The sequence below is a fragment of the Rhineura floridana genome, chromosome 1, assembly GCF_030035675.1.
Source record: "Rhineura floridana isolate rRhiFlo1 chromosome 1, rRhiFlo1.hap2, whole genome shotgun sequence".
In the NCBI taxonomy this organism is placed as follows: domain Eukaryota; kingdom Metazoa; phylum Chordata; class Lepidosauria; order Squamata; family Rhineuridae; genus Rhineura; species Rhineura floridana.
Window position 1 is genome coordinate 271818044 of NC_084480.1, and position 72089 is coordinate 271890132.

General features: G+C 42.0%; 1 protein-coding gene across 2 annotated transcripts; it reads left to right on the forward strand.

Annotated features, from left to right (window-relative positions):
- Positions 1 to 8300: 8300 nt before the first annotated feature.
- On the forward strand, positions 8301 to 45339 carry CRISPLD1 (cysteine rich secretory protein LCCL domain containing 1). 2 transcript variants are annotated; one of them, XM_061601569.1, is made up of 15 exons: positions 8301 to 8723; positions 9757 to 10079; positions 23379 to 23497; positions 23630 to 23762; positions 26022 to 26137; positions 29435 to 29535; positions 31005 to 31160; positions 31256 to 31316; positions 31420 to 31486; positions 32030 to 32160; positions 37013 to 37056; positions 37163 to 37235; positions 37946 to 38021; positions 41244 to 41374; positions 43850 to 45339. In XM_061601569.1, the coding sequence occupies exons 2-15, from the start codon at positions 9822 to 9824 to the stop codon at positions 43899 to 43901; spliced, it is 1518 nt and encodes a 505-aa protein (XP_061457553.1). In that variant the 5' UTR covers positions 8301 to 8723; positions 9757 to 9821; the 3' UTR covers positions 43902 to 45339. The 2 variants fall into 2 exon arrangements, with proteins under 2 accessions (XP_061457553.1, XP_061457562.1); XM_061601578.1 differs by lacking the exon at positions 8301 to 8723 and adding an exon at positions 8963 to 9218.
- The last annotated feature ends 26750 nt before the right edge of the window (positions 45340 to 72089 follow it).

A 72089-nucleotide genomic window follows, 5' to 3' on the forward strand; every position in this document is an offset into this window, starting at 1 on the left:
GTAAAGTCATATCTGTGTTCTTCTTTTTTACAGAATGCACTGGCTCATCTCTTGAGAGTTTTTCCATTGTCACATGGCTGCAGTTAATTCCATAGATTTTCTCTATATCAAGCTCCATCACATCATTCCAGTCCAAAAGATTATCCAAGCCATTGATAACTTTATCTCTAATATCTTCATTAATTTCTTCAGAGATAACGTTAAATTCCAAACAGTAGATTTTATTTCTAAAATCCATAAACTCCAGATCTTTTTCCAATTCCACATTTGTTCCAATCTCCAGGGCTTGTATCTTCCCTTTATTTTTTCTTTTCTCATCTCTGATCTCATTCTCCTCTCTCACAGGATCCCCTATTTCTTTAAGCTCCTGCGTCATTTTGCTCAGTTCAATTTTCAGCTCCTTACTACCCTGTCGCAGGGTTTGTTTCATTATCTCAATCTCATCCATTATTTTCTGAAACATAGTTACTTCCAGATTCTCAGCCACTTTCTTGATTGCCATTTTTAAAACCACGAAAACAAAGCAAAACAAAAATAAAGAAGAACCACTTCTTATTTCAGCAACAATTGGGTTAATATTCCAGGCTTGATGACATCACAGTATAAACAGAGCAGCCTGCCTTATCTCTCTATGTTCCAGAATGCAAAACAAATTTAGTTCCCAGCATCAAAACAGTTAGTGGCGTCGTGAAGAAGCAGATTCGTCAAAATAAAATAGACCAAAAAGAGAATAGTCTCAGACAATATAATATTCCTCGGAATAGAAATCAGGAATAGAAATCCCTCTTCTGTTTATATCTTTAAAATGCACTTCCAGGACAGCTTTTTGCAACAGAAACAGAGATAAGCTGTTAATTTCGTGAATAACAGAGAAGAGTTATAGCTCACCCAGAAGTTGTCCAAAGCCGATCAATCTGACAAATCTCCTTTTGCTGCAACAATTTAAACCAAGTAAAAAAAAATAATAGAAAGAAGGGTGCTTGCCTGTTAGTCCGTTCTCTCGTACAGGAAGAAATTGATCACACATCAAAACAAGATGTGCTGATAATCATGGGACTGGAATGCAACAGTAGGGAACAGAGAAGAACTAGGAATTGTGGGGAAATGGGGCTTAGGAGATAAAATTAAGCAGGAGAAAGACATCGAATTCTGTGAAGCCAATAATTTGTTTCTCGCAAACACATTTTTTTAGCAGTCAAAAAGACAACTGTACACGTGGACATTATAGGAATCAAATTAATTATATAACTGGTAGCAGAAGATGGAGAAGTTCCACACTTTCTGCAAAAACAAGACCAGGAGCAGACTGTGGTACAGATCATGGTCATATTGAAAATCGGAGTGAAGCTAAAGAACAACAAAGCAATCATAATGCCAAAATGCAATTTAAATAACATCCCGGAAGAATATAAAGATCAAATAAGGAACAGATTTGAGGCTTCAAACTTAGTTGACAGAGAACCAGAAGAACTATGGAGTGAAGTGAGAGACATTCTCAGGGAAGAATGCAAAAAGACAATACATCTAGTTAAAAAGAGAGAAAGACCTCAATGGATGACTGAAGAAACTCTTAAAATGGTTAAAGAGAGAAGGAAAGCAAAAGCAAAAGGAGATAGAAACACGGTTAGAACCCTAAATGCAACAATACAGCGACTAGTAAGTAGGGACAAAGAAAACTATTACAATAAATAGAAGAAGACAACAAAAAGGATAGAACAAGAGCCCTATTCCAAAAGATTAGAGAAATTAAAGGGAAATTTAAACCACAAGTAGGGGTGTTGAATAATCAACAGGGAAACACACTGACTGACCGAGATGAAATAAAAGGAAGATGCAAGCAATACACTGAAGAACTCTATAAAAAAAATGCAAACATGACAAATTCATTCACGGAGGAACCGTATGATGAACCAGAAATTTTAGAATGTGAGGTAAAAGCTGCTCTTAAAATACTTGGAAGAAACAAATCACCAGGAATAGATGGCATACCAATAGAGTTGCTACAAGCTACTGAGACTGAATCTGTCCAAATTTTGACAAAAATCTGTCAAGAACATAAGAACATACATAAGAAGAGCCTGCTGGATCAGGCCAGTGGCCCATCTAGTCCAGCATCCTGTTCTCACAGTGGCCAACCAGGTGCCTGGGGGAAGCCCGTAAGCAGGACCCGAGTGCAAGAACACTCTCCCCTCCTGAGGCTTCCAGCAACTGGTTTTCAGAAGCATGCTGCCTCTGACTAGGGTGGCACAGCACAGCCATCACGGCTAGTAGCCATTGATAGCCCTGTCCTCCATGAATTTGCCTAATCTTCCTTTAAAGCCACCCAAGCTGGCGGCCATTACTGCATCTTGTGGGAGCAAATTCCATAGTTCGACTACGCGCTGAGTAAAGAAGTACTTCCTTTTGTCTTTCCTGAATCTTCCAACATTCAGCTTCTTTGAATGTCCACGAATTCTAGTATTATAAGAGAGGGAGAAGAACTTTTCTCTATCCACTTTCTCAATGCCATGCATAATTTTATACACTTCTATCATGTCTCCTCTGACCCGCCTTTTCTCTAAACTAAAAAGCCCCAAATGCTGCAACCTTTCCTCGTAAGGGAGTTGCTCCATCCCCTTGATCATTCTGGTTGCCCTCTTCTGAACCTTTTCCAACTCTATCATATCCTTTTTGAGATGAAGCGACCAGAACTGTACACAGTATTCCAAATGCGGCCGCACCATAGATTTATACAACGGCATTATGATATCGGCTGTTTTATTTTCAATACCTTTCCTAATTATCGCTAGCATGGAATTTGCCTTTTTCACAGCTGCCGCACACTGGGTTGACATCTTCATCGTGCTGTCCACTACAACCCCAAGCTCTCTCTCCTGGTTGGTCACCGCCAGTTCAGACCCCATGAGCGTATATGTGAAATTCAGATTTTTTGCTCCAATATGCATAATTTTACACTTGCTTATATTGAATTGCATTTGCCATTTTTCTGCCCATTCACTCAGTTTGGAGAGGTCTTTTTTGGAGCTCTTCGCAATCCCTTTTTGTTTTAACAACCCTGAACAATTTAGTGTCGTCAGCAAACTTGGCCACTTCACCGCTCACTCCTAATTCTAGGTCATTAATGAACAAGTTGAAAAGTACAGGTCCCAATACCGATCCTTGAGGGACTCCACTTTCTACAGCCCTCCATTGGGAGAACTGTCTGTTTATTCCTACTCTCTGCTTTCTGCTCCTTAACCAGTTCCTTATTCACAAGAGGACCTCTCCTCTTATTTCATGACTGCTAAGCTTCCTCAGAAGTCTTCGGTGAGGTACCTTGTCAAACGCTTTTTGAAAGTCTAAGTACACTATGTCCACTGGATCACCTCTATCTATATGCTTGTTGACACTCTCAAAGAATTCTAATAAGTTACTGAGACAGGACTTTCCCTTGCAGAAGCCATACTGGCTCTGCTTCAGTAAAGCTTGTTCTTCTATGTGCTTAGTTAATCTAGCTTTAATAATACTTTCTACCAGTTTTCCAGGGACAGACGTTAAGCTCACTGGCCTGTAATTTCCAGGATCCCCTCCGGATCCCTTTTTGAAGATTGGCGTTACATTTGCCACTTTCCAGTCCTCAGGCACGGAGGAGGACCTGAGGGACAAGTTGCATATTTTAGTTAGCAGATCATCAATTTCACATTTGAGTTCTTTGAGAACTCTCGGGTGGATGCCATCCGGGCCCGGTGATTTGTCAGTTTTTATATTGTCCATTAAGCCTAGAACTTCCTCTCTCGTTACCACTATTTGTCTCAGTTCCTCAGAATCCCTTCCTGCAAATGTTAGTTCAGGTTCAGGGATCTGCCCTATATCTTCCACTGTGAAGACAGATGCAAAGAATTCATTTAGCTTCTCTGCAATCTCCTTATCGTTCTTTAGTACACCTTTGACTCCCTTATCATCCGAGGGTCCAATCGCCTCCCTAGATGGTCTCCTGCTTTGAATGTATTTATAGAATTTTGTTGTTGTTGGTTTTTATGTTCTTAGCAATGTGCTCCTCAAATTCTTTTTTAGCATCCCTTATTGTCTTCTTGCATTTCTTTTGCCAGAGTTTGTGTTCTTTTTTATTTTCTTCATTCGGACAAGACTTCCATTTTCTGAAGGAAGACTTTTTGCCTCTAAGAGCTTCCTTGACTTTGCTCGTTAACCATGCTGGCATCTTCTTGGCCCTGGCGGTACCTTTTCTGATCTGCGGTATGCACTCCAGCTGAGCTTCTAATATAGTGTTTTTAAACAACTTCCAAGCATTTTCGAGTGATGTGACCCTCTGGACTTCGTTTTTCAGCTTTCTTTTTACCAATCCCCTCATTTTTGTGAAGTTTCCTCTTTTGAAGTCAAATATGACTGTGTTGGATTTTCTTGGCAATAGGCCATTTACATGTATGTTTAATTTAATAGCACTATGGTCACTGCTCCCAATCGGTTCAACAACACTTACATCTCACACCAGGTCCCGGTTCCCACTGAGGATTAAATCCAGGGTTGCCGTCCCTCTGGTCGGTTCCATGACCAACTGGTCTAGGGCATAGTCATTTAGAATATCTAGAAATTTTGCTTCTTTGTCATGACTGGAACACATATGTGGCCAGTCTATGGGTAGTTGAAGTCACCCATTACTACCACATTTCCTAGTTTGGATGCTTCCTCAATTTCATATCTCATCTCAAGGTCTCCCTGAGCATTTTGATCAGGGGGACGATAGATCGTTCCCAGTATTAAATCCCTCCTGGGGCATGGTATCACCACCCACAATGATTCTGTGGAGGAGTCCACTTCTTTTGGGGTTTCCAGCTTGCTGGATTCAATGCCTTCTTTCACGTATAGAGCGACTCCGCCACCAATACGTCCTTCCCTGTCCTTCCGATATAGTTTATATCCAGGGATAACCGTATCCCACTGGTTTTCTCCATTCCACCAGGTCTCCGTTATGCTCACTATATCAATGCTCTTCTCTAAGACCAAGCACTCCAGTTCTCCCATCTTGGTTCGGAGGCTCCTAGCATTAGCGTACAGGCACTTGTAAGCAGTGTCTCTCTTCAAGTGTCTTTGGCACTTGTGGTTTGGCCTGTGGCAATTTTGCCCTTCTGAATTTATATCCTGTGCCCCTGCTCTCACAATGCCTACTTCTAGGCCTACCCCTTTTAAAATTTCATCATTTCTTTGGTCTTTATCCCAGGGGGGAGGTTTACTCTGAACCGGACCTTCCTCAGCTCCTGTCGGGTTTCCCCCCTCAGTCAGTTTAAAAGCTGCTGTGCCACCTTTTTAATTTTAAGTGCCAGCAGTCTGGTTCCATTCTGGTTCAAGTGGAGCCCGTCCCTTTTGTACAGGCCTGGCTTGTCCCAAAATGTTCCCCAGTGCCTAACAAATCCAAACCCTTCCACCCGACACCATCGTCTCATCCACGCATTGAGACTGCAAAGCTGGGCCTGTCTGGCTGGTCCTGCGCGTGGAACCAGTAGCATTTCAGAGAAAGCCACCTTGGAGGTCCTGGCTTTCAGCATCCTACCTAGCAACCTAAATTTTGCTTCCAGGACCTCACGGCTGCATTTCCCCATGTCGTTGGTGCCAACATGCACCACGACCACTGACTCCTCCCCAGCACTGTCTACCAAACTATCTAAAGGACGGGCGATATCCGCAACCTTCGCACCAGGCAGGCAAAACACCTTGTGGTCTGCACGCCCATCACACACCCCACTGTCTATATTCCTAATGATCGTATCACCCACTACAAGGATCCCTCCACCCCCTGGAGATATATCCTCGGCATGAGAGGATAGCTGCTCATCCCCCAAGGAATGGGTCCCTTCTAAGGGATCGTTTCCCTCTTCCTCGGCTGGATGCTCTCCTTCCCAGAGACCATCATTCTCCATGATAGCAGAAGAGCTATCATCGTTGGAGTGGGACACAGCTATAACGTCCCTGAAGGCTTCCTCCACACACCTCTCTGCCTCTTTCAGTTTTTCCAAGTCAGCCACCTTGGCCTCAAGGAAATGAAGTCGTTCCCGGAGAGCCAGGAGCTCATTGCACTGAGAGCACACCCACGACTTCTGTCCAACAGGCAGATAGTCGTACATGCTGCAGGCAGTGCAAACCACTGGAAAGCACCCACATCCCTGCTGGCTTCTTACCTGCATAGTTTTGTTTAAGGTTTATTACGTCAATAGGTTGGGGACTGCGGTTTAGTTGAGGTCACGGAACAGACGGGCAGAGTGGGGGGCCCTGGCCTCCTCGCCCTGCTGCCGAACTGGCTCTGCTGCTTAACTCGCCTTGATGCTTTGTCAGCTGGGGCTGGGGCTTTGATGGTTTGTCAGCTGGGGCTCCCTCTAGCTCGTGGAGCAGGCTCCCTCGCTAGGGTGCTCTGAATTTATATGTGTGGCTGGTCCCTCCCAGCCACTGCTGCCAGCCAATGATGTGTTAATTGAGGCTTATGGCTCAACTATCAGCTGGGGCTTAACTCCTTAGGATTATCTCAGGCTTCCTTCCTTTGAAGGCAGGAAGGCAGGCTTCCTTCCTTTGAAGGCAGGAAGGCAGGCTTCCTTCCTTAGCGAGCAAGAAATATGGAAAACTAAACAATGGCCCACAGACTGGAAGCGTTCAATATACATCTCAATTCCAAAAAAGGGGATCCCAGGGAATGCAGTAATTATTAAACTATTGCAAGTAATATCTCTTGCAAGTAAAGTAATGATCAAGATTGTATAACAAAGGCTCTTACCACATGTGGAGCAAGAAATGCCAGGAGTCCAAGCTGGATTTAGAATGCAAAGAGGCACCAAAGATCATATTGCAAACATACATTGGATAATGGAATGGACCAAGGAATTTCGGAAGGTAATTTCACTGTGCTTTATAGATTACAGCAAATGCTTTGATTGTGTAGATCATAAAAAACTATGGAATGTTTTAAAAGAAATGGGGGTGCCACAGCATCTGATTGTCGTCATGTGCAACCTATACTCTGGACAAGAGGCTACTGTAAGGACAGAATATGGAGAAACCGATTGGTTCCCCATCGGAAAGGGTGTGAAACAGGGGTGTATTTTATCACCCTATTTGTTTAATCTATATGCAGAACATATCATACAGGTTACTTATGGCCAAATTGTTCTAATTGCAGGAGTCTGGTTCATATGATTTGGCAAGGTGCCACTGAGTGTTTTATGACTGTAAAAGAAATGATTGGGGAAGGCCTGTAGCTCAGTGGCACAGCATCTACCTTGCACGCAGAAGGTCCCAGGTTCTGTCCCTCGCATCTCCAGATCTGGCTGGGAGAGAGCCCTGCCTGCATCCCTGGAGAGGTACTGCCAGTCAGTGTAGACAATATTGAGCTAGATGGGCCAATGATCTGACTCAGTAAGGCAGCTTTTTGCATTCTTAATGAAATGAAATGATGCTGCACTGCACCACAACTGCTTCTCTGGTTGCATCACAGCTGAGCCATTTAAGTATTTTGCTTGACATTCAGGTGCAGGGATGGTTAGAAATTGCTCTTCCTTGGCATCAACCTGGCCTCCTATGGGACATGGATCAACCTAAACATGCCCAGCAGTGTCGCCTTACCATGCAGTGATGTGATGTAAACATAAACCAAATGTTACCGATGTCACACCTGACGGCCATGTGCTTCTGTGTGTCCTGGACAGCACCAAGATGCCACATGGCCTGGGTGAGCCACATGGCCTGGGTGATGGGATGGTTACTTCCCATGCTGGCCCTGGCCACTGACACTGATTTCAGCCATGGTTCTGGTCTTTTCCTGCTTTCATTTCTGTGTATCTTTAACAGAAAAGCTCCAGTCCATAGACTGACTTTTTAAAAATGATTCTTCAGATGCAAACGTGTCTCTAGCTGGCAATGGTGGGACTGAACACACATTTTAACTCTTTGGTAGAACAGAAATGTCTGGGGTTACAACTCTACCCCCTTGGCAAGGCTCATTAGCTTGTAAACAGTTGCCTGACAGGCAAAATCCAACCGGTGCAGATTTACCCACAGGACATCTCCATGACAAAAAGTCCCTGTGCCCTCTCAGGTGCTAACAGGGCAGGAGCTCCTTGCCAGAGCACTCGCTTGGAAGGGTCACTTTCAGGCCAGCCAGGTAAATCCAGGTTCCCCTCCTTTCCCGCATAAGCCCGCACAGTGGTCCGTTGACCCGCCCTTGAGCAGATCTTGGAGACCTGATGGGGGCTGCTGCGGCCGCGGCATCCAGTCACCCAAAACGGGGTCAGTCCGGCCGGCAGGAGGCGGCGGGCGGAAGAGAGACTGGGGAGGGGTGAACCAGCAGGGCGGGCGCGCCAGGGTGGGTGTGGGCGCCCTTCGAGCTTGGGATAAAGGGCTGGTGGCAAAAGGAGAAGCGCTCGGCTCCTCAGGCTCACAAGCGGCTGCCATTGAGAGGAAAGAGCCTGTATTCCGTTCGTGCGGCAGAGAGGAGGGGAAGGAAAGCGGGGACACCCACGTCGATAGCGCAGGAGAAGCGGGAAAGTGGCCTCGCCGAGGAAAGAGAGGGGACTGGGCACACTTAGAGGAGTACAAGTTTGCAGCAGGCGCCAGCTCCCGCTGCCGGCAGAGCCCGAGCCCATCCCAGCGAGGCTGCTGCAAACGGCGCGTCGATAGGAGCGCGCTTGGCTCTCTTCTGAGCCGCCGATCCACAACCGCGACCTGCTCCCCAAAGAGGCCCCGAGGTAAGAGTTTCCCTCCTTCACTCTGGCCAGCTCTGGCGCGGTCTCTCTGCAAAGCCTCAAGGCTCTTTTGCTCGCCCAGTTTTGCATCTCTGCCGGGAAAGGAGTCTGGGTACTGCAATACTTGCAAAGCGAGACGTGCTGGGACGAGCCAGCAGCGCGACTCCCGCTCCCCCCGGCCCGCCTCCCCAGATGAAGGTGCCCGGAAGAGGGAGAAAAAGTCAAGCTCGCAGGCAAAGCTCAAGTTGCGCACGCAGGACTGCTTCACTCCCGGGAAATCACCACCAGCTATAAAAAGGGGTGCTTCATGTGGGAAATCGAAAATATTTTGAAAACGCGGAGCAAAACCTTTTGACCAGACTTATGGCATGGCCCAGCCAACATTAAGTAGTTTTACATTTCATTGATTTCCGGGGGGGGGGGTTAGGCACGTGCTTAAATCTCGCCCACTGAAATCAATGACATATATAGCACAGCCCTATGCATATCTACTCAGAAGTAAGTACTTCAGTATTTCATGGGGCTTCATCCCTAGTAAGTGATTTTAGAATTGCTGACCATAAAGTGTTTATATTTGGCTAGAATGTGCCTTTTTTATATGTATTCTGACTCAGAAATCTAGATTTCCACATGCCCTCTTGGATATCTTCTTGTTTTTAGGTTCATGGTGCACCTTGAAGTTACAAACATAATTTTAGAAAAGCTCAATTCTAAGAGTACATAATTAATCAGTTAATTCTATTGCTACCTCTTCTTATGTGCATCCATGGAGAAAGTGACTTTCTTTCATGCAGGCTCTCACATGTGCATTCAGGTAGTTTTGTACAGCAGACTTCTACAGTTTTCAGTCCATGAGAGTGAAGATAAGTTTTTATTTCATACCCACAATGTAAATGTTGAGCGTCTGCATTTGTTGTCTCCTAGACAGTCTCCCTAGGTACCACAGTGGAATACAGTGTGACTTTTGTTGTTCAGTAAATTAATTCACAACAGTACATTCACATCAGAATAACCTCGCTCTCTTTTGCTGTTGCAGCAAATCAACTTGGAAGAAGGCTTTATCTCGGAATTAACCCAGAGGAGTTTTTGAGATAATTCATCATGAAGAGTGTAGTGGAAGACTGGTCCAGAGTAACTGCTTTGCTATTCATAGCTCAAGCAGTTTCTGCTCTGGTACTTCCCAATGCAACACTGTTTGAGGACATGCTGGAAAAATACATGGATGAGGATGGTGAATGGTGGGTTGCCAAGCAAAGAGGAAAAAGAGCTATCACTGACAGTGATATGCAAAGTATTTTGGATCTTCATAATAAATTACGGGGCCAGGTATATCCACAAGCTTCCAATATGGAATATATGGTAAGGATGTATTGCTACTAGTTCCCAGAAAAACAATGATGTAATTGATTCAGTCACTGAACAACATAGAAATATTAACAATGTAGCAGAACTGTTTAGGGTCTCAGGTAGAGGTCTTTTATATAACCTGCTACCTGATTCTTCCAAATTGGGCATGCCAGGGAATGAACCTTAAATAATGCTGTGGTTGCTACTCATGACATAATTGCTTTCCACTACAGCATCTTTCATTGATTCCCATGTTACTCCAGCAACCTAGGGAATGTGCAGAAATAGGACTGGCTTGATGGTGTTAAGATGATGCAACACCACTTGGATGGTGCTAAGGAAACAGGACTCTTCTGAAGCTCTGTAACGGAGACATTTCCCTAACAATCCATCGCTAAGGATACAGTTTTTAAATGAGCATGTATATAAGCCTATGTATGGCTTCAAAAGGCATTTTACATGTTTTAGACATTCAGAATTTAAGAGAATGTGCAGGTTTTGTGGTGAATGATTTCATATCATGTTTAAGTTTCACCTGTTTCAGAAGCCATTATTGCCTTTTTATAGTCAAGTTTAATGTTTGGTCAAATTTACTAATCCCACAGCGAATAAACAGAGGAAAGTATGATACGTTAAAGCTCTGTCTTCTTTAACGTTCTCTAACTTCCAGACAGTGTCTGTTTTCTTCAGTGATTGTAGTGGTTTTGCATGTGACTGGAATACTGAAATGCTGACTTACTGTTTACTGCTACTCCAAACATAATATCAGGCAGCATGGGAAACAGCAGTTGTGCAAAAACATGTAAGGTACTAACCTGATTTGCTTCTTTGTTTGTGACTACCATCACTGGGGAAGCTGATACTTGGAAGTGCCCTGTTATTCAAGCAAGTTTGGTTACGTCAGTTGCTAGTAATTGCTTGGGATTTTTGTTATGAAGCCAAGGTAGGGATGCCACAAGTAGATGAAAAGGGGAACTTGTAAAAGTGAGCTCCTCTGTTTGATCACTCACAACAGGTTGCAGGTCAAGTAGCTATAAGGAGGCCCTTCAGTGCTCACTTCAGCAGCTGTCCCCTCCTTCTCTTACCTCCTTCCAATGTATCTGGGGCAAAAGAAGGGGCGGCACATCCCAGCTTCCCCAATGGGAACATGACACTATTTGAGGCCATTTCTGTTGACAGAGGGTGCTAACATCGCTTTCCTGTGAGGGACGTTGGAATGTGCTTGGAATGTGGAATTCAGCAAGTAAGGAAGCTTTGCCACCCCTTTTTCTTACCCGGGTGAATTGGAAGAACCCTTGGGGGTGGGGTGCAGGACAAAGAGGTGTTAGCAAGTCCTTGAGCATCCATGAATCCTGTGTGCACATACCTGGAGTGCACACAAAGGATAAAGCCCCTGCAGAGTGAATGAAGGGATGCTCCTGCATCCATAGTCAGAGGGCTATGACCATGATATCAGGATTACAGGTATTGTACAAAGATGCATACAAAGAAAATGATTGCTTATCACTGAAATTCACACAAGCACTTATCCCTTAACTCAATAGCACCAAGAACAGCAGTGCTACATTTGTAAACCGGATCAAATGTATAACTTACTTTTAATGAGATATTACACTGTAATGTTCTGTTTCTTGACTGAATTTTGAATATTGTCATTACCATGTACAGTGTCATCACACAAGTAGTAGGTTCTGGAGGTGACAAACTTTAATGGAGTTTTTGCAGCTATGATGTTATCAGGGGTATGGGTGGAACTATGAGTTGTTATAATGTAACAGCATTACAGTGCTGAATTTATCAACTCTCCCCGTAAGCTTCCGTGTATTCTTAATTTGCAGAAAGTAGACTTACTTTCCAAAGTATAAATAGAACAAGCAGATCAATTACAGTTCTCACAAGACCCTCATTTTATTTAAATGTCACAGTTGGATTTGTTCCCAGTTCTGTTTTGTATAAGTACCATTGCTTTCTTGATGAAACTAAGAATTCCCTGGCTTACTGAGCATACTGTTTTGCAAGGAGCTACTGTAACTGGAGGGTAACAGTAATGCAAGATTTCTTAAAAGTCACATGGTGGTCCGGTTGTCTTTAGGAAGAAGGGAGAGAAGCACCTGTGGACTAACATGGCTTCTTTCATAAAGTGATGGCAAAGCACTTAAAGCAAACATTATTTTTAAATAGAACAATTTGTACACCCTTGACTTCTATTGTCTTTTCGTTGTAATGATGCCTGTAAGACAGTAACAGGGCAAGGAGAAACATGAAGTCAACGTGTTGGCTTATACCAGAGTAGTTGAGACTGGAATTCACCTGCCCCAACATGCTATACACAAGCTGCAGTCCATCTTGATGACCATAGTTCCATTCACATTTTCACTTTTTGAGAGGTACAGTGAAGTCCTGTAGCTGGAAAGGATTGAAAAGAAAAAGGGAAGGAGCCAAACTAAGTGTTATAAGAGGTAGCAGAGAAGGCATAACATTACAGGAAAAAGGGGCCTTTTGTAAGAGGTTAGCAGCACAGTCTTATGTGGGTCTACTTGGAAGTAATTCTATTGACTTGGGCTTGCTCCTAGGTAAGCTGGTATAGGTTGCAGCCTTAGTAATTCTGTAACAATTTACCTGGGAATAAGCCTAAATGAAATCAAAACTGATATATAGGATTGCACTGTAAACGAGGCTTCTACATACCTTCCTACTTATTTACAATACTCTTCCTATTTTTCTGTTTTTCTTCATATCCACTTTGCCAACTGTTCAGAGACAGCTAATGAACACAATTCCCATTTTTAAGTACAGAGTACTATGGCCTGTGGGATGTTTTAAGTGTTTGGTTTTCATAAGTGGAGCACTTAACCAAGAACCTAGCTAGAGTTCTCAAAGTGAAAATGCTTCCTCTCTGGATTTCCACTTTCCTGCGTTACTTCAAAGCTTGGCGGAAGTGCTCCAGATTCCATGCCTTCATCCAGAGGCTATTGACATGGCATCAAAGGGCTGAGCAATGTCAACTTATCCTCTTATTCTTATCTGGAACTTTTCATCAGTGGATTCTGCTTTGTGAGAGTGGTCAAGAGAGCAAGTAGGTAAGTCTTTACTGTGACACCCAAAGATGTAAAGTCTACATGTAGTTTACCAAAGTGACAACAATAATTTTAAAACACAGAGGGATTTGTATTTATCTTTCATTTTGTACATCCATTTTTAGTTAAATTCATTTTACCAGTAATAATGAGGGCTGCAGGCTTTAATCAATACATTTAATCAGTTCAAAACAAAAGACCAAATACACACACATGAATATACATAACTTGTCGCAGTCACCTTGATGCATTTATAATAGATCAAATAAATGCCTCACATCTGTAGAACTTTAGTCAGAGGTTAATTAAGGTGACAAATTTTGATTGATGGCATTGAGATTTTTGTTCCAAGCCATTATGGTTATAAAGATAGACTTGAAAGTATGTGGACCATATCATGCCTGGTGAGACTTTAGAAGCCAGAGGGAGCTAAATATGATTGCTGGTAGTCAAGGTGGGGTTTCAGTGCCGTTCACAGTTAGGGTTGCCAGGTTCATGCACAACTTTTAAAGATACAGAAGACCTCTTGGAGGCCAACCAAGAGGCCTTCTGTATATTTAAAAGTTGTGCCAAGGGGAAGGGAGAATTCCACCTTGTGGTTTTTCTCATTACAGTGTTGCAAGAACACCTGCACTTGGCTGACTTTCTCTTCTCCTAAAGATACAGGATCAGTCTCAGGCCATGAACCTGGCAACCCTATTCACAGTCCTCCCTCCCCATGATTTTAGCATGTATGCAGAAGAGTGTGCATAGTTGCATAATTTATATAATTTATGCAGGTTCCAAAATCCAGCTTTTGTTGGCACCCAATTTGTATTATTATTATTACTTCAGAAAATACACCCATCCACAACTATAATGTGAAAATGTTTCAGAGTATGTGTAATTTACTCAGTAGTAATGAAGAATCTGGGTTGGATCTAGAGTTAAGCACATATAACAATGTTGGTGTAAACTGACTTCCCTGCCCTGGGGGATCCTTGAAAATTAGATGGAGGCAACCTCAGGAAGTGGGAGCAGGAGTTTCTAGATATTTTAAAATATACCTACTATTGGCATTTAGGGAAGAATCTAAAGCACGTGTTCTCTTAGCACAAGGATTTATGCTTATGCAATGGAAATAATCCCCTTCATTCCAGGTCCTGTGCCCTCCCAAAATTTGCTCCAGAAGGTTGTGGAAAAACCAGAATAGATTTTGGAGATTCATGGGGAGAGAAGGGAGGAAAGGTCCATTGCACAAGTATGAATACTTGTACTAATGGAACGACTTACATAGTGCTACTTTGAATACAAGCCTAAGGCTGCAATCCAATATACATTTACCTGGGATTAAGTTCCATTGAACCCAATGGAGCTTACTTCTGAGTAAACATGTATTGGGTTGCAGCTTAAGGCAGCAGCATTGTAGTAGAAGTTCATAAGGAAGCTGCAGTTTTGTTTCATAAAGTGAGAATGGTCCTGTATGTCAGTGGTATGTCCCCATGTTTGTGTGTATTCTTACTTGCAACTGCCCACATCTTCCTAGGTGATGTACATCAGATTCAAACCCACGGTTCCAGATCCAGCAAGTGATATTTATGGAGGTTGCCTCCTCTACGTAGATCTCTTCAGCTGGATCTGGGTGTTTAATTAAAATGTGCTGCTTTGCTAAGATATTTCTTATCCATTTTTAAAAAATTCTTCTTTTCCTTATTCATTGTAATTTGGCCAAAAGAATATAGTGAGTGTTATTAAAAAGTAAATAAGCACCATACTGTACAGTGATATTTACTTTACCAGTCTATTCCTTATATTTAGAATGAATACAGCATTGAGGCTTTATATCATGCCACAGTAAATGTTTACTTTTGTTGGTGCCAACTGTATGCATTACTAAGTCTGAATCTTGGCTCTTTTTAATTTACTTTACAGTACTTTTTACATACAGCTTTGAAAGGATTCTCTTTCTGTTCCATATGCCACGTGAAAACATTCTGTGATTCTTTGGCCCTGTTTGGATGTCACATTAAACTATAGATTAAAACAAACTATGGTTAAATGTGAATGAGCAGCATGCTGTTGCAGAATGCTCAAAAGTGTCTGAGGTGCTCCTCTCCTACTCATGCTGTTGCAGTACTGCAGATAAAACAAACCAGTCTGGCTTGCCATGTTGTCTGAACTGAGGCTCGTGGTAAGCCAAGAACAAACCTTGGTTACCACTCAGGGCTTGTTTTGGGGAAGCAAACCATTAGCCTGCATTCAGGCTCATAAAAAGCCAGGCTTTAGCTTGTTTTGTCTGTGGAATAGGGAAGGAGTGTCACGGGGACTTGTCAGCAGTGTGTACCAACTCATTCACATTTAATCATAGTTTGTTTTCAACTATGGCTTAATGTGATGTACACACCTTTGTGTGAGACAGAATACAAATTAGAAGTTGCTTGTGTCAGCATTTCACAACACAATTATGAAATGAAAAACAGTAACTTATTACTGGTAAGCCAGTAACATTTCTGGTAATTTTTTTGAAGACTATTTCATAAGATAGTTGCATGCTTCTCAGGGTAAGACATTTGTCTTGGAGGTTAGTCCTATTTTCATATTTTAACTGGTATTGTAATCAAATGTTCACATTCAAGTGTCATGCTGATTCTTGTAAAACTGAAGTCCAACCTCAGAGTGAAAATTCACAAATATGAAGTTGGTTGTATGGTCACTTGTGAACTTAGACAAACTGAACATAACTTGAGGTTTTAGTATCTTGCAAGTATGGATTTATAGAAATTAGAATAATAGATGATACAATGCTGTGTTCTTTTTACAAAAGAGAACACATTTTACATTTTCTGAACAGAGGTTTTCCCCTTTGCATCACATTTTCTTTTGACTATGGGATTGGGTGATTTTACACATAAATATTTTATGTTCCCAATTATTTCACCATTGGACAATTGCAGATAGCCATCATGGGTGCCTTACAAGAGGGTCCAATATACTTTAGGTCAGCCTTTGGGTCTCCAGATGTTGCTGGACTGCAACTCCCATCAGCCCCAGCCAGCATGGCCAACTGCCAGGAATCATGGGAACTGTAATCCAACATCTGGGAACTCAACAGACTGGGAAAAGTTACTTTACGTTTTTGGTTGTCATGCCAACGTCAAGCTGTACTGGGGTTTCTAATAATGTCATCATTGAGTGAAGTGGAAATGTGTGTCTTTTGATAACCACCAAGCCTATGTTTAGGATTTTTTCCCCTAACAATCCAGACTAGGTAAATTCTAGGATGGCCAGACTGCCTTTCCACATATTACATTTTTTTGGTTGATGTTTACTATAATGCCACATGAATAATGTATTATGATGACAATCTGCTGTATAATTGTATTGCAATCTTATCAATATAATTGCTTGGATATTTGCAGGAAAGTAAAGAAATTAGGCTATATTGTTGGATATCACTGATATATTAGTAACCTTTGTATTTCAGAATATTGTTTTGCAGCTACCTCAATCTTTCCCTGCTACACTGGAATAATCTAATCACTGTAAATGCATTACAAGTTAATTTAATCTTTGTAGTTTTAATTATTTTACCTCTGTTTCTGTATAAACAAGGACCTAGGTTATATCGTTTGTAAAGATAAACATTCCCATTCCATATTATATTGGATGCTATTACCCACATAATCATTGTTAAGTGGTCTTTAAGTTCAAAGATAGGCAGAGCAATCCAACTAATGGGAAGTTGGCAGAAGGGAAGCCAGCGTGAAGGTCCACAACATCATTTTCACATTCGGGACCTGCCAGGTCAGCTGAATGTGGGCTAAGCCAGGAGCTGCATGCGGGGACCATAAAGTAAAAGCCGGCTCTCCCAAATACCCCTATCAGGGAGTAAGTGATCTCCATAGATTTCCATTGTATTTTCTTAGACCAACCTTTTTCTCGGCATAACTTTGGTCTGGATTGGGACCCGCATGAGCGCTCCGAATGGGAGTTGGATCTTTGTTTGTTTATTTGATTTATATCCTGCCGTTCCTCCCAGTAGGAGCCCAGGGTGGCAAACAAAAGCAGTAAAAACACTTTAAAATCATAAAAACAGACTTTAAAATATATTAAAACAAAACATCTTTAAAAACATTTTTAAAAAGCTTAAAAAACATCTTTAAAAAAAGAAAGAAAAGGTTTCAAAAATAAATAAAAGCAATTTCAACACAGATGCAGACTGGATAAGGTCTCAACTTAAAAGGCTTGTTGAAAGAGGAAGGTCTTCAGTAGGTTCTGAAAAGATAACAGAGATGGTGCCTGTCTAATATTTAAGGGAAGGGAATTCGAAAGGGTAGGCGCCATTACACTAAAGGTCTGCTTATTATGTTGTGCAGAACAGACCTCCTGATAAGATAGTATCTGCAGGAGGCCCTCACCTGCAGAGCACAGTGATCAACTGGGCATATAAGGGATAAAATGGTCTTTCAGGTAACCTGGTCCCAACCTGTATAGAGCTTTGTACACCAAAACTAGAACCTTAGCCTTGTAGCCAATAGATAGCCAGTGCAATTCTTTCAGCAGTGGGGTAACAAGTTGGCGATACCCTGCCCAAGTCAGCAGAGTCGCCACTGCATTTTGCACCAGGTGCAGCTTCCGAACCAACCTCAAGTGCATTACAGTAATCCAGCCTGGAGGTTACCAGTGCATGGACAACAGTGGTCAGGCTATTCCGGTCCAGAAATGGATGCAGCTGTCTTACCAGCCAAAACTGGTAAAAGGCACTCCTAGTCACTGAGGTCACCTGGGCCACTAGCAACAAAGATGAATCGATGACCACCCCCAGACTACAGACTTGCTCTTTCAGAGGGGGTGTGACCCCATCCAAAGCAGGCAACTGACCAATTAACTGAACTCGGGAACCACCAACCCACAGTATCTCTGTCTTGCTAGGATTCAGAGTCAGTTTATTCGCCTTCATCCAGCCCACCACTGAGTCCAGGCAGTGGTCCAGGGCTTGCATGGCCTCTCCTGATTCAGATGTTACAGAGCTGGCATTGTCAGCATACTGCTGACACCTTGCCCCAAATCTCCTGATGACCATTCCCAAGGGCTTCATACAGATGTTAAACAGCATGGGGGACAAGATGGTACCTTGTGGCATCCCTCAGCACAACTGCCAGGGGGCCAAAAGACAATCACCCAATGCTATTCTCTGAAAACAATCCCGGAGATAGGATCAGAACCACTGTGAAACAATACCTCCAATATCCATCTCACCAAGTCTGCACAGAAGGATACCATGGTCAATGGTATCAAAAGCTGCTGAGAGATCAAGTAAGATCTCTCACAGGATCACAGTCCCCCTGTCCTTCTCCCGATAATAGTCATCCATCAGGGCGACCAAGGCCAATTCAGTCCTATAACCAGGCCGGAACCCAGATTGGAATGGGTCAGAATAATCTGTTTCATCCAAGAGTACTTGCAGTTGTTGCGCCACAACTCTCTTAATCACCTTCCCTAAGAAGGGGGTATTTGCAACTGGTCAGTAGTTGTCACAAACCAATGGGTCCAGGGTGGACTTTTTCAGGAGTGGTCAGATCACCACCTCTTTCAGGGCAGCTGGAACCACTCCCTCCTGCAAGGATGCATTCACCACACCCTGGAACCACTTGGTAAAACTCCTTTGGCAAGCTTTAATAAGCCAAGAAGGGCAAGGGTCAAGAAGGCACATTCCTGGCTGCATCATCACAAGCACCTTGTCATCAGGCCGCATCAACTGAAACTGTTCCCAAGAAGTTGCAGCAGACGTCGCACTGGACACCTCACTGGGGACTACAGTAGATTTGGATGGGTCATCAAGATTGCTATGGAGGCGAGCAACCTTACCCTCAAAGTGCCTTGCAAACAATTCACAGTGGGCCTCTAAAGGGTCTAAAACTCCATTTCCTGGATTTTATGTCAACAGACTCTTGACAATATGGAAAAGCTCCACTGGTGGCAAAGAAGTGGGCATTCTTCGCTGCCCTCACTGCCACACAGTGGGCATGGGTATGTTATGTTACATGTGCCCCATCAACCTCACAACACGTCTTTCGCCACTTGCGTTCTAGCTGTTGTCTAGCCTGTTTCATTGCCCTTAGCTTAGTTCACTGCCCTTAGCTCACTAGTGTACCAAGGTGCAAACCGGGCTCCACAGTGCTGGAGAGGGTGCTCAGGGACAGCTGTGTCAAGAGCCCAACATACCTTGCTGTTCCACAGTGTGACAAGGGCTTCAACAGGGTCACTTGCTCTATCTACTGGGAACTCCCCCAGGGCATTCAGGAATCCTGTGGATTCTATTAGTCCCTGAGGGGCAGACCATCTTAATCTGTCCTCAGCCCCTGCAGGGGAGGATCGGAGCCATAAACTTCACCAGGAAGTGCTCTGATAATGACAATGGGGTGACATCCACTCCCAATCTCCAGACCACCCCCTCTTCCATGTGGAGCAAACCCCAAGTCGAGCGTATGTCCTGCTTTGTGCGTTGGGCTGGTGACAACTTGAGACAGCCCCATGGTCATCATGGAGGCCATGAAGTCCCAAGCCAGAACACTAGAGGCAGCCTCAGCATGGACATTGAAATCAGCCAGGACTATTGTTCCAGGCTCGTCCAATACCACAGCTGAGATAGCCTCCGCCAGCTTGATCAGAGAAGCTGCTGGGCAGCAGGGTGGATGGTACATCAGCAGCAACCCTAGTTTACTGTCTCCTTAGCCTGACACCAGGTGCAGGCCCTCATAGCCAGCTCCAAGACAGAGTCGGATCAACTCCTCCCAGCTCGCCCACCCAGGTCTCGGTAATGTGTACCAAATCGGCACCTTCATCCACGATCAAATCATGGATGAGTATGGTCTTATTGTGTACTGATATGGCATTCAATAACAACACACAGGCCAGTGGGTACAGCAGATGAGCAACGAGCAACACATCCATGAGATGTTGTGTAAGCCCCCCCCCTTAGCCCCTCTCCAACACAGCCCTGGAACACCCCTTTTTTATCCTTCTGCCAACTTCCTCTGGCATTCCATCTGCCAGGCTGGGCTTCCCTAGTGGAACCCTGTAGCTGAGCAGCAGGGTCTTGGCTCTGCCATGGCTGAGCTGGGGTGAGGGGTTTTGCTAGTGGAGCCCGGCTGAGCTGGGACCTTCCTTGCTCAGCCGTGGGTCCATCATATCCAACTCCCCTGAGCCCGGTGTAAATACGAATCAGATTGCACCCTAAGAGGTTTGTATTTGCTTCCTTTTATAGATAGTACAGTTCCGTAATAGTCCCAGCACTATTTTGTCTGAATTTGTTATTGGAGACATGACTTTCCTTTATCCCATTTGTGCCCTCCTGAACATTAATTGAGAAGTTAGCTAATGGAAATACATAGAGCAATTCTGTATGGATCAGAACTCAGAGAAGAAATGGCTTCTTTGCATCAAGCTCATATGCAATGCATACTTTTCAAGTACAGTCATGTAGTTAAGAAAATATATATATTCTTCTGCCTGTCTTTAAACATACAAGGGAAGCAAAGATGATATTTTGCAATGTGGATAATGTAGAAAAGAGAATATTGTTCTATGGCTTTTGGCTAGACAGTCTTAGCAAGAAAAATGTAAACCTTTCAGAAACTTTTAAAATATTCTATCCAACCTCAACAGTTCCTAAAGGTGTATGTGTTCATCTGTCATGAGTAGCCACAAGAAATGAAATGCTCCATTAAAAGTGGACTTTGCAGTACTTTGTACAACTGTACTTCATCATTCACTGCAGAAAATGGTTTCCTGTTAAAAATTCACTTGATCACAAGTATTCTCTTGCTTGAATATACTTTTGATAGATAAACAATGCAATCCTTTCTATCTATTCAAAAGCAAGTCCCATTGAGTTCAGTGGAGCTTACTCCCAGGTAAATTGGTAATACTATTAATTATCACTGAAGTAGAATCTACAGAAAAGCCTTAAGAACAGCTGTAGGGCATCTGTGGCTCTTCAGATTTTGTTGGACTGCAACTGATCATGGGCCATGCTGGTTGGGATTGATGGGAGTCCAGCAACATCTGGAGGGCTACAGATTCCCTGTCCCTACTTTAGAAGAAGGCTGATTTGAGGAATTTCTTGAAACAACATAATATTACGAAATTTTGACAGGGAATGATCCAGGAACATGCAATGGGACATTCATTCATTCTGAGGAAAATATCAATATTAATATGATATTTTAGGGGATTTTTTTTTTTAAAAAAAACCTGCTTCAGCCATGGAAAATTGCTAGAAAAAATCCTGATCCACGAGGACAAAAAAAGCATGAATAAATAGGAAATTGGAGATCAAATTTGAATTTTGCAAAATTTGAGCACATCCCTATCTCATATTATAAAAAATATGGTAGTCTTTAAGGTGTCACAATCCTTTTTTTTTTTTTAGACTATCATGCCTATCCTTCTGCAGTTTTTCAGGAGGAGTTTTTATTATCTGGTCAATGCAGATATAGGTGCAGTGCCAGCTCTAGGTTTTGGGGGCCTTTGGGCATGACACCTTCAATGGGCCCCCTCCACTGCTGTTGTTGCCTGCCTGCTGCTGCTTCTCTCCCTCATCATTGCTCCCACCTGTTAGCTTGCCAGACAGAGCCAATGAGCAAGCAAGCAGTGGCAGCTCCCACTTTTCCATCTCAGCAGTGCTGTTGTTTGCTTGCTCATCCCTCTCTGGTCCAGAGCAAGAATCAGGTTGCAATGGTGAAGAGAAGGAGCAAGTTTTGTCAGCGGGCCTCCTCTTGGATGTGGACCTTCAGCAGGTGCTCATCCATGCCATCCTACTGACAATGGCCCTGTATTGGTGTACTACTACTACTACTACTACTACTACTACTACTACTAATAATAATAATAATAATAATAATTTAATTTATGTGTCACCTATCTGGCGAGTGGTTCAGGAGCAATTCTAGTTAGTGATGGGCAAACTGACCTTATAGCAATTTGGAATCTGGAATGATTTATGAGTCCAATGTTATAAACTCAGATGAAAGTTCTCCTGCATTACAATATTTCAAAACATATCTCAATTTTAGTGCATGCATGAAACCAAAGTGCAACTTGGAAATATGGCATGCTTAATATGACCAATAGCAGTCAGTAGGATGGTGCAGACAAAGGGCTGTGCTCACCTGCCTTCTAAACACTGAGTGTCGATGCTGGTTTCTGAGAAGGAGAGGGGTGAGGTATGGGGAGTTACTTGTGGTGTGGTGGCAGAGCCATTCCCCTCTCCCATTCATCTCTCTCTTTCTCAGGAACTGGCAGTACTGCTCAGTGCTTGGAAAGCAGGGGGGCAAGCTGCCCTGCCCGCCCTGTACTATCAACTGCTACTGAGTATGACATTTTCCAGCACTGTACATAATACCATCATATGTTATTGCACAATCTTCTCTGATCTTTCTGAGGATGTATAAACTGTAAGTTTTTTCATATTCTTTGGTAAACATGGGATTAGAATAATCACCTGAACATGCAAAAATATGGTGGAATTTGGCTACTTAGGTTGCTTAACCACTCAAACCATCCTGGCACAAAAAAGCAAAATGTATAAAAATCACAATTTCAGTTACATAATCGTTTATGGTGGAGTAGTGATTTGTCTCTTGCTCTTTCAATGGCAGCATCACACCAGCCTTTTCCTTCTGGTGATTGTTTGTGTCTTCCAACAGGCCTTACCACATGAAGCTGCCCAAAATGTTGATTCTGCAGTTCTAAAGAGGTCTAGGTTCTTCTTTTTGTTAAAAGTAGAGCAGTGCAGAATTTCTGAAAAACTTAAATGAAGATTTTACCTTTCCCCCCCTAAATTGTCCATTGTTGTGCTTTAACAAAAAACATATTCAGGGCTCCATGGACAACGTTTGGACAGCCTTCCTTCTTGCAAAGCCCATAGACCTAGAGAAACATATAGATATAGGAAATGTTAGAGCTGCATTGGCACAGTAAAGTACAAAAAGAACTGAGCAACATAAGGCTTTGTGGGGCCCTGATGTGATTCAGGGTAGTGGTCATTATTGACATTATGCTTCAACTTGGGAGGAGGGAATGACTGCTGAATCACCCAATTTGCTTCATTATTCAGCACCTACACTGAGCTGATACATACCCCTAGTTTCCAAGAGGAACCCTTTTTAAAAATCATTTTCCTTTAATAAGCTAAAGATACTTTGAAACGAGAACTTTGTTTCCTCTTCTCTTCCCACCCCTTGAAATATAGGCATGGGATGTAGAGCTGGAGAGATCAGCACAATCCTGGGCTGAGACATGTCTTTGGGAACATGGGCCTGCAAGTCTTCTTCCATCCATTGGACAGAACTTGGGAGCACATTGGGGAAGGTATAAATAAATATCTGGTACAAATTATTTAAAATAGTGAAAAAAACAGTTGTTCTTAAAATGAGATAGAAGCATTGTCTCCGTTGATAAAATGTTGAATGGTTTTGAGCTTTGTTTGGTTCTTTTTTGTAGATATAGACCTCTAACATTTCATGTCCAAGCATGGTATGATGAAGTGAGAGACTTTAGCTATCCTTATTCTCAAGAATGCAACCCTTATTGCCCTTACAGATGTTCTGGTCCTGTATGTACTCATTATACACAGGTGGGTATGCATTTTTTACTTTCCAATAGGTTTGTGCTCATCTACTTTGAAGTAAGAAATTTTAGAAAGCTGGAAAAAAAGAAAGTTGACAGAAAATATGTAAACAATCTTTTTGTTCAGGAATATTTTAAAATCCTTATTAAGAGCTAATTCATACATTGCCACATTTTTTTTAAAAAAAAAACCTTGTGTCAATTTTTGTAACTATTTTCCTTTTTCCAGAATGTGCACACTAAACCTATCATATGAAGTGCATAGTATGTCTTGCATTCTGTCAGAAAATCTGCACAGCTTATTCTGTGCTCACCAGTGATAATGCATATAACACTTGATTCATAGAAAAGGCTTTCCTGAAATGAATTAGCCTGCTTACATAGCAGATATATGTGTGCACCGGAGCACTTGGATGTTTATAGACTGGCAGTTTACTAGCATGGTAGATACAGAGAAATATAATGGGTTAGATCTGAAGGCTGCCTGCACAGTGAATATTTCCTTTTCTTATCTCCTCCTCTGCCAGGTACCTGCAACTCTGGAAGGCTATGTACCCCTCAAAAATGGGTGGGTGGGAGACTGAGGTGGGAAAGGAGAATTCCCCCCCCCCAGTTGGGGTACCTCTCTGTGACAGGACCCATGTATTCAGGACCATTGTCTCTCTGGAGTGGTTTTTAGTGGGTGGAGGGGGGTAGAAGGGGCAGGAAAGATCTGTTGCACATGTATCCTATGGATCCAACTGATGGTGTGAAATAGTAAATTATGTTTTGGGGTTCACTGTTAGATTAGGGTCACAGTCCAGTACAGAACTAAGTATGATGGACTATGGACTAAGTGACAAGAACTTTGCATGAGCAAGGCTGGCAATTACTGGGCAAAAGCAGCATTTATCAATGAAAGTGAATGTCATGGAAAGTAAATGTCCATGTTGTTTGGTTCGTAAATATTCAAAAGTTGCTACAATAATGAATAACACAGATAAGCAATTGTATAATATTTATGAAGTTTGACCTCAGAATCAGTTTTTTTTCTTTTGCATAAAAAAGTATTTTTCTTCATTGGGCTCATTTGCATGTCACTTTAAATTGGGGAAACCTGTTTCAGCACGTTGGCCAGATTTTAATGTTGAAGAACAGAGATAACTGTCAGGAAGAATTAGGTCATTTACATAGTCCATTAATCTATGTGAAAATAGAATTAGGAACATCAGGTTCAGTGTGGATTACTTATTTTTATAAAGGGTAATGTAAGGATAGGATAGCACCATGGTGTAACTAATTAAGCATACTGTCCCGGTTCTAGTGTATATACGTTAACACACTGTATTACAAAGTTGTGTGGGAGGTTTTTTTGTATATGAGATTTTTCGTTTTATAAGTAAAGCATTTTGAAAAAGAACAGGGAAAAAAAGTTAATGGTTTGCCACGAATGAGCTGATTCCTCCTAGTGCATGACCTGAACCAGAGGCCATGGCTTCTTTTATTTAAACTGTGATCAGAACAAACCTTGGTTGTTTTAAAAAACAGTTTTTATGTATCTTTTTTAGAGTAAAATAATTGCATGATCAAGGACCATAACTATTTTATTTTAACAAGATTGACAGATGATGTAAATCAATGGGATTCCATTAAAACCCACTCATGCTAGCCAAAGATCTGTAATATACACAATTTTTTCCTAAACTATTCTGTGTTTAGGTGTATCACTGAGATCCTTATAATATAGTCTTTTTCTATTTGTGATTTCAGTATGCCTGTAAATATTTTTAACTTTTCTAGATTGCTTTATTATGTACACTTGTTGTAGTTTAAATGACTTGGGTCCCAAATATCTGAAAGACCATCTCCTTCCCTACAGATTCTCTCAGGTATTGAGATCAGCAGAGGGGGCCCTTTTAGTAGTTCCGCCACCCTCAGAAGCTCAGGAGGTGGCAGCCCAGGAGAAGGCATTCTATGTGGCAGTCCCTAAGTTGTAGAACTCCCTCCCTCAGAGGTGTGCCTGGCGCTTTCATTGTACAGTTTTTGCTGAATGTTGAAGACACACCTCTTTACCCTGGCCTTTGACACCTGAGACATATATTTTTATTGTAATGTTATGATTTGGGGTTATTTTAATTGTTTTTAATGATGTGTTTTAAAACTGTTGTAACCTGCCACAGGATCTCTGGGTGAAGGGTGGGGAATAAATTTAGATAATGATGATGATTAATAATAATAATAATAATACTTCAAATAAGATATTTTATGTTATTTTTTTGTCCTCCAGGTAGTATGGGCCACAAGTAGCAGAATAGGTTGTGCGGTTAATTTGTGTCATAACATGAATGTCTGGGGACAGATATGGCCAAAAGCCATTTACTTGGTATGCAATTATTCTCCCAAGTAAGTATATATGATAGATGAAGAGGTTAAATTCATTGTACACAGAGATATGTGTACAATAAACCCAATGCTATTTTTTTTAAAAAATTAAAAAGCTGTTGCAAGGGTCGATTTGGACTACAACAGGGGTATGAAACTTATGGCCCTTCAGATATTGATGGACACTAGTTCAGCCCCAGCCGTCACAGCCAATGGTCAGGAACAATGAGAGTTGTAATTCAACATCTGGAGGACCAAAGGTTACTAGCTGCCCCAAGACTAAAAAAATGGGAGGGAGGAAGTGTTTTTCATCTCATAAGGTTTATGCGGGTTTGTGAAGGTTAAGCACCCTCTCTTCCACCATCACTTTTCTACTCCAAATTCCCCCCCAAACCCCCAAAGGTTTCTTTTCTTTTCTAAGAGCATTGGGGGAACAACATGACAGCAACGATTTTGGACAACAGTGGCTTTCAGAGCGATCCATTCAGAGTTGGATCAGGCGTAAAACAGTGATGTGTCATTGCTCTTACCTTATTTGCTATCTTCATTGCTATGATTCTACACCTTATTGAGAGGAAACTTCCTACTGGTGTGGAAATCATACATCGAACAGATGGAAAGCTTTTTAATCTCAGTAGGCTGAAAGCAAAAAGTAAGGTAATATCAACCTCTGTCACAGAACTTCAATATGCCGATGATAATGTAGTCTCTGCACATTCAGAGAAAGATCTTCAAACTATCCTATCTTCGAAGAAGCATATGAAAAGCTTGGGCTCTCCCTTAATATTAAAAAACTAAAGTGCTTCATCAACAGGTGCGAACTAGTCCCTCTGTAGCCCCATCAATCCAGCTTAATGGTATGACGTTGGAGAACGTTGATCACTTCCCCTATCTTGGCAGCCATCTCTCTGTAAAAGCTGACATCAATGCTGAAATTCAACATCGTCTGAGCTCTGAGTGCTGCATTCTCCCGAATGAAGCGTAGAGTGTTCGAGGATCGGAATATTCGCAGGGAGACAAAATGCTTATTTACAAAGCCATTATACTACCAACCTTGTGAAACATGGACCATTTATAAACGCCACTCCCAGCTTCTTGAAAGATTCCACCAACTCTGCCTCTGGAAAATTCTGCAAATTACTTGGGAAGACAGACAGACTAATGTTAGCGCTTTGGAAGGAGCAAAGACTACCAGTGTTGAAACAATGATCCTTCAACATCAACTTCGCTGGACCAGCCATGTTGTTTGAATGCCTGATCACCATCTTCCAAAGCTGCTACTTTACTCCCAACTTAAGAATGGAAAACAGAACATCGGTGGACAGCAAAAGAAGTTTAAAGATGTTCTTAAAGTGAATCTAAAAACATGAACATCAAGAACTGGGAAGTCTTGGCCTATGAACATCCCAAATGGAGGCTGGCTATTATCAAAGGTGCTGTGGACTTTGAAGAAGCATGAATACAGGGCGAATGGGACAAATGAGCTAAGCGGAAGGCACATCAAACAAATCCTCATTGCGACCATCTTCCATCTGGAAACCTATGTCCTCACTGTGGGAGGCTGTGTGGATCCAGAATTGGCCTCCACAGTCACTTACGGACCCACTGTTAAAGACCCTATCTTGGAAGACAATCTTACTCAGCCACGAGTGATCGCCAGTGATATTTATTTATTTATTTATTTATTATTTGATTTATATCCCACCCTTCCTCCCAGCAGGAGCCCCGGGCAGCAAATTAACAATGTAGATTCAGTGGCTTGTATGCTATTTTTCACAGGAACTTTTTTCCACCCTTTACAAATTACCCCAGCCACATGGGAGCTGGTCACAGAAAGGTGTTCCAACTTTACTAGACCCTGTCACTCACATATATTTAGACGCAGGACATACAAACTTTTAATACATTAGATAATGGCGAAAATAAGACTGAATTTTCTATTTCAGGTTTCTAAAATGTTGCCTTGTTTTTAGTAGAGCTTTGACACAGTGCAATGCTAACGCATTTTGAATGTTGGAAGTTCCAACCTAAATCTGTTTTAGTCCAAAATCACAACATTCCAAGCATTCTCTTTAATCTGCCAGCTCTATTTATGTACATAATCTGCTCATTTTGTAACAGATGATTACAGGATATTTGATTTGCAGTAGTTCACCTGCATTGTAGTGGTCTTGCATGGTGTTAAATAAGGCTGCACGCAGCTACATTCTTTCTTGGCTTTGGAATTGCAAGGACAGAGCAACCCTATATTCCAATTTTGCCAGGTTGGGGAAAGAGATATGTGGCTACTGCATTGGCAGAATTACAGGAGTGATGGGGCAAAACATACAACCAGAAAGTTTGCAAAAGACCGAAAAATAGCAAATACCCCTCCCTCTCACAGACATGTGCATGGAAACACTACCGAAACCTCATCAGGAGCTGTGCCAGTGACTCCTGCATGCTTGACAGACTTAGAGGGGAGCTAATGAAGTCAGATCACTGAGAGCAGACCCCCCCCAGCACATACCTTTGTATTGCAACACGACATGGAAAATGATGTCTTGATGACCCCCCATGAGCCCCAGTGGCACAGGCAGTAGCAACGACATTGTTGCCAGTCCCCAGGCATCCCTTCAAGTAGGGATTTCAATCCCCCTTCTGCAGATCACAACCAGCTTGGGTTCAGAGCACAGCACATACAAAGAGAAGGAAAGAGAACCCACAGCACCTCCATAGCTTTCTGGGTAGGAAGCCTGCAGAGAACACACAATAAGTATGCAACCCAATCTCTTCTCCTATAGTTTAATAAGAAAAAATGCTGATACCCCTCAGTTTCATCTGTTGTCAACCTCAGCTCTCATTTGTGAAATTGACCAATTTCTTCAGTACCACTGGCTTCACCAGTGAGAAGGATAATCTTCTGAGTCTGTTTCAGGGGATTGGCTATATATTTTACAACTATAGATCATATGTTTTCCTGCTTACCAAAGGCGTGGTTTGTACCTGTATATCAATTTTAAAAAAACAAAAAACTTTTGAAGGTCTATCAATATGTTTCTTTCCCCTCCCCCAAGAGCCTTTTAGGGTAACCATTTGGTAACATGTCCACCATTCATGGCATGGTGCAAGCTATAGATGTGCCACTCTTCTTAAGACAGCAGACAGGAAGTATGACAGGTGTCCCCAAAAAGCAGTCCAGGTGAAACAAACTGCACCAGTTGTGCAAGAGAGAATTACTTTCACAGCCACAAGTGCTTTTGCCCTTATTAGGTCAGTATTAACTCTGCAAAACAAAATATCATGAATTTCTTTCACTAAATAAATTTTTTCCCCTAGGGGTAATTGGTGGGGGCATGCACCATACAAACATGGTCGCCCATGTTCTGCATGTCCCCCTAGTTTTGGAGGAGGCTGTAGAGAAAACCTTTGTTATAAAGGTGCGTATTCAGCAAATTAAATTATGATTGTATCTACTGGCATGTTTCTTGGAATCCTATGGAGAGGAAAGGGGGCTTCTGATTGCATGGGGAATCCTATGTATCGGACAATACATATGAATTCTTCATATATTTTATTCTGTACATGGGAATGTTAATGGGCAGAGAAACATAACTAATGATAGTTTTTATAGCCTGGTAGCTCATCTTTTTGCTCTGTGCCTTCAGTTTGAATGAGCAATGTTTTCAGTAATCGTAAAGAAAATAATGGATTGGTTCCAAGGTGCTTGGTTCCAGTTAATCAAATCCCCATTTCAAACCCTCAGAAAAAGTTTGTTTGCTAGTTCATTATATGTATGAATTAAGCAACTGTTGATTTCTGTCCCATAATAATTTCTTTTCATCATAATTTACTTTTAGCACTGTGCATTCATACTGATTATTTGGCTTTAGCAGTTTGTACTAAAAGGCTTTTGAAAATAATTATCTATATTATTCCATCTTGCAAGAAATATCAGAAACCATGCAATTAACAGTGCAATCCTATACACATCTACTCAGAAGTAAGTCCTACTGACTTCAATAGGGCTTACTCTCTAGTAAGAAGTTATAGGATTGCATCCTAAATTTATCCTAATTCAGAACTTTCTGATCTCAATAGAAGGTGCTTTCAAGCTTTCAGACTGGGGATAATATGCAGCAGGGGGAAACCTGACCTACATGCATTCATTACAATGTGAATAGAGAGCTCCCCTCCACAGAGCTGTACTTGCAGAGGGCTCTCTCTGTGGGATCAGGCACCTTGCATTTGCATGTTCCTTGACTGCATAGAGCAGGCATGAGGAACCTGTAGCCCACCAGATGTTTTTGGACAACAATTGCCATCATACCTGGTCATTCATCATGTCAGCTTGGGCCAATGGGAGCTGGTGTCCAACAACATTTGGAGGGCTACAGACTCCCCACCCTTGGCATAGAGAGAGCTTTCTAAATACATTGTAATGAACCACATATGTTGGGGGAAAGCCTCTACAGGGTATGCTAAATATCTCCAGATTAAAGAGGTTAATCTGTCATTCTTTCAGTAGTTTTGCATTTAATTCCTAATACAACTGACTTTTGTTTGTGACATTCACTTACTGCCATGATTGGATGAACTGTACTATAAGAATGGTTGATAGTAAAAACAAACGTCACAAGCCATTGTTAAACATTGTAAAGTCCCATTAATTTCAGTGAGAGATATTTATGCACAATAGGACCTGGAAGGACTTAACAGGTTGCAATTCTATGCACACAAGCTCCACTGAATACAGTAGGACTTACTTCCAAGTAACCTGCATAGGATTGCTTTGGCTTCCTCATGGCTACTTAAAGACATACCTGTATTTATGCCATTTATTATTCATAATAATTGAAAAAAGTCTGTTTTGAAAAATGGTATTTGTTTCATTTGTTTGCTATAACAGAAGGTTCAGAAAGACATTACTCTCCAGAGATGGAAACCAACGAGATTGAACGGCAGCAGTCACATGTTCAGGATTCATCACACAATCAATTAAGGTCACGTGTATCACCCTCTGATGATGGTGACAAAAATGAAGTCATCAGCAAACTACAAATGTGTAAGAAAATGTCATTTTTAACATCCGTTTTATTTTTTAATTGAATTCCCAAACACAATGAAACACTGCAGTAATACTTGCCACTTTTCCCCCAGCTCAAATTGTTTCCTGTGAAGTACGGTTAAGGGACCAGTGCAAACGAACAACCTGTAATAGGTAGGACATACTTTCCAGTTTATCCAGAATCCCTGAGATTATGTGCATTTTTTAAAAAAAATTGCCATTGTTCTCAGATCAATTTCTATTTTATTTTTTCTAGGTATGAATGTCCTGCTGGCTGCTTGGACAGCAGTGCCAAAGTTGTTGGAAGTGTACATTATGACATGGTAAAAACATTGTAATTAATATTCAGTGTAGCACCATTTGATTACTTTTTTATCTAAGAAGGTTAGCTAATGTGTGTTGTCACTGACACAAACAAAACATGGCTAAAAGTAAGCAAAATTTGATAGAAATTTCTGAGACTTTATTCATTATCTTATTCTGAGTTGGAGATCTGACTTAATTGGCACCTCAGGTATAGGAGAATTCAGAAGTATAGTCAGACATAGTAGGTTGCATCAGTGTTAGTCATATTCAGAGTAGACACATTGAAATGAATGGCCCTGATTAATTAATTTCAATGGGTGTATTCTGAGTAGAACTTGGTTGGATTCAGCCCACTATCTCTGACATAATCTGCTAACTCATTCTTTCTTAGCATAAAAATGTAAAGTGGGTAATTTATGGCTCTCTTCCACAATGCCAGATTTAACAAAACATAAGCATTTGCTTTGGAACAGAGGTCTCCCTCCTTTTAGAAAGATCTTGGGGAAAATAATTGACAGGTTATGGATCTTAGCTGCTGTTTCTGTGCTTTTCTATCTTAGCAATCAAGCATTTGCAGAGCTGCAATACATTATGGAATCATAGATAATGATGGAGGCTGGGTTGATGTTACCAGGCAAGGAAGAAGAAATTATTTCATTAAATCCTATAGAAATGGTGTTCAGTCAATTGGGTGAGTAAAAAATATAAACATTCTGCCACAAATATTGTACTTGGGTCTCAGGTTTTCAATATATTAGACTATTTTGGTAATACAGCTTAATTATTTAAAAAATCAAAAAGCATGCAAATGCTATCTGTCCCAAGCAAAAATGTTTTATCTATCATATAGTGCATGTCACAGTTTACTGTTAAAGTGTATGGCAACATAATATCTATGAATCAGAAAATTGCATCAGCCATCTCATTCTTTCCAAGATTCTTTGATCTTCTGCAACTATCTGGTGTCCACTGCATTCAACTCTCCTAAATTTCTGCATTATCATTTGTGCTGGCTCTTGTAACACAGTTAAGCACCCACCAGTAGGTTTAAATCAATCGCTTCACTTTGTGTGGATACTCTGAAATGTTTAACACTTGAATACATGTTTATGTACCCTCTTTGAGTTCATTTAGAAGCCTAAGGGAATCTTATACACACTTACTTGTGAGTGAGACCCATTGAAGTCAATGAGATTTACTTCAGAGTAGACATGTATGAATACAACCAAAAAAAGGATTCATAGGGTTGCCAGTCAATATCAGCTTGAAGGCATATAACAACAAGAAGACATGTTTAGGGCTGCACTGTAAGGTAGATAGATGCTTGCAGAGTGTTGTTGTTGTTATGTGCCTTCAAGTCGATTACAACTTATGGCAACCCTATGAATCAGCGACCTCCAATAGCATCTGTCATGGACCACCCCATTCAGATCTTGTAAGTTCAGGTCTGCGGCTTCCTTTATGAAATCAATCCATCTCTTGTTTGGCCCTCCTCTTTTTCTGCTCCCTTCTGTTTTTCCCAGCGTAATGGTCTTTTCTAGTGAGTCATGTCTTCTCATGATGTGTCCAAAGTATGATAACCTCAGTTTCATCATTTTAGCTTCTAGTGACAGTTCTGGTTTAATTTGTTCTAACACCCAATTATTTGTCTTTTTCACAGTCCATGGTATGCGCAAAGCTCTCCTCCAACACCACATTTCAAATGAGTAGATTTTTCTCTTATCCGCTTTTTTCACTGTCCAACTTTCACACCCATACACAGAGATCGGGAATACCATGGTCTGAATGATCCTGACTTTAGTGTTCAGTGATACATCTTTGCATTTGAGGATCTTTTCTAGTTCTCTCGTAGCTGCCCTCCCCAGTCCTAGCCTTCTTCTGATTTCTTGACTATTGTCTCCATTTTGGTTAATGACTGTGCCAAGGTATTGATAATCCTTGACAAGTTCAATGTCCTCATTGTCAACTTCAGTTACGTAAATCTTCTGTTGTCATTACTTTCGTCTTTTTGACGTTCAGCTGTAGTCCTGCTTTTGCACTTTACTCTTTAACTTTAATCAGTTTCAAATCATTACTGGTTTTTGCTAGTCATATGGTATCGTCTGCATATCTTAAATTACTGATATTTCTCCCTCCAATTTTCACACCTCCTTCATCTTGGTCCAATCCCGCTTTTTGTATGATATGTTCTGCGTATAGATTAAATAAATAGGGTGATAAAATACACCCTTTCCAATGGGGAACCAATTGGTTTCTCCATATTCTGTCCTTACAATAGCCTCTTGTCCAGAGTATAGGTTGCGCATTGGGACAATCAGATGCTGTGGTACCCCCATTTCTTTTAAAGTATTCCATAGTTTTTCATGATCTACACAGTCAAAGGCTTTGCTATAATCTATAAAGCACAGGGTGATTTTTTTCTGAAATTCCTTCCTCCGTTCCATTATCCAACGTATGTTTGCGATATCATCTCTGGTGCCTCTTCCCTTTCTAAATCCAGCTTGGACGTCTGGCATTTCTCGCTCCATATATGGTAAGAGCCTTTGTTGTAGAATCTTGAGCATTATTTTACTTGCATGGGATATTAAGGCAATAGTTCGATAATTACTGCATTCCCTGGGATCCCCTTTCTTTGGAATTGGGATATATATTGAATGCTTCCAGTCTGTGGGCCATTGTTTAGTTTTCTATATTTCTTGACAAATTTTTGTCAAAATTTTGACATTTTCAGTCTCAGTAGCTTGTAGCAACTCTATTAGTATTCCATCTGTCCCTGTTGATATGTTTCTTTCAAGTATTTTAAGAGCAGCTTTCACCTCACATTCTAAAATTTCTGGTTCTTCATCATACGGTTCCTCCATGAATGAATCTGTCATCCTTGCATCTCTTTTATAAAGTTCTTCAGTGTATTGCTTCCATTTTCCTTTTATTTTATCTTGATCAGTCAGTGTGTTCCCCTGTTGATATTCAACATCCCTACTCTTGGTTTAAATTTCCCTTTTATATCTGTAATCTTTTGGAATAGGGCTCTTGTTCTTCCCTTTTTGTTGTCCTCTTCTATTTCTATACAATAACTATTGTAATAGTTCTTTTTGTCCCTACTTACTAGTTGCTGTATTGTTGCATTTAGGGTTCTGACTGTGTTTCTATCTCCTCTTGTTTTTGCTTTCCTTCTCTCTTTAACCATTTTAAGAGTTTCTTCAGTCATCCATTGAAGTCTTTATTTTTAACTACAGGTATTGTCTTTCTGCATTCTTCCCTGATAACGTCTCCTGCTTCATTTCTGTCTCCTAATCCCCATTTCCCCACAATTCCTAGTTCTTCTCTGTTCCCTGCTTTTGCATTCCAGTCCCCCATGATTATTAGCACATCTTGTTTTGGTGCGTGATCAATTTCTTAGTGTACTTCTGTGTAAAATCTCCAATTCCTCCTCTTCTGCATTTGCTGTTGAAGCATAGACTTGGATGATGGTTATGTTAATAGGTTTCCTGTTTAATCTCATTGATATCACTTGCTCAGACCTTGCATTGTAGCTCCTAATTGCTTTTGTTACATCACTTCTCTCTATTAAAGCAATCCCGTTTCTTCTTGATTTCTCATTTCCTGCATAAAATATTTTGTAGTTTCCGGATTGAAATTGTCCCATTCCCATCCATTTTAATTCACTCATGCCAAGTATTGTAATGTTGATACGTTCCATTTCTTGCTTGACAATTCTAACTTTCCCTGGTTCATGCTTCTCACATTCCATGTTCCTATTGTGTAAGTCGTACAATTCCAGACTCTCCTTTCGCATCTGTGCGCATCAGCCTCTGGGCTTTCTTTTGGCTTTGACCCAGCTGGATCATTAGTCACAGCACTACTCGTACTTGTACTTTGTTCTTCCCCAGTAGCTCATTGAGTGCCTACTGATCTGGGGGTCTCATCTTCCAGCACTGTCTCGTGTTGCATTTTGGATACTTTGTACCCCCTTTAGGATGCACACCTTAACGTGGTGAGGGGGCTTGAGAGTGTTGAAGAAGCTAAGAGCGATGCCGTCAGGAGTCTAGACCAAGAGGCTAAACTCCTAGCAGGGGCACCCAAGGCAGAATGGTCAAAGCTGAGACACCAGACTAAGATCCATCCAAACTCAGTGGAAGGCAATGGTAAACCACCTCTGAATACCTCTTACCACGAAAACCCTATGAACAGAGCTTGCAGAGTGGGTTTCCACTTAAAACGTAAAGTACACAGTTGGAGGGGTATTCAAACAACATACTTTCATTTCAATTTTCCATTAACTGGTGTTTCTGCTTTGGAGTTTAATTAACTCAGTCACTGTGTAGACTCACATTGATTGGTACCTTAACATTTCAGTCCTATAAATGTCTACTCAGAAGTAAACTCCACTGAGTTAATTTATTCCAGTTAAGTATGTATAGGATTGTAGTCCAAGGATGTTATCAAATTGTGATGTCCTGCTTGTGCCATATACTTCTGCTTGCACAAAGAGAACTTCCTGTTCTTCACCTCTCCCCTGCTGTCCGTATGCACCCCCAATATCTGCTGCACAGGGTTGGGGGACTTGAAGTAGAGCTATGCAGGAGGAGAGGAAGGGAAAGCCCCATCACATTCACTGATACAATATTGGACCTCACCCTAAATGTGTGATTGTGGATCATTGGTGGACAAAGTTCTGCACTGAAAAGATCGGAAGAGCATCTTCCCATTTCCTGCTAAATTTGTGATGTGATGAGAACTTCAAAGCATTGCAGAATCTATATTGGAATTATCCAAACAGTATCACCTACTTTCCAAACTCCTTCCTGTTGCATCTGGCAAATTTAACTGGAGTGGGCAACTTGTACCCCTCCGTCTAATTTCATGAAGTGTTTGGTCTAATTTTATGCACGTGGCAAGGAGGGGAAATGGAGGGTGGCAGAAAAAGAGAGAGAGAGAGAGTGGCAGAAGAAGAGAGAGAAAAGGGGTGGTGTATCTCATATTCCAGCTCCATCTGCTTTTGGCTCAGACCTTGCCCATCACCAGTATTTGGCCCCTGACTGATGACCTCTGAGGACTTTTGTCCTTGACTGAAAAAAGGTTGCTCAACCTAGATTTCACCCATTGGAAATGGTGACTATGTAGTGATGTTATCACAGTAAAATGTAGACAGTGTCAAAAGCATTTTCTGAGTTCTATGAAAAATAATAATAGTAATAATAATAAAAGTAACAAGTTATGGAAATGAATACAAAATCCATGCAAGTCTACAAAAACACTAATAAAACATAAAGGAATTGATAGCCAACATCTTAACGCTTTTTTCTCTGGTATAAGAATGATGATGATAAATCCAGATGCTCCTTGCGAAGTTTTGAAAGTCAAAGAACCAAAGCCACATCAGGTGTTTTCTGAGCAGGTCTTTTCATTCAGTTATTAAAAATACGTTTGTGGCCATTGTAACATATTGTTTTATGATTTTACTATACATCACTTTGGATAGCTTACAGAAAACCAATATATGGATATTAATAATAATAGCTAATTTTCTATTTTTATTATAGAAAATACCAGTCTGCTAATTCCTTCACAGTCTCTAAAGTACAAGGTTAGCATTAATTTATATAACATTATTGTTAATATTAATTTATATAATATAACATTATATGTCATTTAATAGCATTGATTTGTGCATGCTTTTTAAAAAATTACAGTGCAAGCTGTCACTTGTGAAACAACTGTGGAACAACTATGCCCATTTTATAAGCCAGCCACACATTGCCCAAGGTAAGCCATTTAATCTGTTGTTTAACTGTTGTTTCTATCAGTGGGAAAAAAAACCTATGACTAATCATATGTGATGTTGAACATGCAGTATTGCTATTTTTTTTAGAGTCATTAGTTTTTCTTATATTTTGAACCTCGGACGGCTTATTTTATGCAGAACTTTTTGAATACAAGATAATACATGAAGGGTGCAATCATATGTCTTGAGTTGGTGGGAAGTATGCCAGTCCTGGAACAGGTATATTTATTTTCCTTCCAATGGGGAGCAATGGGAAAGAAACCTTGTCTTTTTTTAAGTGAATAAGGGGAAGGAAAAAATGGAAAAGAAGAAAAAGGAGCCCAGCAGGGCTTGGGCTTGGGCCATTTGCTCATCACAACCACTTTCTCCCCTGGCTGAGTAGGAGTGCTCTGTAATTGACTTTCCCATTCATGCAGTAAGTTCCATGTCTTCACTGGAACTTTTACAATACTATGAACTGATGGCAAAACCAGAATTGTTGGGAAATCTTCAAGCAATCCAGAGTGTACTGTATTGAATCCCGTATGGCAAAGAAAAAAATAATGTAACAAGGCAATGCGTAAACATAAAACTGTTCCCACTATGTGTTCCTTTCAATGAGTAAAATTATAGAAAATTTTCTTTTTAGTATTTAATATAATATTCACATCTTAAATAGTTATCTTTGGTTTCTTTCTTTTCCATTTTCAAGGGTCTATTGCCCTCACAACTGCATGCAGGCAAATCCACACTATGTCCGAGTAATAGGAACAAGAATTTATTCTGACGTAAGTAAGATAACATAATGCTAAATCTGGAATGTGAAATAACTGCATTTATACAAATGTCAACATTTTTATTTAACTATCTTAACAGCTGAGGAGTCAAACCATTAAAAATGTGGGCTCATTTCCAGTTTAGATTTATTTATATTTATTGACTTTCTAGTTTAATTTAGTGTATACAGACACTTGGGTTAAAAAGTTCCTTCCCCGTTTTAGTCATTTTGTAACAACTCTGAACCAGTTCAGATACATACTATATCAAGTCTAATTGGATGTAGTTTATGTCCAAACTCAGCATATTTTTACACATATAGGATCCATGTGGTAAACCTTAACAGTATAAACATATTTCAGGATACCCCATGGCCACAAATACGTATTTTCTGCTATGAAATATCTGAAAGTGCCAATAGGAATGTAGAACTGCAAATAGAATGAAGATACAACAGAAAAGACTAAGAAAAGCAAGAAAGATTTCACTGACTGGCTGATTGCCTCAAGGACTCTAGGATGACATTGACTATGGCTTTGTTCATACTAGAGATGGGATCCGCTTGTTGGTACCTGTGTGACTGCATTCCACCGAACTGGCAGGTGGTTCTGTTTTGAGTTAGTTATTTTTCCACTATCCTTTGCTTTTACCTTTCCAAAAAATAATGATACTTTTAACAATGTTTTCCTTTTGGAAAGGAAAGTGACTTTTCCTCTGCCAGTGCTCACCCACTCAATCCCCCCCCTTCCCCTTCTCATCCTCCCGAGTGGTACTGGATTGTTCCCACCAGTCCTGGGAGAAAGCAAGATATTGCTTTAATCCAAAGTAAAGACACAGGCTGGTCAGTTTCACCTTAGCAAAGAAAAGGCACAGGCTTGTCAGTTTACCTATAGCAAAGCAAAGACACAGGGTGGCTGGTTTCACCTTAGCAAATCAAAGTTTAATGCGTTTGTTTTTTTAAAAAGAAATCTGCTTGGGAAAAGTCATTGAAACTTGCAGGATTCAGGAAGGGGTCTGCAAAGATAGCAAACCTGCAGACTATTGGGAAGTCCAGTGCCAAGTTCGATTTTAATGAAATTTTCACACATCCCTAGTTCACACACTTACATTATCTCAGTAGTGACTATCTGTACCACTACCTAGTGTCCTCCAGATGTTTTGGACTACAGCTCCTATCAGCCCCAGACAGCCAGGCCAATGGACAGAGATTATGGAAGTTGTCGTCCAAAACACCTTGAGGATATCATGTTGGGGAAGGCTGGTCTATAGTAGAGCAGATGCATTCATATCAGAAAATTAGCCCATTTTTCCTTGTTTGTGAATTAGCTGAACAGAAATATCTGATCACTGTTCCACTACTGGAGATCATTTGATATCATGTTGTTACAAAAATTTCAGGGTAGGCATTGCTTGCCACCTGCTCAGGTATGATTCACTCTTCAAACTACAAATCACGTAGTATATTCTCTGCTTGGATCAGGGCTGGTTCCAAAGGGCGGCCAGGTTGGGCACTGGCGCGAGGGCCCCGCAGCTCTAGGAGCCCCTGGGGGGCCCTCCGCTCCCCTTCCGTGATCCCGCGGATCGCAAGACGAGCTTCCGAACCGCCCGCCATCCCCCGCCATCCCCAGCGCTTCACCTACCTTTCTCTGCTGTTCGCGCAGGGTTGCCATCAATAAAGATGGCGGCCGAGGTTTCCGTAAGGAACTGAAGCTTTTGCCACCATCTTTATTGATGGCAACCCTGCACGAACAGCAGAGAAAGGTGAAGCGTTGGGGATGGCGGGGGATGGTGGGTGTTTCGGAAGCTTGTCTTGCGATCTGCGGGATCACAGAAGGGAAGCAGAGGGGCCCAGGGCAGGCTGATGCCCAAGGGCCCCTGCATTCCTGGAGCCGGGTTGGATTAATTCCTAATGCCATAAAGGATTTTTTTCAAGATGACAGTACAAACTATATACTAGTCATATAAGGTAGGGGTGGCTGATGCCAAATTCTTGTTTCCATGGCTCATTTTTATGGCTTTCATCATGGTCTGTTGTTTATTAGAATATACTGTGGCAATGTGGGTTTATTCAGAAATATGTCCAAATTGTCAGCCCCCGTGCCTTTTTACAGCATAGGCTGATATCAGCTATGCTGTTATATGCCAGTTGAGAATCCCATTACTATTTGAATTATATGCATACATCTCTCCTCATATATTTGAGGGCAAATATCCATATATTGATGGATAACTTTGTGCCGCAGAACAAGGAAAATTGTGAGGAACAATATCTTTCATTAGCAATAATGGGAACAATTATTATCTATGGAAATACAGGCTTGAAAAAGCCTTTAAAAAGTGGTTAATGTGCCTTTGCAAACTACTGCTATGCTGCTGTGCATACCTGGTATTTTGTTGAGTAGCAAAAGAAGGAAAATGACTAAGCAGCTTGGTGTTCAGATGCTGTGACCTGTTATACTGATGAATGCCAAAGGGTTCACATCACAGCAATAAAGCAAGGCCTTATAATACTGAATGAAATGTTTATGCTAACTTTTAAAGTACTTTAGACAACCTTATTTATGCTTGAGACTGTATTATATCCCAGTAAGATTTTGTGAAGGTTTCTTACAAGTTCTGACAAAATATTTGCTTAGTAAACAGGATTAAATCCATATTATGAATGATAGAGTATCTTTCATAGCTACCAATGTATGCCCATTTGATCCTTATTAAAGACACCTTTTTGTAAAAGAAAACTATGTGAACACCCAGCTTCTGGGATAAATAGTATATAGCATATTTTCCACAGTGGCATAGAATCATAGAATAGTAGAGTTAAGAGAAAGATTACAGCAGCTTACATTAAAAGTGATTTATAAAAGCACAGATGCACTCGAGATCAATCACATGATATTACCCCAAACTCGGTTGAAAGGGTAACAATTTCCTTACAAATGCTTCTTTGGTAGTATTAGAATTAGGTTATTTGCAACTAACTTATCTCATTGATTTCAACTGAATTCTAACTTTCTTTGTAATTGGCCAAAATTAATCACTTTTCAATCTCTTACCGATTTCAGCAGAAGTGATCAAAAATCTCCAATTGCATAATTTAAATTAATTGACAGGATTGTGCCCCAGATGCGCTAAACTGAGAAAAATAAAAAAGAGAAAAAGTTACCATGATGAAAATTCAGCCATTTGGTTGGCAATTTTACACCATTTTAAAAAAATCCTTCAATTTTTTTTAGGTGTCTAGTATCTGCCGGACAGCTGTACATGCTGGGGTAATTCAGAATGAAGGGGGCTTTGTTGATGTTATGCCAGTGGATAAAAGAAGAATGTATATTGCTTCATTTCAAAATGGAATTTTTTCAGAAAGGTACAGAGAATGACTTTGAAGACTGCTGTTTATTATCTGCATGCATACACCTGCCATTCTTTGCAGTCCTACATTAATCTTGGAATAGTTTGGTTGTACTTAATGCTAATTAACCAGATTGAATTGTATAACAATGGCTATTGCAGGGAGAAGCAGCAGAACTGCCTGTTTCCTGTAAGCTCAAATCATAACTCTAGAAGCTGCTTATGAATAAAAACAACTCTCTGGTTTATTGATCCAGTAGCAAATAGCATAGCACTTAATAAGAAAACTACATTAATTTTCTTAAGGATTTTCAAACATAGTTTCTCATTCTGCATAGGTAAACAAGAAAAGACATAATTTCTGTGGTTTATATTTCCAATTATTGGCATGATCCTGCCAGTGTTAAGCACTTGAAATTTCATTTAATTCAATGATAAGAGTTGGTATGTGCCAGACTCCCTCACATGTAAAATTAGAAGTATTTCACTTTGACTGTATTGTGCTTTAAATCTTTAGAGTGGGTAGCTAAGCTTTCACACATAAGCATCCCCCCCTTCAGATTGTTCTTTATATAAGCAGCAGCTTTGTACAAAATAAATCACCTTCTTTTGATTTTAAACCCTGACCATGCACCCAAAAGATTCTATAATGTGCAGAAGTATAGAAAAGATATATTCTGTGGTATGTAGAAATAAAAAAAAGTGTTACTTAACCTGTAAAATTGCAAAAGAGCATGGCAGAGAAATCCTTAATTGCTCATGTAGATGGCTGGGAGGAGCGGGGTGGTGATGGTAGGATGGCACATGGTTGCCTCTCTGCTGGTGGAGCGGAATCCTACTGGGGGGGAGCCTCCACCCACGTAGGCATGTTGCTGAAAATAGCCAGCAGAAAATAACTAACCCCAAGTGGAGTTGATCCAAAGACCTATGGATTCCCAAAGGGATCCGATCCTTGGGCCCTTCAGCTATGCCAGCCTTGTTTGGTAAAAAAAATAATTACAAAAACTGCAACCCCACCTTCTGCTCTGGCTGGCATGAGGTAGCAGGACTCAGCATATGGTAAGGATCCAGCGCGGACACCTCCCCAGCCCCTTGTTAGGATTGCTCTGCTCATGTCATAAGATGGCTGTTGGGATATCTGCCCCCAGTAGTTACTTTTAAAAGTGTTATGCTTTTGTATCATGATTTTCTGGGCTGACAGGCACGTTTCTGTCTATAATTACCTTGAACACAAAACCAGGCTTGGGAAAAATGCAATTTATTTATTTATTTATTTTTGCACCTTTTTAAATGTGTTTTCTTCCAAAGATCATTACTGGGCATTTGGGAGTAAAGACAGACATTTATCACAGCCCATTGCTGTTCTGAATTTGTAATCACAACTACTTGGATCAATATGTGTTTTACATAAAGTATTAGAGGTTTGCATTGCCACCTCCAGTGCTTTTTTCCCCCTTTTCCTTTTCCTCAGCGTCTTACACCCAATGCAGCTTTGCACAATAATCCTGGTTTGCATAATAATTCTGGTTGGAGCTCACACCTACATGAGTATCCTTATAGCCACATGTGTAAGCCACAAACGATCTTTGTGTTTGACAATGACACAAGCATATAGGAGTGTTTGTCTGAGTTACAAGCATTTCACAACCTATAAATTGCAATGCTCTGATGGAAACATTTATTACAGAACACTCTCCACCAAGCGTACGCTAATGTCATCAATTACTTAGTCTTGGTCTCCCAGTTAAGTAAATGCCAATTCTATAGCTATTTTCTGTTTTATATTAATTAAACAAGTGTGTTATTCATATTATTCCAAAACAATTACCCTGTCATCTGCTACATTGCACACAGACAACAGTGAATCCTTTTACATTCTACAGCAATATGTGTAGGTCAATTTCGTGACAGCTTACATTGGGATATCCAAATTCTTCCTTCTTCCACATCTTATATGTAATTCCATATAGGCATTTGAAAGTGTGGCCCTAAATCATGGGTGACATTTTTAAGAACGATTGTTTCTGGTACTAAAAGAAAAGGGAGAGAGCTCCATATATTTATTTATGTAAGATATTTTACCTTGATTTTTGTGCCATAAGTATCAAACAGTAACAATCAAAACAGTATGATAAATAAATAAGCAATGAAATAAAAAAGGACTAGGAAAATCAGCAAAATAAAATACCAAAGTCCACAATAAATTACTTTACCCCAAACTGTTTTCATTTGCCAAAAGGCTTGCAGGATTGCAGCGAGACAAGGATTTCTGGGAAGACAATTCCATAGGTTTGGTGCCACTATTGAAAAGGCCCTGTCCTTCATAACTACACATCACATCTCCTATGGTGGGGGGACCAGGTCCTCTATAGATGGCTTAATTGTATGGGTAGGTTTATGTCTAAAATAAGAGTGCTTGGTAAGATTAGGATTTTAGAATACAAAGTAACATATGTAAAATATCTCACTCTGCTTTATTTTCCTTCTGCAGTTTACAGAATCCTCCAGGAGGCAAGGCATTCAGAGTGTTTGCTGTGGTTTGAGGGCAACAAATAAACGGTAAAAATAAAAGCAAAATACAGTGGTTGGAAGAAGAGAAAGAAAATGCCATTTAATCTCCTTCCTCAAGTTTGTATAAAGATGTAATATTGCTGTACAGAAGATATTTACTGTTTTGTGACTGGAAAGGAGTTTAACTGCAAGTAAATCTTAATGGGAAAAAATCTGTAAAGTTAAACGTGGGAAAATGCATATGAAAAACGATTATGATAAATAGCCTGTTTCGAATCCTGTGTTCAATATTGCTATATTTTCTTAGCATTTATTTCTATGCAATTCATTGAAGCTCATAAATGTTCCACAATTAAAAAACAAACAAATACATCATCATCATTATCATGTTTTATGTATGCCACTAACATTAAATGCAGAGGTATATCTATGATAGATCTTATATCCATTGTATGTATCATTTTCCATTGCTTAAAATTGAAAAAAAACCTTGCAGTGAACATGTATTACTACAGAAACATACAAAGTCAAAAGAATGAGAAATTATGCCAGTTTTACACATTTTTTCTCAATCTTTAAAAAATGCTGATTAGAACAAGCTCCTAACTTGATGCCAGCAGTCACTTACATAATGAAATGTAAAGCATGGTTAAAAATCAGTAGTAGTGGGCAGACAGTGCCCTTCTGACACCAGCATTGCTGCAGCTTACCTTGATGAGGCTGGGTGAGGACAGGAGAAGGCAACAGTGAGATTCAAGCTGCATGGGTACACTGGCAGAGCCAAAGTTAGGTGTTCCCTAACCTTGCTATCACTCTGCCCCAGCCCCATGCAGCAGCGCCCTACCACTACTATTAAAAATTTAGGGTTTTTATCTTACACACATGGCAGCCATTTGTGAGATTGATGTTTGTGTAAACCTGTAGAACTGAGTTTAAGCCAGAATGTAGTTCATTTGAGCTTCAGTAAATCAGTTCTCAGAAATATCGCTAAGCACAACCTTGCTTGTAAGACTGACACCCTATACTACATATGCTTGTCTATATAGTATTGGTAAATTGCAGTATAAAGGAATCTGTAACATGGGCCCAAATATCTTTACTTTCTTCATCTAATGCATATTCCTGCAGGGCAGGACACAGTGCCAAAGATCACATATTATTTCACCATTTCATTTGATCTCATTTACGGTAGATAGCTCTGTGCATTACATCTACCTTATTGTGGTATATTAGAAAAATATATAATGGTGACATTATCAGGCTTTCTATGAAAAGTGTATTGTGTAAGATGAAAATTATTTTCTGTTATTTTTGTTTTTCTGTAACTTTATAGTTTGGACTTTTTAATTTCTTGCAAAATACTATTGGTACTGATATTCTTCATACGTGCATCACAGTGTTATTTTGTTCTGCTACATGCACTACCTCATGTAGTTAGGCAATCTTTTTTTGAATAAAAAGTCAACTAAATGACAGCATATTAATCTTTTTGTAATGCTACAGCAATACACATTTAGTATATCACATAGACCTAAATAATACCATCCACATTGATGCAGAACAGATGTTAAAACTCAGGTGCAGCCTTAGAGCCACCAATTTGGATGGCTTTAAACAAGATTAGACAAATTCAAAGAGGATAAGGCTACCAAAGGCTACTAGCCATGATGGCTATGCTGTGACTACACAGTTGGAGGCGGGGGGGGAAGCTGGAGAGTGCTCTTGTGCTCAGATCCTGCTTGCAGGTTTCCCATGGGCAGCTGTTTGGCCACTGTGAACAGGATGCTGGACTAGATGGGCCACTGGCCTGAGCCAGCAGATCTTCTTATGTTCTTAGAGTGGTCATGTGTCCTAATCTACAGAGAACAGTCTTCTGTTTGAAGGGCTATCGCAGGAGAGCCCACTATTTGAGATAATGGTGTTCCCACCTTAGAGTGGGGGCGGGTTTGCCTTCACCCCAAATGGGTAGAGAAGGCTCAGGAGGTTTACTTCAGATTGGGTGAGGGAGTAAAGTGAGGCCACGTTATGCCTCAGTGGGGGGGGGGAGAGGAGCGGTAGTATTTAATACCGCTCCACCTCCCTAACTCTTGTCCTCGTGTTCATTCGTGCCTGCCCTCCCTTCCTATGGCAGTATGGGCTTTGCCGGTCGCCAGTGGGGCCAAGTAGGAATTTTTTGGTTGGGCCCTACTTTTAGGAGCCCTTCACGTTTTGCCTACTTTATACGGTGGGGATGATTCGTTTGGTTTTTAGGAGAGTGGTGTGGTGACAGCCAGTTTTGGCATTGAGTTCGGGCAGGTGAAGAATTTGGTGGAGTGAGAGGTAGGTATTCTGAGGCATTTTGGGTAAGTACACCCCCTCAGGAATCTTGCAGGACTCTGGTCTGTGGATAACTGGCGGGTGCCCCTGTGGATTGTCATGCGCATTGGGGTGAACGTGTGTACAGCGGGGCCAGAATGCACATGGCAGACCACTCCCAAGGATCACTGGGCAAGGAGGGAGTCTTGGCCCATATCCTTACATCAGAACCCACAGCTATCAGCTGTGATGCATGCCCAGGAGACTGGGGGGATTCCATCCCCACCAGAATAGTGCAATTCCTCATCTTCCCGTGGGTTATAAGCAGTTATTAATTACGATTGGATATGTTTGAATTCTGATTCGGATTATGTTATATTTATTAAATATAACATTTAAACCAATGCCACGTCTCATGAGTCTTCTTTGTCGGGTGTGGGGGCAAAGCCTTTATCTGAAGGGCTGTCCAGTTCACATCCAGTTTAAAGACAAAAGAACTGGAAGGGAGAGCAGTAGCCTTGAAGTTGCCTATTAACAGTTAGCACCTGAACAGCAAACTGAGCAGACACACAGCTCACCTGGTCACAGCTTTCTGCACTAAGCCAAGATGTATTGTATTTCTATTTAAATTATAGCAATTATTTCTAAATTTGCATCTATGCATATAAATTAGCATATACAAATTTTGACCTTTTTTTTTACTCGTTTTGCATGATGTGTAAGTGATCACCCTAAGTAAAGCCCCCAATTCAATATCCGGTATCTCATAGGTAAAGTTCATGGATATAAGGCCTGGAAAAGATCCCTGCCTGAAACTCTGGAGTGTTCCTGATGTTCAGGGCAGACAATGACTGGCTGGACACATCAACATCTAACAAATTCAATTTAATTTAAATACAAATTTAAAATGAACAAATGGATGTCCAAGCAACATCTACCCAACAGTTCTTAAAGAACTCAAATGTGAAATTGCTAGCCTATTTCTAACAACAAAAAATAAGTTCTGTCTAAGGAAAACCTCCATGCCTGAGGCCTGAAAAGTTTTTTAAAAGGATGGGGGAGAGGAATATTTGGGGTATTACAGGCCAGTTAGCGTAAGATCTGATCCAGGAAAAATGATGGAAGGCATTATTACATATAAAATTACCAAGCATGTAGAAGATCAGGTCTTGCTGAAGAAACAATAGGGCTACCACAAGCGTAGTAAATCTTGTTTAGCCTTTTAGTTTGTTTGTGTATACAATTTGTTTATACAACTTAACATAAAAATCTCTTAAGTGATTTATAAGAATATCATAATAATACAAAGCTGAAAATATAAGATGCATAGTAATATACAAAAACAACACCCCTAAATCACAACATTGAGCAGTACAATCTAAAAACTCTTCAACAGTCAGAATGTCAATAAGCATATGGGTGGGGTGAATCAGTAGACGTTGTGTACTTAGACTTTCAGAAGCTTTCAATATAGTTTCTCACCAAAAAGTCAGCAGTCATGAGATAAGAGGACAGGCCCTATAATGGATCAGTAACTAAATAAGGAACTGAAAGCAGAGAGTAGAAATAAATTGACAGTTTTCACAATAGGGTGTGTATTTATTTATTTATTTAAAATATTTCTATCCTTCCCTTTTACCCTACAATAGGGCACTCTGTATGAATAAAATCATACACAATAAAAACACAAAAACTAAAATAGATAAACATACATAAAATACTGTTGAGAAATATAAAAGAGTGATCTTAAAAGGGACAAAAAAAGTAAAACTAAAAATGGGGGGGGGATGCTCCACCTTCAGTCCCTCTCAAAGGCTCTCTGGAACAAGTTGATTTTCAGAAGTCTTTGGAAAACCATCAGGGAGGGAGCAGAAATTCCAAAGCTTGGGGGCCACGACTGAAAAGGCTTTCCTGACATCTTCCATTCCAGGCAAGCAGAGGAGACCAGATGCAGCTAATCTTAAATCATGTAAGCCATCCCTCAGGTACATTGGTCTAAGGTCATTTAGGGCTTTCAAGGTCAGAACCAGCATTTTAAATTGGACCTGGAAACAAACTGGGAGCCAGCGGAGTCAATAAAGCACAGGGGTGATATGATCACTGTGTCACGATCCAGTTAGCATTCTGACCGCTGCATTTTAAATCAACTGCAATTTCCGAACCATTTTCAAAGGCAGCCCCACGTAGAGTGCATTACAGTAATGAAGCCCTGATGTCACAAACAAACTGAACAAACTGAAACTTCACATGTATACTTGTGTGGTCTGAACTGATTATGACTGATTAGGGAAGAGATCTTGGATATGTAGTGGATGGCGTGATAAAAAATATCAACCCACTGGGTAGCAGCTGTGAAAAAAAGGGAACTCCATGTTAGGGATGATTTAGAATGGAATTGAAAATAAAACTGCCAATATCTTGCCATTAAACAAATCTGTAATGCAGCCCCACTTGGAATATCATCTACAGGATACTATAGAACTGGAAAAAGTTCAGAAATGGGCAACCAAAAAGATCCCATCAGAAATGTTTACAATGTTTGGGCCTTTTTATATTAGGAAAAAGGTGAGTAAAGATTAGGAAAAAGGGATGTGATTTTATTTATTTATTTTATTTATTTATTTGGTTGCATTTATATACCGCCCTTAGCAAATAGCTCTCAGGGCGGTAAACAGCATAGGGTAAAATACATATATGGCAATAATAAAATCACAAAAACATATATGACATGTGATAGTGGTGTATAAAATCAGGGCTGTGGAGTCGGTATGTCAAACCTTCGACTCCAACTCCTCTATTTTTCTACCCTCCGGCTCCTTCATAAATGGCAAATGTATATTAATTTTTCTACTGTCTGACTCCGACTCTGACTCCTTCATAAATGGCAAATGTATATTAATGTATTAATATTAATAAATTAATATTAATATTAAAATATTAATTTTATTTTGAAGTTGGAGTCAGTACATTTCCACCGACTCCGACTCCACCCAAAATTGCTTCCGACTCCATGACTCCAACTCCACAGCCCTGTATAAAATGATGCATGGAAGGAGAAAATGGACAGGGAGAAGTTTTTCTCCTTCTCTTATAATGCTAGGACCTGGGAATATCCAGTGAAGCTGAAGGGTGGGAGATTCAGGAAAGACAAACTGAAGTACTTCACACAATGTGTAGTGAAACAATGGAATTCATTATCACAAGTTATAGTAACAGCCATTAACGTGGGTAACATAAAAATGGGATCCATGGAGGATAAGGCTATCAATAGCTACTAACCATGAGGGATATGCATTACCTCCAGTATTGGAGGCAGTATGCCTCTCAATACTAGCTGCTGGGAACCACAAGTGAGGAGCGTGCTGTTCTTAAGTCCTGCTTGTGGGCTTCCCACAGACATCTGGTTGGCTACTGGACTACATGGGCCTTTGGTATGACTGAGCAGGGCTCTTCTTACATCTTTAGCTTAATGCCCATCTAGGAGTGGAAAAGAAAGAACTTCTGTCTTTCCCACCACCCGATCAACAGACTTCTGCTCTCAAACTCACACTCATCTTTGAAGCCATTGCCTTGCACAGAGCAAAGGCTATGGGCAGGTCTTCTTTTCCAGCCCTGGCTCTGCTCCTGTTGTTCTAGGCTGTGAGAAATTCTTCTCCAATCTGTTTTTAGCATTGATATGAAAAGAAGGAAGCTCTCTGCATTGCCTCCTTCCCTTTCCCCCAGTTCCCCATTGTGGACATAAGAACATAAGAAGAGCCAGCTGGATCAGGCCAGTGGCCCATCTAGTCCAGCATCCTGTTCTCACAGTGGCCAACCAGGTGCCTGGGGGAAGCCCGCAAGCAGGACCCGAGTGCAAGAACACTCTCCCCTCCTGAGGCTTCCGGCAACTGGTTTTCAGAAGCATGCTGCCTCTGACTAGGGTGGCAGAGCACAGCCATCACGGCTGGTAGCCATTGATAGCCCTGTCCTCCATGAATTTGTCTAATCTTCTTTTTTCCAGCACACTTGGATGAAATGGATTATTTGGATCCATACCAATCGGGTTTCAGGACTGGACATAGTACTGAAACAGCCTTGGTCGCTCTGGTGGATGATATGAGGAGGGCATTAGACGGGGGAGAATCCACCTTTCTTGTCCTCCTGGATCTCTCGGCGGCTTTTGATACCGTCGACCACGGTATCTTGTTGGATCGCTTGGAAGGATTGGGAATAGGAGGCACTGTTTTGCAGTGGTTCCGTTCCTTTCTCTCTGACAGGCATCAACAGGTAGCATTGGGAGATGAGGTTTCAGACCCTTGGCCCCTCACATGCGGAGTGCCACAGGGTTCTATCCTCTCTCCCATGCTATTTAACATCTATGTAAAGCCGCTGGGAGCTATCATCAGGAGTTTTGGGCTGCGATGTCATCAATATGCAGATGACACGCAGCTCTATCTCTCCTTTAAATCTTCACCAGAGATGGCTGTGGAGACCTTGTCCAAGTGCCTGGAATCCGTGAGTGGATGGATGGGAAGGAACAGACTGAAGCTCAATCCTGATAAGACCGAGGTGCTACTTGTGGTTGACAGGGGGAGGTTGGGTGCTGTTGACCTACAGTTTAATGGGGTGAGTTTACCCCTGAAAGATCAGGTCCGCAGCCTCGGGGTGGTTCTTGATTCCAAGCTGTCCATGGAGGCTCAGATTTCGGCAGTGAGCCGGGCAGCTTGGTACCAATTACATCTCATACGGAGGCTGCAACTCTACCTCCCTATTCATTAGCTCCCACTGGTGGTACACGCCCTGGTCACCTCTCGATTAGACTACTGCAATGCGTTCTACGTGGGGTTACCCTTGAAAACGGTCCGGAAACTACAACTGGTGCAGAATGCGGCGGCTCGGTTGCTTATAAACAGCCGCCGCCGTGATCACATCACGCCAGTATTATTTCACCTACATTGACTGCCAGTTGTTTTCCGGGCCCAATTCAAGGTGTTGGTATTAACCTTTAAATCCCTATACGGTCTCGGCCCAGTTTATCTGAAGGAGCGCCTCCAGTACCACAAATTAAGCCGCCCAACCAGATCAGCCACACAGGGCCTTCTCTCAGTCCCACCAACGAAAACAGCTAGGTTGGTAGGGACTAGAGAGAGGGCATTTTCAGTGGTGGCCACCACTCTCTGGAACTCCCTCCCATTTGATCTTCGCCATGCCCCTTCCCTGGATATATTTCGCTGGGCATTAAAAACTTGGGTTTTTGGACAGGCCTTCAGGAATTCCGGGGAGGGCTAACTTTTTTGGGATATTTTATTATCTATTGATCGCCCTAACTGATTTCATGCTGCTGTGATTAATGATCGTACTGATTTTATTGTATTTTATCTGTATTGTATTGTAATTTACTGAATTTTAGTTTGTACGTCGCCTAGAGTAGCTTCGGCCAGGTAGGCGACACAAAAATTAAATTTATTATTATTATTATTATTAAAGCCGTCCAAGCTGGTGGCCATTACTGCATCTTGTGGGAGCAAATTCCATAGTTTAACTATGCGCTGAGTAAAGAAGTACTTCCTTTTGTCTGTCCTGAATCTTCCAACATTCAGCTTCTTTGAATGTCCACGAGTTCTAGTATTATGAGAGAGGGAGAAGAACTTTTCTCTATCCACTTTCTCAATGCCATGCATAATTTGATACACTTCTATCATGTCTCCTCTGACCCGCCTTTTCTCTAAATTAAAAAGCCCCAAATGCTGCAACCTTTCCTCGTAAGGGAGTCGCTCCATCCCCTTGATCATTCTGGTTGCCCTCTTCTGAACCTTTTCCAACTCTATAATATCCTTTTTGAGATGAGGCGACCAGAACTGTACACAGTATTCCAAATGCGGCCGCACCATAGATTTATACAAAGGCATTATGATATCGGCTGTTTTATTCTCAATACCTTTCCTAATTATTGCTAGCATGGAATCTGCCTTTTTCACAGCTGCCACACACTGGGTCGACATTTTCATCGTGCTGTCCACTACAACCCCGAGGTCTCTCTCCTGGTCGGTCACCGCCAGTTCAGACCCCATGAGCGTATATGTGAAATTCAGATTTTTTGCTCCAATATGCATAATTTTACACTTGTTTATATTGAATTGCATTTGCCATTTTTCCGCCCATTCACTCAGTTTGGAGAGATCTTTTTGGAGCTCTTCGCAATCCCTTTTTGTTTTAACAACCCTGAACAATTTAGTGTCGTCAGCAAACTTGGCCACTTCACTGCTCACTCCTAATTCTAAGTCATTAATGAACAAGTTGAAAAGTACAGGTCCCAATACCGATCCTTGAGGGACTCCACTTTCTACAGCCCTCCATTGGGAGAACTGTCCGTTTATTCCTACTCTCTGCTTTCTGCTTCTTAACCAATTCCTTATCCACAAGAGGACCTCTCCTCTTATTCCATGACTGCTAAGCTTCCTCAGAAGTCTTTGGTGAGGTATCTTGTCAAACGCTTTTTGAAAGTCTAAGTACACTATGTCCACTGGATCACCTCTATCTATATGCTTGTTGACACTCTCCAAGAATTCTAACAGGTTACTGAGACAGGACTTTCCCTTGCAGAAGCCATGCTGGCTCTGCTTCAGCAAGGCTTGTTCTTCTATGTGCTTAGTTAATCTAGGAGGGGGGGCAGACTCAGCATAAACATACATCTTCTACAGACTCCTGTTCTCAGCCTTCCCCTTTAACAACTCCCACCCTTAGTACCCAACAGAGCAAGGCTACTGCTACTGCCCACCACTGTGGTCATGTAAGCACTTTGCCAAGGGCCCCCTCACATCCAGAGCTATCTTGAAGGAAACATCAACCATATTGCCCTCCCTAGCAATCCTGGAGCTGCCTTTGGGAGGAGTTAGGAGAGACATTTCTCCCCATCCATGCTGGCTTCGTGGTAGGGGTGTTGGAAAGAGATTGCCTCCACTGTAACAGTGTCCGCAAGCACAGCACTTTTCTTTCGCCCATAGGCCAAATTGTAGGCAATTATCTACATGAAAAAAAGTAAAAGGATGCACTCGAGAGATACACTGGGGTGGAGGCCAAACCTGTTTCCTGCCTCTGCTTATCCCAGCCTTTGAGAATCAAGCTTTTTTTGTCCATAGAGCCCCACTCTGTTTTGTGATGTTAGAGCAGCATTTCCCAACTAGTGGGCCACCAGATATTGTTGGACCACAATTCCCATCTTTCCTGACCATTGGCAATGCTGGCTGAGGCTGACGGGAGTTGTGGTCCAACAACACCTGGTGGCCCACTAGTTGGGAAAGGCTGTGTTAGAGTATGACAGTGTTGGCAAGACATTTTTGTATCTGTCTAGAGCAGAGGTGGCAAAAGCAATGCTCTCAAGATGTTGCTAGACTGCAGTTCCTACCATCCCTGGACCACTGGCTATGCTGGTGGGGATGATGGGAACTGTAGTCTAGCAACATCTAGAGGGCACCATGTTTGCTATCCCTGATGTTGAATGACTGTCACAAAGCCATTCATAGATAAGCAGTGCTTTGAACTCTGGTTTACCCATTTCTTTTCCAACGCACGTCTAGATTCCACAGTCTATTATAGTGTCTAAAACATACAGTCAGTTGAGAATGGGAACAGTCAGTTTCGCTAAATGAAACTTGCCTTTTAGACTGCAGAGCCATTGTTCCCTCTCTGTTAAAATCTGTTTCTTGTTTTATTTTTATTTCTTTTGGAAGACTGCCTTCTGAATAAGCAATTCTGTTATTGTTTCAGGGCAGCTCCAAAAGGTTTTGGACAACAGGAAGTGCTGAGTACAGAAACAGAGGGGGTGATTTATTTATTTATAATACAATTTGCATAAAAGCTTAGGGATCCCCCCCCTTTTGTATAAAAGCTTAGTTTCAGATTCTGGATTTAAATACACAAAGGATTGTATTGTGAAAACTGATTTAATACTTGCTGCACTGGGGGTGATGTGCCTTCCTGACACAGCTAGAATGAATCCAAGAGCTAAAGAAATGGTTTAGTGAAATGCTCTGATCCTCTCTTATTTATCTAGAATGAATTATAACTAAATTAGATGGCTGTATGTGTATGTTTTAATGAACAACTGATTTAGCAGTAGTATTGGGCCTCTTCTGGGTCTTTCACTATTAGCATCAAGTTTAAAGCATGTATGAGGCTCCCTTATACCAAGTCAGATTCTTTGTCCATTCAGCTCAATATATTCTTCTCTGCTAATGCTTTTCAGGATCTCAGGCAGAGAAGACCATTCTCGCCCACCATTACATGATCCATTTAATCTGAAATGCTAGGACTGAACCAGGGACTTTCTGTATGTAAATGACAGGCAGTAGTATTAAGCTACAGCCCTTCTGCAAAATACTTAAATAAGCATAACTGTATACTGATCTTCAATATGGAATATATGCATTCAGGATTAATGGTAAACATCACAATTAAATCAATTTAAAGTCAACGTTGGTTATTCTGGCATCTGCTAATGTCAAGCAGTCAGAACAGTAATTGAGCCTGAAGGGGTTTGCATTTAGAACACAGAAAGGATCTCTAGTGGATAATGATATAGCATTTCAGAATCATAAAATAGACAAAAGTGTTAATTCACCTCTGAAGCTTTAGGCAAGTCATTATCGCTCAGGCCGATTTAGCTCACAAAATTTTTACAAGGGTGACTCCACAGAGGTCTGTACTCCTTGCAGAAAGGAGAATACAGATGAAATAAACAAAGCAACCAAGCTTCTTTGGTGAAATGTACCAGCCTATGATTCACACTGCTTTAGAGAACATAAAAGAGACCTCCATCTTGTCTGACCTTTGAGCTTGTTGTATTTCACTTCTTGTTTGCAGCTGGCCACACCTCTTCAGACCTTGTTCCTTCTGGTCCATTTCTTTAAAAAGCCTCACAAAGAGGACCTAGTGAACACATTTTAATGAATGTTTTCTGCTTTGTTGTCAAGTTTCCATCAAATTGAGTTTTCTTCTCATGTATTCTCATCTCCAGGCACCATTTCATTTACGAAGTACTGTATATTTAATCTGTCATCACTTGTGCTTAGGGTTGCCAGGTCAGAAGCATCCCAAACCCTCAGATTTTAGGGGTGGGCCCTAGTAGGGTTGCCAGGTCAGAGCCATTCAAAAACCTGAGAAAATGGGGGCGGGCCCTAGTGACATCACGGGGCAGGCCCTAGTGACGTCACAGGGTGGGCCCTAGTGATGTCACAGGGCGGGCCCTAGTGACATCACAGGGCGGGCCCTAGTGACATCATTAAACATGATACATTGTATCAACCACAGTTGCTTGGAGCATACCATTCAAAAAAAATTCTCTGATTGGAGATTAAAATAGAAATCTTACCTAAAATAGGGTGTTCCTAAGTCCATCTGAAGTGACAAGGTCATTCTTTCTCACAAGCTTAGGGTGATGCAAAATGGAAATGGACTGCCTTCAAGTTGATCCCAGATAGGGTCTTCATGGTAAGCAGTATTCAGACAGAGGTGGTTTACTATTGCCTTCCTCTGAGTCTGAGAGGCAGTGACTGGCCCAAGGTCACCCAGGGAGCTTCATGGCTGTGTGGGGATTCGAACCCTGGTCTCCCAGGTTTTAGTCCAATACTCTAACCACTACACCATACTGGCTCTCAATCCATAATACAAAGTTCTAATATTTAGTTTCTCAATGGCCATGTTACTATATAAGCTTTTTTTCTGGATCCCTTAATTATAGGGTGATTGTGATAATGAAAAATCCACCCTCAGTCAGGGAAAAGTCTTGAATGAGCATAGTTTGGGGGGCTCTTCTAGATGAAGCTTTTGTTGTGCACTTGCTCTACCTTATTCACTGAATTTTTCAGAGGGTCCTATTCTTAAATTGCTCCTGTTCTTAAAACAAGCTGTCATTATTTAAATGGAGACTGTCATGTCACAAATTAAAAACACATTTTTTAAAAAAAAAATGGGGTGGGGGTGGGGAGAAAAACACAGCTCTAGGGGAGGGCAGTGCACCCATTTGCCCCACGCTAGCTACAGGGCAGGACCAAGTGGGCAGAAAGTAGATTGGGATGAATCTCTTGGGTGCTTTGCTGAAGTTTCTGGCTCGGTAGTTGGATGCAAGGAGGCAATCTCTGCCACACTGTAAATTGCCAGGTGACATTCACCGGCTCCAATGAGTTCAAGGACCAGTGGCAAAAGATCAGCTAAGAATCAGGTTTCCATAATAAACTCAGTTTTGCAAAAGCTGTTGTGTATCCTTAGCAGTTCTCTACAGTTCAGTAACTTGACATGGCCTTTATTAGGGAAAGCCAGACAAATGAGAGGTGATAAAGAAAAGAGGGTGAGAGAAAGAATGAAAAGAAGGGTGTCCAGCTTGCTTTTGGCTTTATGTTCACCTACTGCCAGCTCTGTCAGAAGTGACAGTAGGAAGAAAGAAGTGTGCATGTGTGTGCCCACACCACAGCAAGCGAAATCTCTCTCTCAAGCCACCTCCTGTTTTAAAAAGGACTGTTTATGTTCAAGCACAGTGGGTTTTATTTCTATAACGAGAGGCGCCAAGGTTTTGAGCATGTTGGAAAGCTTATACCCTCTGACCAGGATGCCCTTTGGCCTAGTTCTTAATGTATGGCTGAGGGTGGCTATAATCACTTAGCAGCAAAAGAAATGCACTCTGCACACCCTCAGAGGTACTTTGCTTCACTACTGCCATAGTTGAGCACTGTCATGGAAAAGTGGTTTAGGGGTTGAGCACTGACTCAGATTAAGCCCCGGTCTAAGGAGGGCTAATGTATCTGGACAAGAACACACCCACCCCGTGCACTAACCAGTTAACCACTCTATATGAGATTCAGTGAGGTTGGAACACCCCAGGATCAAATCCCTGCTGGGCCATGAAGCTCTCAGCCTAGCCTACCTCACAGGGTTGGTATGAAGATGTGTGGAGGTCTTTTCTTTTTAAAGAATATGTTTATTCAAGATTTTCTTCTGTCTGTCCTGAAGTTCTGCTAGTTAATTTCATTGAATGTCTGAAGTTCTAGTACTGTGAGAGAGGGAAATGAACTTCCCCACATCATGCATAATCTTTATTATGCCCCCCTCCCTTGCACACACACACTTAGTTGACTTTTTTGTACACTAAAAAGATCCAAACACTTTGCCCTTTATGAAGGATGGCTAGATCAGTCTATTTCTGGCCTAACCCAGTTTCACATACCTTCATTCCTAAATATTTTCTGTCCTGTTTCCATATAAATTTGTGATTTTTTTAATGCACAGAATGCATTTCATTTTTGTATTTTTTTAAATAGGCATGTTGTGGGCATTTTGCCTTATTTATTACCTTATTGTGGGCATTGTTCATTTAATGACATTTGTGTACTGCTTAATCATAAGAAACTTCTAAATGCTTTACATCAAATACTAATTGGTGTATGCATGCATTTTTAGCCTAAAATATGCCATTTTTTCCCGACACACTTTCAGTAAAATACAGATTTTATATGCTATTTGGTACATTCTTGGGATGCCGCCCCCCCAGCCAGAGGGAGGATGGGTGAAGCCGCTGGCCGTCCTTTCCAGAGCAGGAGCTCCGGGGCTAAGAAGGAGCTGGCCCTGCCTGCCCTCCACGGCTCCTGCTGAGGCTGCTAGGCCCCGTGGGCCCCGTCTCGGCAGCGGTTGCTAGGAGACGGGCCCCACGCGGCCGGGCAGCCTCAGCAGGAGTGGAGGCCAGCCAGGGCCGGCTCCTTCTTAGCCCTGGAGCCGGTTCCCCTGCTCAGGAAAGGACGGCCGGCGGCTTCACCCCTCCTGCTGTGGGCGCTGCTGGGCGGCAGCGGCCGCGATGGGCCCCCCCAGCCAGAGGGAGGAGGGGTGAAGCCGTCGGCCGTCCTTTCCGGAGCAGGAGCTCTGGGGCTAAGAAGGAGCCAGCCCGGCCTGCCCTCCATGGCTCCTGCTGAGGCTGCTAGGCCACGTGGGCCCCGTCTCGGCAGCGGTTGCTAGGAGATGGGGCCCACGCAGCCAGGCAGCCTCAGCAGGAGTGGAGGCTGGCCAGGGCCGGCTCCTTCTTAGCCCCGGAGCCGGTTCCCCTGCTCAGGAAAGGATGGCCAGCGGCTTCACCCCTCCTGCTGTGGGTGCTGCTGGGCAGCAGTGGCCGCGATAGGCCCCCCCAGCCAGAGTCTGCTGAGCCCCATCGCGGCCGCTGCCGCCCAGCGGCACCCACAGCAGGAGGGGTGAAGCGGCCGGCCGTCCTTTCCCCCAGCCAGAGACTGCTGAGCCCCAGGGGAACTGGCTCCGGACCGGGGCTAAGAAGGAGCCGGCCCAGCCTGGCCTCCACTGCCACCGCTCACCTCCACCCATCACCCTCACCTGTACTTCTGTGGGTGGCGGGAGCGGGCAGGGGCTGCTGCTGGAGGTCCCTGCAGGGGCGGCAGCGCTCAGTCCTCCTCGTCTCTAGTCCCTGCCTGCGACTGCCTGACTGAAAGAGGGCGGGAAAGCGGCCAGCCACAGCCAAACGTATGCGTGTGTCAATCACGCATGCGTGGCTGAGGCCACCAATGAAAAGCCGGAGATCCTCCAGTTTAAACAAAGTATTGCCGGAGGCCGGAGATGGCCCCCTTTTGCTGGAGACTCCGGCAGAAAACCGGAGACCTGGCAACCCTAGGCCCTAGTGATGTCACAGGGGCAGGCCTGAGTGATGATATTAAGCATGATACATTAAGCATAAACTACAATTGCTTGGCACATACAATTCAAACAAAAACATTCCTGATTGGAAATTAAGACAGAAATCTTAGCTAAAAGATGGAGCTTGAGTAAGGAACATTTAATCTTGCTTCTGGCAAAAAGGGTTTAAGTGCCCTCAGGCCAGGCCAGTCACAAGAAGGCCATTGTAGGAAGAAAGGAGCTTAGAGTTATGGAGATGTTAGATGGAAACACTCAGGAGTAAAGATGGATGCCCCAAAAGGGCTGCAATTCTAAACACACTAAGGGACTAAGCTCCATTGAACTCAATAGGACTTACTACTCAGTACATATGGGTTGGATTGTGTTGTTGGTAAAGCTTGACCAGGAATTCTCTGCAAAGATATCCATATCAAAGTAGGGTTGGCAACCTCCTGCCTGGAATGCCCTGCCCCTGCCTTTTAACATCCAAATTTCTTTACATTCAAATTTCTTTACAGTTTTGACCCTTCACTTCAGAAATAGGTCTGAGAAATGAGTAAGAGTAAGAGGATTCTCTACTCTTTTCTGTCTCCCCTGTGGGCTGCTATAAACTCACTTAGACAGCCAACCAAATTCCAGTGAGTAATAATTGACAGAGAGAAAACACACATGGTTTGGTCTACTTTCATAGGCAGCAGCTTGGGAACAAGATCAATTGCAGCCACACTGCCCAGTATGTGAATTCTCTTTTATCACTATTTGGCAAGAAACAAACCACAAGGTGCATCATCAGTGGGTTTAAGAGGGTTGAGTGGAGCACGTGGAACCACTGTTGCTTCTATGGTTGAAAAATAGTTAGGATAAAGGCAAATGAAATGCAAGTAAAAAAAGAAAAGATAGTGATGATTTCCTAAATGCAATTATCATACCAACCACAACAAAATTCCTATGAGTAAGGCAGAACACTCAGCATCCCACAACCAGTCAGGATTCCTAACTAAAAACCAAAACTAAAAATATCCTGGCATCCAGTCAGCCAAGGTCACAGAACTCCCCATGCAGCACAACCAGACGTAGGGGCTGCAGTTAGTGCAGAATGCTGTGGCACAATTGCTGACATGAATGAGATCCTATCAGCACATAATACCTCTGCTCTGAAATCTGTACTGGTTGCTGATTTGCTACCAGGCCAAGTTCAAGGTGTGCATTCCATGTTATGGGTTCCACATACTACTTGTTTTGCTCTTGTAAGAAATCAGTCCTTCAGTGGCAGCACCTATGCTTTGGAACTCAATGCCTATTGACATTAGGTAGATGTCATCATGGTACTCTTTTTGCCACCTACTAAAACATTTTTGTTTAGGCAAGCCTACCAAAGCATCTAGAAGCTATTATGTTTTTATCTATTTTTAACTCATTGTTGGTTTTAGTATTTTGAATATTTTAAATACCTGTCTTGAACTGTTTTTGCCAATAATTTTATTGTTTTAATTCTTTCTGTAAACTGCTTTGAGATTTTTTATAATAAAGTGGTATATAAATGTTGTAATTAAAATACATAAATACATTTTAGAGTCACGTAGGCCCTTGGGTCTCTTTCCATTTTTAGGAACAAAGGAATATGCCTTATACTGCTCAGGCCATTTGGTGCCATCTAACTGAGTACTAATGACATGGACTAGCATTGGCTCTCCAGGATTCCAGGCAATAGGCTTTTTCAGAAATTGAATTTTGGACCTTTGCATGCAAAGCATATGCCCTACCACTGAACTACAACCATTCCTCTGCTTAAAAAAAAATATTTTAAAATTATTCCTAATGAATGCACATCATACCTAGTGCAGATCCACACCATTCATTTAAAGCACATTCAAAACACATGAATCCCACTACAGAATCATGTTAAGGGTGGTGGGAAGTATAACTGTGAGGGGGAAACTATACTTCCCAGGATTCTTTAGGGGAAGTCATGTATTTTAAATGCAAGTTGGATGTGCTTTAAACGTATTGTGTGGATCTACTTAATAAACTTTCCCTGCATGTAAATAGTTTTAATTATTTTTTTAAGATGGAAATGAGTTATAAAATTTACTGGGTGACCATGGGCTACTCACCATCTCTCAGCCTAATCTGCCCCTCAGGATGAATTCAACAGAGGGGAACCATGAACACCCCAAGGAAGAAGGGCACACTGAAAATGTAAAGGAAGTAATACTGTACAACCATAGTGTGAAATCAGATACTTATCAGGACATAGTATGAAGAAATATTTATATAAGCATGACTATGAAATATGTTTATTATTTACATAACCTGTAAATATATTTATAGTGCAATCATATGTTTGTTTACTCAGAAGCAAGTCCCAATGTATTCAGTGGGGCTTACTCAAACAGAGACTGAACTGCAACCTCAAGTGATAAGCAACTTCATTCATGCAACCCAAAATTCAGAATCATGCTACTTTAAGCTGTTTTGCAACTGTATATACTTGTTTTTATGGTTATTGGATTTTAAAGATATTTATTTCTTATTGTGAGCTGCCTTGGTTTCTAGTCTGCAACCGTACCTCACAGGGTTGTTGGAAAGACTCCATATATACACACATACTGGAGATGAAAAAAATACATACACCCCATATAATAGTTTATTGTCAAAACCAGTTGGTCATTGCAGAACATTTATTTAAAATAAAATCAGTATTAGTTTCCTACATAATAAAAGCAGTGATACCTATGTAAGCCCTGCCTAATTGCTTTAAAAATACAATTGGAAGGGGAGAGAAAGATATACAACACAAACACAATCCTTTGCTATGTTCACTCAAAAGTCCCATCAATTTACAGTACAATCCTAACCATGTCTACTCAAAAGTAAGTCCTATTGAATTCAATGGGGTTTACTCTGGGTATGTGGGATTAGCATCATGGCTTTACTCCCAGAAAAGCAAGTACTGATTAAAGCTTCATATTGGGAAGGTTTTCAAAACAGTGCCCTCTTCAACAGCCCAGGAAAATTTAAACTTGATTGACTCCTGCACACAAGAGAGAAAAAGACTGAAAGCTATATACTTACTCAATTTATGAGATTTTCAGAAAAGCAGGAAAAAAACAGTTTTCTGACTTGCAAAGAGCTCTAGTTACTGCCTTGTCAATCACAGCCCAGACTTCACTTATTGGTGACAAACCTAAAAGGGCAGGATTAGAGCAGCCAGCTACGAGCTCATTTAACTGAAGTTGGGGGGGGGCGGCAGCTGATATGCATATTTCAGGTACCAGACCACCTAGAAACTTAATCTTTTTATAATGAAAGCTGAGAGTCCAGAGATTAAGGTGATTCACCCAGAGATCCAGAGAGGACCCCAAAGATCTGGAGTCTCCAGGTGAAAACTGGATACCTGGTAACCTTACTTGTGTTGCTTCTGTGTCCTTAAATGGATGGCTGCCAAAACTCACAAAGATTTTTTTAAAACAAACAAACCAAAGCATCAGGGGTCTGATGTACCAATAAGTACGTTCATCAGGATGTGGAGAATATTTGCATAACTATTCAGAAGTAAAATGCTGCTTGTCTATAAAAAGCAAAGTACCCTATTGAAAATAAAAGTACCCTATTGAAAAGAGAACAGAAGCCGGGGCAGGGGGAGTCATTGTTATTATTTTTCATGGGAAGGACACTTCATGCTCTGAATCAAAAAAAATTTTCATTCTCTCTTGGAACCAGTTACATGAATGTTGGCGTATGGAATATTTTGAGCCTATTTAAAGGTTGGTTTAAATTGTCTCCCCTTTTCTTTCTAATCCCCCAAGGCACTACTTCCTTTTTATTTTATTTAGACATGTACCTTAGATATTGGCTCTCTGGCAATCTCAGGGAAAATATCATCTAACTACACACACTTGGTGTAAACAGCAAAAATAGCTTTCTTAATGTGCGTTAAAAAAGTAAATAGGTATCTTCCAACATAAGCAAACCAGTTTGCCAGCAAAGCCAAGTAACTCCCTAATAAGGTTTCTTGAGGGGGAAAAAAGAGTTGTCTTTATAATAAACTGTATAAAAGCTGAAGTCTTTTGCAGATTTTAAAAATAAGTCTGATGTTACAGTAAAAACAGTATGGGTTGTTAGAATTAAAATGCCTTATGCAAGCAAAAGAATCTGACGTGTCCTAACTTTACTTCTTAGCAAAATGAAAAATGTTAGCATTTCAGTGAGAAATATTTAAAAAACATTGCACATTATATTTTCCTAATTTGATTGCTTTGAAAAAACTTGAGACATATAATGTTAAAAAAGGATCTGCTGCAAAATGATACTGCCGATGACCCTAAGAAATGAAGGAGATGAGAGCGTTTGAAAGACATAAAGGACCAAAGATTCATCTAGCCCTTCTATTATTTGGCCTTGGCTTCTGGGATGCAGAACTATTCAGCTTTTGAAAATGGACATTCCAGAATCAGCCATCATTATTGCCAGGTTTAATTAAATCCCTCCCTGATCTTGTTACTAGATGTTGGAGTCATTCAATGAAGATGTTGATTTGCATTGCAGTAGGCTAATGATAGAATTCAATTAATGCCCTTGAACTCATGGATGGACTTTTGATCCTGTGGATGCATCTGCTAACTGAAAAGAAGGGGAGGCAATTTTTGCTGATTATCCCTTCCATCCTGCAGCCCCAGCACTCCTCAAAACATGGCTCCAAAAAAGTTGGGAGACTCTTCAGAACAGGGTGGAAGATGGTGTGGGGGACAGCAAGGGGACTCAACAAAAATGCCCTTTCCTCTTCTTCCATTATAAGGTGCCCTGTAACACTTCTGGGAGCAAATCCCACTAAACTCAACGTGTTGTCCAACTGAAGGATTCCACTGTCAGCATCCTTCAGTCATCTATAAACTATGTTGATATATGTATATGTATGTTATTGTTTCAGAATCTGTAATAATCTCTTTGGTCAATGGAAGAAACAATAATCACACTAGCTCACTTTGCACGCCACACTAAGCCAAACCACGGCTTAGTATGAATGCACAAGCATGTGATGAGATTGGAGTGGAAGTTGTGGCCACTTCACTCGTCCTCTGGTCCTGCTGCTACTGTGCTACTGTGAGCTAAGCCATGGCTTGGCTTAGCATATTGTCCAAACCTGGGCTTGTGGTTTGTCTCTTCCAAGCAAACCATGAGGGGCAAGCCAAACAACAAACCTATGGAAAGTTAAAGCTGTTGAATGATCTTAGTGTGCTTAGAAGCTGGGCATAATAATCAGCTAGTATGAATCAGCATGTTCCCAAATCAGTATTTCTAAATGTTTTACAGTACTTTCAGGATATCTAGAAAGTGGCAGAGCAAAGGGGATACAGTTAAGCTATGCTATGCTATACGAAGTGGCTATCACTTATAGCTTGCACTAAATTTCTACCTGGAGGAGGACATTTCTCTAGCACCCAAAGAGGCCACTGGGAAGCTATGTGAACGCAAGTCCCGTTTTTCTGGACCTTTTATCCAACAATGTTACAGCTTGGAAAGCACTTTTCAACTCTTTCTTACAAGGTGAAGTCACAGTAAGTAATTTGTTGTTGTTGTTGTGACAACAACAACAACAACAGCCCACCCTTTAGGCCTCATGGAGAGAAGTCTGAAATTCAGTATTAAAAGCAACTAAAACTATTAAAACAAAACATTCACAAGATTAGGGTGGGCCCTGAAAACATACATCTCAAGTTCCAAAGGCCAGAGTAAAGAGGTTTCTCTTTAGCATTTGCCGAAAACCATATAGTGAAGGTGCCAGGTGCACTTCTGTGTGGAGGGAATTCCACAACATAGGAGCTACCACAGAGAATGCCCTCCTGGGTCACTCCCTCCAGACTCTCCTCTGATGACCTTAACACACAAGAGGGTCTGTAGGGAAGGGGGTGGTCTCTCAGATATTTGGGGCCTGAGTTGTTTAGGGCATTATACACAAATGTAAGCATCTTAAATTGGGTCCAGAAACAAACTAGCAACCAATGCAACTGTTTTAAAAAAAGGTTATATGAGTTCTAAAAACAACCCCAGCCAGTAATCTGGCTGCTGCATTTTGGACAAGTTGATGTTTCCAAGTTGTCTTCAAGGACAGCCTCACATAGAGTGTGCTGCAAGAATCCAGTCTGGAAGTTACCATAACGGAGACTGTGGCCAAGTTATCTCTGTCCAAAAGGGGCTGAAGATGGGGAACCAGCCAGAACTGGAAATAGGCACTCCTAGCCACTGACGCCACCTGAGCCTCAAGTGACAATGTTGGATCGAGGGGTATTCTCAAGTTGTTGTTTATTTATATAGCACCACCAATGCACATGGCATTGTACAGAAAAATAAATAAAAACGAGTAAAAACATGTTATACCACAAAGGCATACAATCTAATTTACAAACCTGCTCCTTCCAGGAGAGTGCAACCCCATCCAGAACAAGCTGTCCTCCCATCTCCTGGACTTGAGAACCTGGAACACATGACACCTCTGTCTTTTCAGGATTCAGTTTCAGTTTACTGCCCCACATCCAGCCCATCACTGCCTACAAACACCTGTCTAGCATGTCAACCGCCTCTCCCAATTCAGATGGAACAGAGAAATAGAGCTGGGTGTCATCCACATATTGATGACACTTCATTCCAAAATTCCTGATGACAGCTCCCAGAAGCTTCATACAGATGTAAAATAGTATGGGGAACAGACTGGAACCTTGAGGGATGTTTTGCCAACAGGCAAGAAAATTCAAGAGATTCCAGAGGCAATGAGCAATCAAGTAGATTTTTTTTTTTTACAAAGTTTTAATTGAAAGAGTTAGTGTTTTACTATAGGCTAGGCACTTAAACAGATAAAAGCAGCTCTTGAGCATGGAGAAATCCCAGTTGGCCATCTGCTTACACAGCACTGCACTGATCCTGGTCTGTGTTGAGCAGGAGTTAGGAAGCCTTATTTATACCCAAAAGAGCCCCCAGAGCTGGGTGCAGGTTTGCACCTGTGACTTTAACTAACTATACCTGTGGGGATGTTTTTTTTAATTTGGGTCTCACACTTCTGCCTTTGTTTATCCATTCTGTTGGTCAGTGCCCTTGCTTTGTAGAAGCCTGCTTCATTGCAGCTGTCTTTGAAGGCCAAGTTCCCAGCATTTAGCAGTGTGTGTGAAAACATCTTTCCTAATGATCTGTTGGCATCCACTCTCTATTTTTGCCAATTAAGAGCCTCTCTTACCTCATCAGTGTTACATAAACAAAGCTTCTTAGACTTATGTACTATTGTATTCTACATAGGCTGAATGAGAAAGCATGCCAAAGGCCCACCTTGCCGGGATGCAGGGATGTGAGACAAGAGCATGGGACAGGGGAATTGAGCATGCCATCCTAGACTTTCTCGTTACATTGAGATGTCTTGCAGTCATTTCTCATACAAGGGACACCACAGGAAAGCTTGCATGGTGTCAAACTGTAGCCTCCCACAACTACTTTCTGGAAAAGGCACTGGAGGTAGGAGCAGAACCACTGAAATACAGTGCCCCCAACCCCTACTTCCCTGAGCCACTCCAGAAGGATGCCATGGTCAATGGTATAAAAAGCCACTGAGAGATCTAGAAGAATGAGCAGGGTTGCACTCTCCTCTCCCCATCTCTCACCCGACAAATGTCATTGTAAGGAACCAGCCCTTCACCAGGGATTATTCCTCCTGACCAGAGCTTGGAAAAGTTACTTTTTTGAACTACAACTCCCATCAGCCCAATCCAGTGGCCATGCTGGCTGGGGCTTATGGGAGATGTAGTTTTAAAAAGCACCTTTTCCAAGCTCTGCTCCTGACACTCCATGCTTGGTTCAGGAAATCCCCACCTAGTGGGATGCTTGCCTCAGCTTGGGTCAAACATGATCTCTGCACCACACGCTTCAGCCCTTCCACCTTTTGTCCCACCCAAAAGGTGACCACTGGTGTGCTCTGTTAGCACAATAGGATGTAGGTACAGGAACGGAATAGAACCCTGATATGGTGGCACATATGACCAAGCAGACACACAGGAATTTAAATGAACCAAATAACTTTCTTAAAATACAAGATGTTAAATAGTATACTGATGTATAGTCCCTATCTTTCCTACCTGTCCTACCCCCCTCTAACTAATACATAATCCACCCTTTCCACCCAGCTCATTCCCACAACACAACCTCCCTCCTTTCACTCCAAAACCCAACAACAAATACAAACTGCCAACTGTCAAAACCAACTGTCTTTTATTAAAACCTCCCTTACAACTCTCACTCACACATCCCCTCTCACCTGACAGTCTTACATCATGCATACTCTCAGGTATTCCATTAACTCCTTCAAACCGTAACACATTTAATAACAGTTTCCAACAAGTGTCTTCGTTACAGTCATCAACCAGGGAAACCAAAGCAGTTTCAGTAGCATGACCAGGCCTAAAGCCATACAAAAGTGAATCCAGGAATTGTCTTCTCCAAGCATGCCTGAAGCTGGACTGCCACCACCATCTTCTCAGGCACCTCACCCCAAAAGGGGATGTTGGCCACTGGGCGATAGTTGTTTAATTTTATTTATTTATTTATTGTATTTGTATACCGCCCTATAGCCGAAGCTCTCTGTGTGGTTTACAGTAACTAAAAACGTTAAAAACAAATATACAAATTTAAAACACATCTTTTTTAAAAAAATTAAAACACAATTTAAAACAATTTAAAACAATTTAAAAAACACATGCTAAAATGCCTGGGAGAAGAGGAAAGTCTTGACCTGCGCCGAAAAGATAACAGTGATGGCACCAGGTGCACCTTGTCAGGAAGATAATTCCATAATTTGGGGGCTACCACTGAGAAGGCCCTCTCCCTTGTTGCCACCCTCTGAGCTTCCCTCGGAGTAGGCACCTGGAGGAGGGCCTTAGATGTTGAGCGTAGTGTACGGGTGGGTTCGTATCGGGAGAGGCGTTCCATCAGGTATTGTGGTCCCAAGCCATGTAAGGCTTTATAGGTTAAAACCAGCACCTTGAATCAAGCTCGGAAACATACAGGCAGCCAATGCAAGCGGGCCAGAATCAGTTTTATATGTTCGGACCATCTGGTCCCTGTTACCAATCTGGCCGCTGCATTTTACACAAGCTGCAGTTTCCAAACCGTCTTCAAAGGCAGCCCCACGTAGAGTGCATTGCAGTAATCTAACTCTTCTGGGTTCAATGAAGTCTTCTTAAGGAGAGGATGCACCACTGCCTCCTTCAAGGCAGATGGTACTTTCCTCCAGTGAAGCATTAACCACTCCCTGGACTCACCCAGTCAACCTCTTATGGCTAGCTCTAAGAAGCCAAGATGGGCAAGGGTCAAAGAGGCAGGTGATCGGTCACATTTCTTCAAGCAGCTAATCTACATCCTCAGGCTGCAATAATTGAAACCAATCCAGTACCGATGGAACAGACAATGCATTGGATGCTTCCATTGGTCTTGCTCTAAGAATGGCATCCAACTTGGTAGAAATCTGAGTGATTTTGTCCCTAATGTGCTTCCCAAAGTTGTTACAGCAGGCTGATGAGTGTGTCTGAACAAAGATCTCTTGGCCAGATTTGGCTAGATCCGTTTCAATCCGGTTTTGGCACCGAAACAGCCTTGGTCGCCCTGTATGATGACCTTTGTCGGGAGAGGGACAGGGGGAGTGTGACTCTGTTGATTCTCCTTGATCTCTCAGCGGCGTTTGATACCATCGACCATGGTATCCTTCTGGGGAGACTCGCGGAGTTGGGTGTCGGGGGCACTGCTTGGCAGTGGTTCCGCTCCTACTTCGCGGACCGTCACCAGAAGGTAGTGCTTGGGGAACATCACTCGACACCATGGACTCTCCATTGTGGAGTCCCTCAGGGGTCGGTCTTGTCCCCCATGCTTTTCAACACCTACATGCAGCCGCTGGGTGCAGTCATCAGGAGTTTTGGAGTGCGTTGCCATCAGTATGCTGATGACACACAGCTCTATTTCTCCTTTTCATCTTCTTCAGGTGAGTCTGTTGATGTGCTGAACCGTTGCCTGACCGCGATAATGGACTGGATGAGAGCTAATAAACTGAGACTCAATCCAGACAAGACCGAGACACTGCTGGTGAACGCCTTCCCTGCTCAGATGGTGGATGTTCACCCTGTTCTGGATGGGGTTACACTCCCCCTGAAAGAACAGGTACGTAGTTTGGGGGTTCTTTTCGATTCTTCCTTGTCTCTCGAGGCCCAAGTGGCCTCGGTGGCATGGAATGCATTTTACCATCTTCGTCTGGTAGCCCAACTACGCCCCTATCTGGACAGGGACGACCTCGCCTCCATTGTTCATGCTCTGGTAACTTCAAGATTGGATTACTGTAATGCACTCTACGTAGGGCTGCCCTTGAAGACAATTCGGAAGCTTCAGCTGGTGCAGAACGCAGCTGCCAGACTATTGACAAGGACCAGTCGGTCTTCGCATATAACACCTGTCTTGGCGCGTCTGCACTGGCTTCCTATTTGCTTCCGGGCGAGATTCAAGGTGCTGGTTTTGACCTATAAAGCCTTACACGGCGTGGGACCTCAATACCTTGTGGAACACCTCTCTCGCTATGAACCTACCCGTTCACTTCGTTCAGAATCTAAGGCCCTCCTCCGGGTACCAGCTCATCGGGAAGCCCGGAGGGTGGTTACTAGATCTAGGGCCTTTTCTGTGGTGGCCCCTGAGTTGTGGAACAGCCTCCCCGAAGAGGTACGCCTGGCGCCTACACTTCTATCTTTCCGGCGCCAGGTAAAGACCTTTTTATGCTCCCAGACATTTTAATCTTTTAATTTTCTTAATCTTTCTACTTTTAACATGTATCCTTCTTAATTTGTGTTCTATTTCGTTTTTGTTGTGCTTTCTGTTGTTTGTACATGTTTTTGTGATTTTTTACTATGATATATTGTATTTTATCTTGTTTGTTCACCGCCCTGAGAGCTATTCTGCTAAGGGCGGTATATAAATTGAAATAATAAATAAAATAAATAAATAAATAAAACACCTATTCATCACTCAGAAAAGCTCTGCTGGGCTACTACTTGCAGATGTAATTGTGGTGGAGAACTAGGCTTTCTTTGCCACTGCCATGGTCACATGGAGGTACGCTAATGTGACCTCACATGTGATTAGTCAGGTTTAGACTAAGATTTATGCCATCTGCACTCTAACCATCTACCCTCCTGTTTAATTGTATGCAGGTCACTAGAGTACAAGGTGACCTATGTGATCCACAGTGAGGGCAATTAGGAGTGATCTTGTTGATGGCTCTGCACATCTCACTATTCCATAGTGTGACAAGCTCCTTGAGAGGAGCACCAACCATGGACAATCCCGCAGAGCATTCAGGAATCCTTTGGATTCCATCAATCTCCAAGGATGGACCATCTCAATAGGCTCTCCATCCCTGCAGCATGACGTACCATGTTTAACACAAATGCACCAGGGAATGATCCATGGACTCACAGTGAGTCCTCCAATCAATGGATTATTACCAACCTGCTCAATGGCAAAAATCAGGTCAACTTTATGTCCAGCTACATGTGTTAAGAACATAAGAACATAAGAAGAGCCTGCTGGGTCAGCCCAGTGGCCCATCTAGTCCAGCATCCAGTTCTCACAGTGGCCAACCAGGTGCCTGGGGGAAGCCCGCAAGCAGGACCCGAGTGCAAGAACACTATCCCCTCTTGAGGCTTCCAGCAACTGGTTTTTAGAAGCATGCTGCCTCTGACTAGGGTGGCAGAGCACAGCTATCATGGCTAGTAGCCATTGATAGCCCTGTCCTCCATGAATTTGTCTAATCTTCTTTTAAAGCCATCTGTCAGGCCCAGGATGCGACTCAGGAACCAGACCAGAGGTTGTAGTTAATTCATGTTTTATTAGAGTAATGTCCAACAAAGACTGCGCTTTCTCATGAAGCAATACAGGGATACAGGTCCTGCGACATTGGGAGAAAGTTGACAGAGCAAGGGGCTGCTTCCCGCCTGTTCTTTAAGAAGGGGCTAAACGGGCGCGCAACCTTTCGCTCCTCCTTAACTCCCCCTCAGGTACTGCCCGCCTTCCCCCCCTTCTCTCCTGTCTTTTCAACTGTCTGCGTGTGCGTGGTGAGGGGGGAGGCATCACCTCCTCCCCTTCTGAAGTGTCCGATTCCCCTATGGGTGATAAAGGAGGAGCAGAGGATAAACCATCTCTCCGCCTTTCTGCTGTGATCAGCCCTCCCTCTTGCTCTGAGCTGCGGAGAAGGGAGGGCCTGGGAATGTCTGGGGGGGATTCTAAAACTTCAAGGCTCTCAGGCTCCCCGTTGCTAGGCGACCCTATCTCTGGCATGTCCTCTGTTTCGGCTTTGCTCCACAGAGGGTAAGTTCCTCCCTCCTCCCTCTGCCAGCCATTTGAATCCTCTTCTGACATAAGAACATAAGAACATAAGAACATAAGAACATAAGAACATAAGAACATAAGAACATAAGAACATAAGAACATAAGAACATAAGAACATAAGAACATAAGAACATAAGAAAAGCCTGCTGGATCAGGCCAGTGGCCCATCTAGTCCAGCATCCTGTTCTCACGGTGGCCAACCAGGTGCCTGGGGGAAGCCCGCAAGCACGACCCGGGTGCAAGAACACTCTCCCCTCCTGAGGCTTCCGGCAACTGGTTTTCAGAAGCATGCTGCCTCTGACTAGGGTGGCACAGCACAGCCATCATGGCTAGTAGCCATTGATAGCCCTGTCCTCCATGAATTTGTCTAATCTTCTTTTAAAGCCATCCAAGCTGGTGGCCATTACTGCATCTTGTGGGAGCAAATTCCATAGTTTAACTATGCGCTGAGTAAAGAAGTACTTCCTTTTGTCTGTCCTGAATCTTCCAACATTCAGCTTCTTTGAATGTCCACGAGTTCTAGTATTATGAGAGAGGGAGAAGAACTTTTCTCTATCCACTTTCTCAATGCCATGCATAATTTTATACACTTCTATCATGTCTCCTCTGACCCGCCTTTTCTCTAAACTAAAAAGCCCCAAATGCTGCAACCTTTCCTCGTAAGGGAGTCGCTCCATCCCCTTGATCATTCTGGTTGCCCTCTTCTGAACCTTTTCCAACTCTATCATATCCTTTTTGAGATGAGGCGACCAGAACTGTACACAGTATTCCAAATGCGGCCGCACCATAGATTTATACAACGGCATTATGATATCGGCTGTTTTATTTTCAATACCTTTCCTAATTATTGCTAGCATTGAATTTGCCTTTTTCACAGCTGC

What these genes read in the sequence shown, in the direction of transcription:
- CRISPLD1 (XM_061601569.1), top strand. Translation starts at nt 9,822, where the DNA reads ATGAAGAGTGTAGTGGAAGACTGGTCCAGAGTAACTGCTTTGCTATTC. An exon ending in AAACGAACAACCTGTAATAG is followed by an intron (nt 31,317 to 31,419) that starts GTAGGACATACT and finishes TATTTTTTCTAG; the next exon opens with GTATGAATGTCCTGCTGGCT. An exon ending in CCAGCCACACATTGCCCAAG is followed by an intron (nt 37,236 to 37,945) that starts GTAAGCCATTTA and finishes TCCATTTTCAAG; the next exon opens with GGTCTATTGCCCTCACAACT.